The 72,089-nt window shown below is 36.7% G+C and overlaps 3 protein-coding genes across 7 annotated transcripts; 1 reads left to right on the forward strand and 2 right to left on the reverse strand.

Annotated features, from left to right (window-relative positions):
- Positions 1–5,482: 5,482 nt before the first annotated feature.
- LOC104210199 (protein unc-13 homolog) lies at positions 5,483–31,329 on the forward strand. 3 transcript variants are annotated; one of them, XM_070169253.1, is made up of 28 exons: positions 5,483–5,570; positions 5,652–5,717; positions 5,821–5,853; positions 6,046–6,221; positions 6,342–6,406; positions 6,702–7,044; positions 8,028–8,094; positions 8,169–8,322; positions 9,492–9,659; positions 9,824–9,934; positions 11,230–11,439; positions 12,248–12,349; positions 13,675–13,905; positions 15,559–15,633; positions 15,810–15,890; positions 23,713–23,898; positions 24,000–24,155; positions 24,447–24,539; positions 24,926–24,997; positions 25,921–26,038; positions 26,614–26,792; positions 27,036–27,117; positions 28,801–28,905; positions 29,072–29,178; positions 29,895–29,972; positions 30,054–30,149; positions 30,295–30,390; positions 30,830–31,329. In XM_070169253.1, the coding sequence occupies exons 3-28, from the start codon at positions 5,846–5,848 to the stop codon at positions 31,001–31,003; spliced, it is 3,333 nt and encodes a 1,110-aa protein (XP_070025354.1). In that variant the 5' UTR covers positions 5,483–5,570; positions 5,652–5,717; positions 5,821–5,845; the 3' UTR covers positions 31,004–31,329. The 3 variants fall into 3 exon arrangements, with proteins under 3 accessions (XP_070025354.1, XP_070025344.1, XP_070025350.1); XM_070169243.1 differs by having other exon boundaries at positions 5,487–5,717; XM_070169249.1 differs by lacking the exon at positions 5,652–5,717 and having other exon boundaries at positions 5,487–5,624.
- A 6,846-nt stretch (positions 31,330–38,175) lies between these two features.
- Positions 38,176–41,166, reverse strand: LOC104238092 (uncharacterized). Of its 3 annotated transcripts, none has more exons than XR_713816.2 (6): positions 41,016–41,166; positions 40,807–40,904; positions 40,596–40,695; positions 39,217–39,399; positions 38,852–39,044; positions 38,176–38,472 (listed from the first exon to the last, which is right to left on the reverse strand). XR_713816.2 is itself a non-coding variant. In XM_009792369.2 (5 exons), exons 1-5 carry the CDS (start codon positions 41,070–41,072, stop codon positions 38,350–38,352), a joined length of 561 nt encoding a protein of 186 aa, XP_009790671.1. In that variant the 5' UTR covers positions 41,073–41,166; the 3' UTR covers positions 38,176–38,349. The 3 variants fall into 3 exon arrangements, 1 of the variants encoding a protein (XP_009790671.1); XR_713815.2 differs by having other exon boundaries at positions 38,187–38,472; positions 38,852–39,040; positions 39,175–39,399; XM_009792369.2 differs by lacking the exon at positions 38,852–39,044.
- Positions 41,167–43,647: 2,481 nt separating this feature from the next.
- LOC104238093 (peptidyl-prolyl cis-trans isomerase CYP22) lies at positions 43,648–49,001 on the reverse strand. Its single transcript, XM_009792370.2, has 7 exons — positions 48,674–49,001; positions 48,315–48,338; positions 48,073–48,160; positions 46,654–46,746; positions 46,100–46,132; positions 45,623–45,679; positions 43,648–44,210 (listed from the first exon to the last, which is right to left on the reverse strand). The coding sequence occupies exons 1-7, from the start codon at positions 48,838–48,840 to the stop codon at positions 44,100–44,102; spliced, it is 573 nt and encodes a 190-aa protein (XP_009790672.1). The 5' UTR covers positions 48,841–49,001; the 3' UTR covers positions 43,648–44,099.
- Between the last annotated feature and the right edge of the window lie 23,088 nt (positions 49,002–72,089).

Here is a 72,089-nt window from a genome sequence, read left to right on the forward strand (position 1 = left end):
ATGTGAAACTTATGTAGGAAAAAAGACAAACTATGGGTACAATAGATTCATGGGTACTATGGGAAAAGAGCCCCCCTAGGAGGCCAATTATAATCAAGCTTCATGGATGGTAACGAAGATTTTTAAAATAAAGGATAATCTGGTGGCTGCTGGATACTATGAATAAGATTTGCAGAATATGAGGAGCTTCTCCATATAGGCTATGTACCTGAAGCTACTTGGAGAGTTTCCTAAGGTCCACCGGAGAATATTGGTGTGCAACAACCTCGGCTCCCCTAAAGGGATCTTCATTATGAGGTTGATAGCACATGGGAGATTATACACTAGAGATGGATTGGCACTTTGGGGTATAACAGATGATCAGACTTGCCCATTATGCAATACAGAACAGGAAAGCACATCTCACTTATTCTTCCAATATCAGGTTTCAGCTGCTATATGGAGCAGATTACTGCAATGGCAGGATATCAACATGCATGCTTTAGCTTGGGAGGATAAGTTGGCCTGGGCAGTGACTCATTTTAAGGGGAAAAATAGTAGAGCTAATATCTACAGAATGACTCTAGCGGGGGCCTGTACTATGTCTGTCAAGAGAGGAATGGAAGAGTTTTCCAGAAGAAGACATGATTGACCACAATCATAGTGAAAAAGATTATACAAGAGGTATTCTGCAGTGGGTAATATGAAGACTAACGTAGCTAGGAAGTTGCAATAGCTAAATTTCTATCCAATTTGAATAGTAGTTTGGGTGGTAGTGAGGAAGTACACTGTAGGTTTGTTAGCACTGGGATATTGTCCCGTGCAACGATTTTGTTTCTCTCTATTTGTGAGTTGTAAATATTTTTCAATGGTAATAAAGTCTTTTAATTACCAAAAAAAAAATATTTATGAAATGCTATCTATATATAATATAAAGCTGAGAATATAAAATGTGATGTGGCATATCTCATAAACCAAGAAAGATATTTATCTTTTTTCTATTTTTTGCCTTTTCTCTTCTCATTTTGCTAAAATAACCTCTAATAATTGTTTTTCTTTTCCCCTTCCCTACTTAATGTCCCTATTAAATAGATGTATAATGACGATAAGGAAGAATTATAGTGTGGTGGAGAGCTATAAAGATAATAAAGAGTTCTTGTAACTGAAGATAATGAATAGTTATAATATGGTGTCATCTTGGTCAAGTAGGTAAAGGCATCCTAATGAGTGGACTAGTTGTCCAACATCTTTATGCAATCCTCTATATATGGTAGCAACTAACATGATTGGTGTATTCAGAAAGAAATCAAACTTTTACCAGAAAATGTTTAGTAAGTTCTTATTCTTTGAGTTTTTTAAGTTGAACCATTTTTATTGCTTCTTTATTTATATTTATATATAGATAATAACGAATTGTAAGAAAATACATAGAATGAACTAAGTATTGTGGCTTTCGATAGGTGGAAGAGCTCTGCTATTAGTGTCCTATATGACTATTTTATAAAGTCAATAATCTATGAGGTTAGTTTATTTACGTATTATTAACTCAATATTTCGTCACTAAAGTATAATTTTCTTACGAGGGAAAGGTCTTGAAGGGGAATCAAAAACTTAGAAAAGAAGGTTTGGGAGTTAACTATGTTAAACTTCAATCAGAAGCCTTTCTTGACTTCTATATATGTCAAGTAGCGTTGGAATTGGATATTTTATCTTTTTTTCTATTAACACCTCAATGAAATTTAAATTTTTTATTATAATTCCAAACTACTTTATACACTTTTGTGATTGTATCTTTGATTTTTTAACATTTAGAAGGTTTATGTAATGTCCAGGTGGATGGGCTATAGGAGTGAATGTGACTCTACCATGGGCAAGTAATGTTCTTCTTCAAGATTATGAAACCTTTCTCCATGGATCGTTAAATTAATACCCTCTGTTCAAATATATGTTGTAAGAACTATTTCAGTGATATTATCAATGCTTCAATTATATTAAACTAGTGAATTTATCCGCACTTCGAGCGGCAATTAGAAAACCTAAATAATCTCACTTTAATAGAGTAACATTAGAAATATTTTGGTTTATAGATCCAAATAGATAATATTTCAAGTTTCAAACTATTTTATTAGTAACACTTAGGTTTATATTTTGCTCTAATATCACTCAGGAGAAATTTGAGGGAGAAATTGATCTCTTTATAGGCAGATAGCTAACAAATTCAAAGAAAGTTCTTTATTTTTGTATAGTACTTAACTTTCTCTTTCCACTTATGAGCTAAAATTTTAATGCTTTCACAAGTCCTTATTATTTAAAATCTAAAAAGAAGCAGTGCTGTCTTGGCAGCTAGAACACCATACCGATTGGTTTGTCTATATATGTTATCATTTGACTAACATCTTGACTTGGCTCTTCTACAAAAAATTAAGATGATTTATCAAATATATCTGGTGACCATTTTCTTCTTTATTTTTCTTTTAGTGGTATGAACAGAGCATTCTCTGCTTTCGAAAATGTTGTCAATGTTATATAAAGACTAAAATGCTTGAATTAACGGAAAAAATGCTTTAATCAACGGGGAAAAAATAGAATACTGAGCATTAGTCTCTCATCTAAAAGCAAGCCACTCAAGTTGGGTAAAAATTTGACTGCACCGAATGTTTACACGAAACTTCGCCGATTAACCTCAGTTAATTGATTTTAATATGTGAAAACATGTATTAACTGAACATGATTTGGAGAGATGAATCTATTTACAATATATATCGTTCACCTATTACTTTGGTGAACACCCGGTGCATGTAAGCTTTTACCGAGTCCCCCCACAATTCTTTATTGCCCTGTTCTGGACAACCCAAATGTACAAACTTATTCCATACAACTCTAATGAATTAACAACTACATAATGTAAGATAATGGAACTCAAGGAGACACTCTCTTTCTCCACCTGATCTTAAGCTACTAACTTGCTAGTTTTGTAATTACGATACTCATAAACCACACATTGACCCATAGACAGTAGAAGATAGGAAACTATTATACTTGCATCCTTGTGTACCGGCAAAACTGTAGGATCTTCAAATTCATATTTCATAATATAAGGCGTGCTTTGTTATAATTATCTAAGTAGTACGTTAGATATTTCAATCTAGCTTCTTCCTCTCGGTTCAACTAAAATATAGTTACTCGCAAAAATTACTTCCCTCTTCTCCACAACTTCTAGAAAGAGGAAACTCTTGCATTATCCATTTATGAACAAATTTAATTGAAAACTGGACGCAACACCACCTTACCAATGGAATAACAATAAGGTACCAGAAAAAAATAACATATGATATAAATTTAAATATTTTATAAATATAATTTGATATAAAAGGGAACACAAGTTTCAAAGTTTAACTTTTGGGATTCTTAAAATAATTAATGTTAACATATATATATATATATATATATATATATGAAAAAAATAAAACAAAAAGACACTTTCAGGAAAATGAAAAAAGAATCAGAAATAAAAAGAAGTAGAAAAAAATTAATGATAATACCAATTTTTTATTCCTTTAACCTCAGTTTCCGTCTTCCTTCCAAACCTGTCAACAACTTCTTCCCTTCTTAAATCATAAAACAAATTTCTCCTTAAAGATATATTCCTATTTTTCAATCAATACCCAGAATTGATTGCAGATGCAATATTATATTTCATGAAATTCTACATCAACATTCTCTCAGCAATAAAAAGTTAAATAGCCGACACTAAAAATCATGACATACCTTCCTCAGTTCCTTGTAAACTCACTTGAGCACAAAATTTCTTAACTTGGAGGCATCGAATTTCAGAGCTATTAAATTTTGTGGACCTTCTGAATTTGCACAATATAGTTATCCACTCAGAAACATGGGAATGAAGAATATATTGAAAATAATCGCGAGTCACCATTATAATATATTCAAAGTAAACAGAAAACAACTAGAGTTCTTACCAACATTAGTGGTGACAAACATGGAGTAGAATCCTTATGGAAGTAATAAGATGTTTGCTTGAAGACATTCTCCATATATGAGATCAATACCATGCCCCTCTAAAACTGAAGAAACTGAAAGGCCAAAGGTTTTAGGCGTTTGATAAAAGTTTGAAACGACACCTTTCTCCCTCTTTCCTAATTTATTAAGGAGTTACAGTTACAAGGACAATTTTTTAATGTAATGGAGTAATTGGTTATTATATTAAAATGAGAGAAGAAAACCAAAAAAAAAATGAGATAAAAGATAAATGCATTCCCTGGCATGTGAGACCTGCCACGTCAGTAGTCTATTGCCTAGCTTTATTAATATATATAGATATAGATTGCTTCTTTAATTGTTTTTTTTTTAAATAAATGCAGACGACTACTTATTTTTTATCGTTTCAATATCTTATTTACAACAGAAGATATGAAATGTATGATCATATAGAACTCTTTTACCACCCTTTTTTGTGTATTTGTAGTCGTATTATTTTTGTCTACTTGAATGATTATTTCTCAAATCATGATATCCAAAGAGCAGGCAGAAACGACTGAAAACACTCTTGAACATTCAAGGAAGTCCAATTTATTATGGAGATGGCAAAAAAATAAAAGCTTTCACCAAGTCTATTTCAAGAACTTGCAATTTTACTGGATTTCCATTTTCTCTTTTTGCCTTTATATTCTTATTTTTCAGTTTTACTTTAAAAGATCAGTTTAGTGATGTTTTGAGGCTCTTTAATTACATATTTTTTTATGCCAATGAAAGAAATAGAAGGAAAAGAAAAAGAAAAGGAAAATAATTAGGGAACAGATTCATAAAATTTGATTCCGCTGATTTAGGCAATATATCAATTATTTATATATATATATATATATATATATATATTCCCTTTTTATTCCATGTTATTATTATTTTCAGATATACTCCTAAAAAATAGGAAGTGCTCGAAAATGGTGAGTGAATAGGATGGTCGTTACAACTTTACTCCTTGGAAGGAGTAATCCTTTTTACGATTACGGAAAACAACTCTATGCATATACATAAAGATCAATTTTTCTTGACTTTTTTTTTCTTTCTTTACATGTCCTTTTAAGAAAAAGAAAAAAATATACTAGGATGTACATATTAGACAAAAATCAAACATCTCTTGCGACTAAAAATCTTAAGTGCTGAAAAACTAGAAAAAATATAATATACTTCATATTCGGATATTTATAAAAGGATTAGTTTATATATCTTGCGCGGATAAATTTACTAGTTTTTATATAATTTTATGTTACTTTATACTGTATCACTTTGAAGAATTAATTTAGAATTCTTTTAACAAAAATTATCAAATTCCAGTTATAAATCCCAATTCTGGAATGCGGTAACTAGCTGAATACGATTTATTACATATTTTTCCTCAAACGCCGTGGATATCAGAAATCTCACTCTAAAATAATTGAATAGACGAGCCGCGTCTGAAAAATATAAATACTATAAAATGCTGGGACTACGGCATACAAATCTGAAATCCCACCGAGCTTTCCCAATCAAGCCTTAGGGGGTTGTTCTCACTACAGCCATCTTCATCAGCATCACTGGTAACACTTCACATTCACACCTCAATTGAAGGATTCAGTTCAACTTCTTCTCAGGTCTTGACTTCCTTTTGATTCCCTAAGATCTTTTCAGTCTTGAACTCCTTCTTGCTCTTCTCAATTAACCCATTCGAATCCCTCTGCATTTCGGTACTTACTTCAAAGCCTAATTGCCTTTTTGACTCGTTCAAATTTCACTCAATCTTGTGCTAATTTAATTCTAAACTCGGATTTTTGTTTTCCCCCCCTTCAGTTGGTGAATGCAAGTGTGAGCTGCCATGGAAGAGTAAGTAATCCTTAATATCTTGGCTTTGATATCCGCTCTTTTTTCGTTTTGCTAGTGTTTATAAGACTCATATATAGATCCTATAGTTGGTTTGAAGTAATTAATAAGTAAATCTAAAGTCCTTTGGCAGCCAAGTTTAAAGATTCTGGATTTTTGAGGAAGTTTTAATAGTAGAGTTAATTATTTGTGTAGGGAGAATGATACAGAGCTGCTACAAAGATTTCGGCGAGACAGGCGGATACTCTTGAATTTTATACTTTCAGGAAGCTTAATCAAGAAGGTGGTAATGCCTCCCGGAGCTGTTTCCTTGGATGACGTGGATCTTGATCAAGTGAGCGTTGATTTCGTCCTCAATTGTGCAAGAAAAGGTACGGAACAAGATACATACTCTACATATATGGGTTATAGTTATTACATTAGCAGTTCACTTTATTCAACTAGTTTAGTTGCCTTATTTTATTATTTGTTTCCTTTTATTTTTTTTGTAGGTGGACTCCTTGAACTATCTGAAGCTATTAGAGATTACCATGACAGCACTCTGTTCCCTCATATGGTAAATTCGGACATGCATATACATTAATTTCTGCTATTTATGAATGTTCCAGTTCCTGAGGTTGATCTATTATAGCTTATAATTATTCCATTTAGGGGATTGTTATACAACACTTCTACATTAATTTATGCTATTTATGAATGTTCCAGTTCCCGAGGTTGATCTATTATAGCTTATAATTATTCTGTTAGGGAATTGTTATGCAATACTTTTTGCCTATTGCAAAGCACTATTTCGCGCCTTCTATGCACACCAATTTTATTTCCATTCTTCAATGATTTCCTTTTGGTATAAGAGTAATGCAGGTTCAACTGATGAATTCTTTCTAGCTACAAATCCTGAATTATCGGGTTCGCCTCCAAGAAGGTTACCCCCGCTTGTCCCTGTTGCCACGCCATTACCAAATTTGGCAACACTGTCAACGTCAGAGTCCGTTGATACTGAACCATTTGAAGAGCCGTCTAGTCTATCCAAATCCATGTCTCTTAATTCCACACAACAACAAGAGTTGACAGTTGATGACATTGAGGATTTTGATGACTTTGACGATCTAGATGAAGTTGACAATAGAAGGTATTCAAGAAGAGTTCTCAATGATGCTTCTGATCTTGTGCTTGGATTGCCTTCATTTGCCACCGGTAAGCATGATTATTTTAGGTGTATATGCATATGGTATTGAGTGGACTGGTTTTTCAACTTCCATAATTTTGTGGCCGTTTTTTGCAGTATTGGGTTGAGATTTGTTTGCTTTTTAGCTCTAAGGTGCTATGTATATAGTTGGTTATACCAGAGAAATAAAGAAGATCAGGAGAGTCAGAGTAATTCGAGATCATTCTTTGATGCTATATTTGCTCTACTCGTTACTTTATGCTTATGAGGCTGGCAGATGACTAGGAAACCATTAATAGCGTCGATGTTGATGTACCATATAACTGCTCTAGGTTAGTCTGCAAGTTTCATCCACCAAGTTTTTTCCATGACCAGAAAAATCCATCTGGAACCGACCCTTTAGGCCAACCACAGCCTTTGAAACTCAGGGATGATGGGCCTGCCCCTCTACTCTTCTCCACTTAAATACCAGAGTTAGTTCGCTTGCTGCAAGGCTCAAACTCGTGACACTAGACACAAATCCCTCAACCTTTGCCAATTGAGCTGACCCCTGCAGGAAACTACACAAGGCAAACAATTTTCACCCACCAATTATGAATTTCAATTCTCATCCATGTTAACTGCAGTTTGAGTAATGCACCTCGGCCATGAATGTAGCATACTTTATAGTGGTTTAATGTTGGGACAATATCTGTCCCCTTTCTACTAGGAGCATAAGAAATCCACCAGTCTCCAGCAGACTTGTGTGATTTTTTTGATATTCTAACTTTGTCTAGCTGATGGGCGTTATTGAAAATTTAGCTGTAAATCCTATATGTGTTTTTAACTTTTCTAGATTAGAAAGAGTTAGCACTCCCTTGATGCCACGTTAATGAATTTCTGACCTTTAACAACCTGTTAACTTTTTCTAGATTTTCTGACTTGTAGAATTCACTATCTTTTTTTGAATTGTTCTCTTCTCTTGCTTTTACGTGGATGGATAGGAAATACTAATACCTGCATTTTTTCGTAGGTGTTGGCGATGATGACCTGCGTGAAACAGCATATGAGATCCTCTTGGCTGCTGCAGGAGCTTCAGGGTATTTCTGCCATTGCTTGCAACTTCTCCCATCTGATTAATTAAAGGTATTTAATATGCGTTATGTATGCACAGGGGCCTTATTGTACCATCAAAGGACAAAAAGAAGGAGAAGAAATCTATATTGATGAGGAAGCTGGGCCGGAGTAAGAGTGAAAATGTAATGACCCAGTCCCAGCATTTATCTGGACTGGTCAGTTTGTTGGAGACGATGCGTGTCCAGATGGAGGTAGGAAAATAAATGACCATGTTACTTTTTTTATCTGTACTTGTAGTCACATTCTTAATCAAAATGCTCATTCTATCTGAAAGATCAGTGTACTTTGTAAGGTTAATCACGGTCACTGATTAACTTAAGCCTAGAGAAGGGAAACGTATGCAGAAAATGGAATTTCTCAAAGTCAGCTTTACACTTATGTTATTTACCAAAATTTAATATGTATGGGAGATATATCAGAGTGGTCTCTTTCTAGGGGAGGTATAAGGCAGCGAATATCATTCTGGAAACAGGGGAAGGTCTTTTTGGGAAGATAATATGAAAAAGATCACTAATTGCGTAGAGAAAGGAGACAGTTGGAATCAATCTAGTGACAAAATGCAAAGAAAGGGGAACTCTGATGTAAAGAGTCCCAAAATTTTCACTCTGTCAGAAGTAACAGAATCATGAGCAGTCCCAGAGTGGAAAAAGGACTAGGGATGTGCAAAGTACTTTACATTAGTCACTCTAACATTCTGACATTAATATATAGGTAATGGCTAGTCCAACACTTTGGGATATGCATCATTGAAGTGATCCTAAAGCTAATGGCAGTACAAATTAGTTGTACTTTCGTAATGGCTAGTCCGAGACTTGGGTGCATCATTTTGTGAGACTGCCACTAGCCTTAATTCTGTTATCCAATTTTAGGGCAGTTTTCTGGTATAATTCAACAGTCTCAGTTGCCCAAGAGACTGCCTCTAGCATTTTTTATCATCGATGAGTGAAAAATTTGAGACTCTTTACATGGTGACCACATTATTTAGGACTCTTCAAGATCCATTAATAGGGCACTGTCCGCAAAGTAAAGACGATGGCTACAAGTTCCATTGCTCTTTTTTTTTTTTCCGTTGGGGGGCAGAGGGAGCGCTTTCTAATTGAGTGAGAAAACTGTTAAACCATGATTATAGATTTATTTAGTTATGTCTTAATCTTGTTAAGGCAGGTCTACAACTCTTAGCTTGACTTAGAGTGAAACTCGTAGATCTAAAAGAGAACGGTAGAATGGAGTTACTAAAGGTTGATATAATGTCTTTGAACTGAGCAGTAGGCAACGTTTAAAAAAATTATTATGCAGCGCTCTGTTATTTAGAAATTTCAGTGTCATACTTAATGGGTTCTTACCTGATTATTATGTACAGATTTCTGAGGCCATGGACGTCAGGACAAGACTTGGGCTCCTTAATGCGATGGTCGGAAAAGTGGGTAAAAGGATGGATACAATCTTGATCCCATTGGAATTGTTATGTTGTATTTCACGAACCGAGTTTTCCGACAAGAAGTCGTATATTAAGTGGCAAAAAAGACAAGTAAGCGCAGTCTTTCCACTCACTATAAAGATGCAATTTTTTTCTCCCCTCCTTTTCTTCCTAATTACTGTAATGAGCTTTGCAAAGTTGTTAATTTATGTGACTAGATTTGTATGAAACGTATTTAACATTTCTGTTACATATTTCCTTTTCTGTCAGTTCAGTTAAACATGTTAGAGGAGGGGCTCATAAATTATCCTGCCGTAGGATTTGGGGAATCTGGGCGAAAAGCAAATGAGCTAAGGGTTCTTTTGGCTAAGATTGAGGAATCTGAGGTGTGTACTTTTCTCTCTGTCCTACTTTTGGTGAAGACAAATTTCTGGTTTAATTATATATACTGAACTTAAGTATCTACAATACTAGTTTGGCCATGAGCACTGAACTTTAATATTTGAACTTCAGATAAAATATTAAAATAGTGGCCGGAATGTATATTTCAAGGAAATACTGGTTTCTACTCATAAATCTTCAACTTTCACATTTTTTTTCCAACTTGAACATCAAATACTCTTTTATTCAGCTTCAACTCAAATATTATCCAAATGCCTACTTACTTTCTAGTCTCAGTGGCGGACTTAGGATTTGAAGGTGGAGCGTGCACATGCTTTAACGTACACCATGCCACCGAGTTTGAGTAACATTATGCATTCAGTTGGTTTAGTTAGTTTCTAACTGACTTTTAGTTCGCAAACCAAGAAACCAATCAAACTGAAATGACTTTGCCTCGGTGCAGTTAAGACTTCAGTATTTGATTAAGTCTAGTGATCTCTTATATTTACCTAATAAAATTAAAAGAATGAGCCAGGAAACACGTGTTCCTCTATCATCTATACAAACAACAAACTAACAACATTATTTTTGAAACTATCATTCTTGTTGATGGGGGAATCACAAATTAAATCATGATTAACCAAGTTGCCTAAAGGTCGATGTAATGAATGTAAATTTGTGGCAACCCTAGTTGGATTCCATTTTCCTAATTTATTGCCCGAAAAAATATTAAGTATCTTAAATAGTAAATAGATGGATTGGAACTGTGGATTCATGCCACTTCTTTCAAACAAATTAAAAACACTTTTGATTTACTTGAGAGTTTGGTTTTGGAGCTTGATCATCATATGTCAAATTATAGAATTGCTTAGAATAAAAATTAGAAATGGTAAGAGGGTTTTCATCTTTTAGATTGGAGGTTCGCTAATCCATTTAGTTTCTCGGTTGTAAAGACGTGTCTATAATTGTAAACTGACACGTTTTATCTTCTGGTACTTATATTTATTCTTTTTTCTTCTTTGGTACTCTCCTCAAAAGGATGTTCTTTTTTAAAATCTTATATTGATCCATGGAAGTAGTTCAAGTGACATGCTGTCTTTGATGTTTGTTCTTGTTTGCTTGTTTGATTCTCTTTGTCATTGTTTGTGCACTTTCATCTTCTTCTTTTTTTCTCAAACTAAGGTTTTGATTTCATATACTATGAACACCTGTGTCTGGAGAAACAATGTTACAAGAAAAAAGTGCTTTGTTATGCTATAACGTATGATGTGCTATAAAATTTATTATTTCCTTGTTTCAGTCTTTTCCTCCTCCTGCGGCTGAGCTGCAAAGGACAGAATGTTTAAAATCGTTGAGAGAGATTGCTAATCCACTGGCAGAAAGGCCAGCTCGAGGTGACTTAACTGGTGAAGTATGCCACTGGGCGGATGGTTATCACCTGAATGTCAAATTATACGAGAAACTACTTCTCAGTGTTTTTGATGTTTTAGATGAGGGAAAGCTTACAGAGGTCAGTTAAAACCCACTTGAAGGTCATTCTCTCTTAACAATTTTGGGATTCTATTATAGAATTTCTTGCCATTCTTGCTATGCCTTATGGTGCCAGGATAAAGATGGCCATCATGCTTCTTGTATATTAGAAAGTAATTCTCTTAGGTTGTTACCTTTCTCAAGAAAAGGAAGAAGGTAATATTCTTAGGGGTCATTTGGTTTGCGATCTAGTTATGCACGTTAATAATAGAGGGACATGGTGAGTGAAGGTGTTAAAAGGGATGATTCCCGCAATCACATGAAAGGAAGTTGTCTTGAAAAATCTACATTCTCCTGGAATCCACGCCGACATAGCAAAAAATGGGGGACAACAGAAAGGATTTAATTAGGCAATACCTATTAGTTGGGGCTATATTTTGGTCATGTTAGTATGGTTACTTTAGGTCTTATGTCTTCTAGGGGTCTTTTAGTCTTATCTGAGATTTATATGCATTTAGAAAAGAAATAGAACTTTTAGTACATTTTATTATTATTATTATTATTATTATTATTATTATTGTTATTTTTGTTGTTGTTATTATTATTATTGATAATATGGGTCTAAGTGCTTAAATGGAACAACATGATTGGTGAGGATCATGTAGCCGACCCGAACTTGCTTGGGATTGAGGCGCAATTGTTGTTGTTTTATGTGAAACACATTCACTTGCTTTATCGGCAATATACTGAATAGTAGTGCAAGGAATGATATAATGCGAGTACATTCCTTTGGAAATCCATTTATAGGTGTGAATGACTAATTAATGAACTTCATCTTTTCTCATCAGGAAGTTGAAGAAATTTTGGAGCTTCTTAAGTCTACGTGGCGTATTTTGGGAATCACAGAAACCATCCACTACACTTGCTATGCTTGGGTGTTATTTCGACAGGTATAAAATGACAAAATTGCTGGTTTTTATTCAGAGTTGCTTAAAACATTACTAGCATTTGCTTGACTACTAACACACTGATGGTATACCAATTGTTTGGACTACATTTTTCTTTATTAATTATTAGAGTGGATATGGACCACAACCTCTATGGAATATTGTGGCATAACCTGCAATTTTCTATTTAGAAAAGAACCTGATATTTCTTGAATCTATTCTGCTTGAAGAACCAGGAAAAGCACGTGCCTTCCAGCTGACTGAGTTGCTAAAAACATGGAAGGCTTCGTTCTTTCTATGCTAGTTAGCATTGCTGATATCCTCTTGGAGTACTTCTTGGCTTTTGTTAACATTCAATGTCAATTTACTTTTTTGCATAAGATGAATCTGCGGGTGACCAAGAGTTGCCATCATTTCACGTTCTCGTTTGTTGGGATGACCTTCTTGAGTATTGATTGGTTAGTTTAGATGCTTCATCCTTATGTAAAACTAATGATGCATCAAATGTGATGTTGTACTTGCTGCTCCCTACTTAGCGGCCATTTTGTACGCCGTTTGTGGAACCTATAGGAACCTGATTTTAATTATTTTGATTGCATTTTCGGATTTTCCTGCTCAAAATTAACAGTACTTTGTATGAAAAATACCACACGCTATGTTTCCTGACCTTAGGTATTATGCGTTTATTAATACAAGTATTAACAATTCCTTGGTGAAGCTACCAAAGAAGACCAAACTTCCCACCATTTTGAAGTACCCTTGGTTTAATTTATTGAAGATTTTGTAGCCTGCCTACTGTCTATGATTAGTCACTTATGTTTCTAACTTATTATAGCTGAATTTAGGTGATTACTTGAAATGTGTGTTTTATTAAAGTGCAAATAATCTTCTTGGTCCAATGTTATTCTTAAATTCCTATTCATCTCTTTGTGTTATTCAACGAAATTTATTTTTCAATGAATCAAATGTGCTATTATGGTCCAATTGAAACTCACTGAACTTCACCTATCGGCAACTGTGGTTTTTTATGATACAAAATCCTCATCCTCTCCTCTTTCCACGTTATTTAACTTCTGCAGTTTTAAGTAAAATTTTCAATCGCAATCAGCGATAGGTTTTTGGAATTGTTAGGCAATTGCTTTCATCTTGTTTTGTCAACTGTTTGTAAAATCGAAGTCCGGACACGTTGCAACAATTTCTTTCTTCCTTGGTTACCCTTATTTCAAATGTGGTTGCTTGGTTGAATCTGATGGTTCCATCAATTCCTCTTTGCTTATTGTCTGGTGCTTGATGGTCCTATTTCGATCTGTGCCCCTTGTGTTGTGCAGTTTGTCATCACAGGGGAGCAAAGGATCTTGCAATATGTCATTGAACAGTTGAAGAAAATACCATTAAAGGAACAAAGGGGACCACAAGAGAGAATGCACTTGAAGAGTTTGCATTCTAGAGTTGAAATTGAAAAGGGATTTCAAGAGTTGACTTTCTTGCAGTCTTTCTTGTTGCCTATATCAAAATGGGCTGATAAGCAGTTGGGCGACTACCATCTCAGTTATGCTGAGGTTAGTGAACAAATCTGTTTTACTTTGATCAGGCGATTGCAAATTTTTTGCCCATGCTAAGTCTTTTTTTAAAACTTATGCATTTATATGAATGTCTTTTCCTATTTTGAATTTTTGTTTTGTGGTAATACAGATGCTGACCAACTTAGAGCTTGTGGCATATGATATAAATCTCGTTTTTTATTTTAAAGCTAAGAAACTAACTTCCAAATTACACTTTTCCAATGAATAATGGTTGCCAATATGTCAAATTTTCTGCCTTTTCTGTTGAAATTAACTCCATTTAGGATATTATTTACTTCTATTTAAGTTACATTACAGAAAAGCTGTGTCTAAAAACTTGTCAAATTTTTTAAGTATTCAAAGCCTTAAAGGACTCCCTAGTTATACTGTCTGGACTATAATCAACAAATCATTGAGATGTGAGACATCTCACTAGAGAGATAGAGTTTCATGTAGTGAGGTACAACAACTTTTGATGGATTCCACATTGTTCTGGGCTGAAACAATATGGACATTTTGTTTTTCGCTTGTCAATGCCGCTTTTGATTCTCCCCTCCTTCAGATGATCAGCAATTGAGATTTTTGTGAAATGAAACAAAATGTCCATAATAGTTTGTTGCTTTCTCAGGCCCAATCCTCTGGGTTATTCCAGGCCCTTGCCCCGGGGGTGGGGGGTGGGGTGGGGTGGGGGGAACAATGAAAGACAAGAGAGCATACGCAGGAAAAAATTAAAGAATTCGAACCTAGAATCAAGTTCCGTTCTGTCTCAGCACACAATCATGAGAAGAAGAATAACAGCTAGTCTGAATAAACATGGCCAGTTGTAATTTAGATGTAAAGGAAATTGAGAAAAATCTGTGGTTTTGACAGTCAATATAGTTACTTACGTGCTAATCAGGGCTTGGAACCCTGCCGCAAACGGAAGTCTGGTATTTAAGTGTAGATGGGTAGAGGGGCAGAGTTAATTATTAACTGAATTTTGAACTGTGTACCACTGCCACTCGGGGATCTCTCGGTTATCTCCCCTCCTCCCCCAAACCCCCCAAAGAAAAAAGTTAATTACGTGCTAGTTAGTGATGGTGGATTAGTCAATATCTTGTATGTCTGTGTAATGTTTCCTTATATAGGCCTCTGTTTCATGTCGTATGTGGTGCAACAATTGTTTTCATCGTCATACACCATTGGCAGTTCAGAGCTGCAGAGGTTTTAATATGTTATTCTCTGTTAATATAACATATAACTTTCAAAGATATCTTTTCTGGTTTAGTAATGGTTATTTTGATGAAAGAAAAAGGGGTTAAAACCGCCGTTTTCAAGGTGTAAACATTGGGTACCTCAATGAAAGATGTGATTTTCTAGGAAAAGCAACCAAGCATTGTGGTAATTGGAATCTCATATGTGCTCCAAAAAATTTCCAAAAAAGGAGAAAAGGTTCCAGGAATTTGTGAAAATGCATCTTATCCCTTCAAAGGCTGTTTGTTTCTTTTAGAGAGAAAAGATACCTTGTAGTTCAAAAAAGACTCAGTTTGCTGATGTGTTTCACTTGATAGTTACCTTTCCTATAGGTTTTAGAGAGTTCATCAAGTGGAAATAACTCATATTGACATGAAAAGAAAAACAAGAATGTGCTCACATCTTAGTTTTGTTTAGGGGTCCGCAATGATGGAAAGCACTGTGGCAGTTGCTATGCTTGTTCGAAGGCTTCTTTTAGAAGAACCTGAAACGGTATGTCTGAGTTACCTACTGATTACCTGTTTCTGGTGAAATATTTTAAGTTTGTTCTGGCTGAAATAGAATCATATGTTATATGTGCTGTCTGTTCGTTCACTATAAACCATAAGAGTTGCATACATTGACGCTTAGAAATAATAATGTCGTATCAAAATTTGATGTTTGTGCAGGCAATGGAATATGCAACAATATCAGATACAGAGCAGATAGAGTTCTATGTGACATCTTCAATAAAAAATGCGTTTACAAGGGTAAATTGTTTCTTGTTGGAAAAAGAAACTATACTTGGTTGCTGAATATAATTACTGCTATTGAAACCTTTTGCTATGTTGGCTTGAAGTGCAAGTCCAAAGACTGATTAAATTACCCTAACTGTGAAGTGCAAGTTGTATGAGTGGTTAGATTAGTTTCTTCAATAAAAATGCGTTTAAAGTGTAAATTGTTACTTGTTGGAAAAAGAAACTATACTTGGTTGCTGAATATAATTACTGCTATTGAAACCTTTTGCTATGTTGGCTTGAAGTGCAAGTCCAAAGACTGATTAAATTACCCTAACTGTGAAGTGCAAGTTCTATGGTTGGTTTAATTAGTTTCTTCAGATGGTAGAGGACCCTAACTGTAGAGTGCAAGTTCTATGAGTGGTTAGATTAGTTTCTTAAGATTGTAGAGGTCCTTAACTGTGAACTTCCGTTTGCATTGTTGGGTCATTAAAATCTTTTCTTTTCTTCTTTATCTTCATTTTCTATTTCGTAGCTAAATATGAATGTCATTGCAAAATCTTCATTCTGTACAGCCTAAGGAGCTTCTCTGTTCGAATAACATTATATGTACCAATAATGAAGAATGTTAAGGGATGGGCATGACTGGTTCAAGAGGAGGATTTGATTAACTGTGTCTAGCCTTCAGATCATATAACACTTATAGCCTGTTTAGCCAAGCTTCTAGAAGGAAAAAAAGTGCTTTTGAGGAGAAGCAAAAGCAGTTTTGGAGAAGCAGAAAAAAGTAGCTTCTTTCCAAAAGCACTTTTTTGAGGAGCACTTTTGAGAAAAATACACTTAGAAGCAGTTTTTTTAAAGCTTGGCCAAACACTAATTGCTGCTCAGAAGTGCTTTTCAAACTAATTAGCCAAACACAAACTGCTTCTCACCAAAAGTACTTTTGAGAATAGTTGTAAGTGACCCATAATGCAAGAATCGAACTTTCTCTCTCTTCTTTCTTAAAGCTCTCAGGCACACTCCCCGAGGAGCCTGAGAACAAGGTTTTCTGTGAATCCATATACACCATTAAAGCGCCGATCAAATTCCGACCACTCCCCTGAAAATAGCTCCGGTAAATCACACCCACGCGCCCCCACGCGCAGCCAGTCGCCGGCGAGGACAATGCCACGCGCCGGCGCGTGAGCACTTTTCCGGCCACTTTTTCAAAAAATTTCATTTAGACAGCACACTCACTGGGGAATTCCGACAAAAACCATATAATCCTTTCTGAATTCCGACAACTTTTATTTTACCGGTTGGTAGGAACCTTCCAGAATTCTGATTCTGGTTTTTTCCTCTTTCATTTCCGAGTTTTTCTAGCTCACTGGGATAACTTCCAAACAAACTTTAACTTTCATAAGCTGAGTAGTTGGTTCAGTACAATATGGGAGACAACAGGATATATTTCAACACAGGATTCAAATCCTTTGACATCACCAGATGAAACTCTAACAAAGACACATGGTTCGAATGGGTTGAGAGAAGTCGCAACATGATGAGAAGATCATCCATGGGCAGAAAGGCAATGGAATGGATCTGCTTTGCACTTAATGAAGCCTCGACAGATCAAAACAATCTAGTGAAGAGATGGAAGTACAAGGAACAAATGACAGAACACTTCTGTACTAGGAAATATAACGCGCATGGAAGATATATGAGTATTCTGTCACTGAAGGGAGAAGGGAGGTCAGTGATAATACTCCCAGAGTTAACTCTGAACTCTGGCTGGAAAGACATAGCAGCGAAGATACAAAGATTCATCTATCAGACCACCAGGCAGATTTCCATAGCACCACCCAGAAACAATGTGGAAAATCTCCCGTATGCACAAGTAGTTAAGGAGAGTAAATGGCAGTCCAATACACTTCGAGAGGCAAGGGTCAACACGAACAACGGGGAAATCTCTGTTATGGAACCTACTGGAGGAGAGGATACATGCCTACTAAAAAGATGCATTATCGGGTCTTTTGGGAAAGAAATCAATGAGAGACCCACTTTAGCAGATATAAGGCGATGGGCGAGTGCTTCATGGAACAAAGCATACGGTGTTAATATATATGAAATGACAGGAAACTTGTTTCTTTTCGAATTTCCAAACAGATTCATGCAGAGCAGATTGTGCAAGGAGAATGGAGATGGAAAAAATTCAAGCTTCATCTGGAATGGTGGAATCATAATGCCGGTTGCATTCCAAACTCACAAATTGAGGAAACATGCTGGATTAGAGCCATGAGGATTCCTTTACATCTATGGTCACAAAAGATCTTCAAAGAAATAGGAGATCTCTGCGGGGGATGGTTAGCTACAGAAGAAGAAACTGATCTCAAAAACCATCTTAAGTGGGCAAGAATCAAAATTGTTGGTGATGGCAGAAAGACTCCCAATGAGGTGGGGATTGAAAGAAACGGTACCAAATTTTTCATCCCAATCTGGGCTGAAAGAAAGACACGGTATGAGCTTAACACTGGTAAAGGAAAGGCAAGTGGACAATTTACACAAGGTTCAACCTCGATGAATCAGGGAAGTAAAGTGTCAAAAGACAAGCTGAAATCCTATGACCCCGATATGGCTGCACAAGTCATTTTTAATGACCTCTCGTGTGAGATATCTGATGATACTGGGCTGAAGCCTTTTACTGAGGAAATGGGAGGACCCTCTTACTCGGGGGCAAAAGAGTACTCTCCAGGGGACCAAATCATTAATGTGAATCTAGAAAGTATGCAAAAGGAAACAATTACCAGTTGCAATCAGTCAGAAGGAGGAGCAGTTTTGGCAAGATTGGAACAGAAGGAAGGGGAGCGAAGCATAAACTCAGAGATGGGGAATGATCATGTGGGAAGTACTGTGGAACACCTAAAGCAACTTAGCTCTATTCAAGAGTGGGAAATTGAGGAGGTGAATCCTATAGCGGTTCAGCAGCACATTCCATCACTGGATAAAGACATGGATGCAACAATATGGGTCCATCAAAATATGATCAAATTGGGGAAAATGTTTGGAGTAGATTTTCAAGGTCATGAAGAAGAAGCGCTGGAGTTGCTAATGCAAATTGACAGCTGCAGAAAGGTAAGAAGGGTGGAGACAGAGTTGGAGGTGAAGAAACAAAGATTCAAAGGATCATTGGAATTAAAAGGGTTAACTTCTTTCGATGTCAAATTCAAGAGTGATGGGAAAAGAAGTAGGGGAAGGGATCTATCAATCATTTCTATATGACGATCAAAGTAATTTCCTGGAATGTAAGGGGATTAAACGATAAGAAGAAAAGGGAGATAATAAAAAGTCAAGTACAAAATTGGAGGGCAGACATTATTTGCTTGCAAGAAACAAAAGTCGAGGGGGATATCGAGGAAATAGTCAGGCAAATATGGGGTGGTAGATGGGTGAGGTATGCATGTTTAGAAGCGAGCGGCACGAGAGGGGGGATTTTGGTGTTATGGGATTGCAGAGTATGGAAAGGGGAGGTGTTACAGACTGGTGCATATACTTTGACGTGCAAGTTTGATGCTCTTCTACAGAACTTTCAATGTCACATAACAGGAGTGTATGCTCCAAATTGTAGAATAGAAAGGAAAAAAGTATGGAGAGAAATTGGTGCAGTGAGGGGATTGATGGAAGGTCCTTGGGCGGTTTGTGGCGATTTTAACGTTACAAGGTACCCTTCTGAAAAACGGGAATGTTCAAGGAGGTCCAGAGCGATGGTGGAGTTTTCGGATTGTATAGAAGATATGGAGTTGATAGATCTACGACTTGAAGGAGGAAAATATACTTGGTTCAAAGGGGACAATCATACAGCGGCGTCAAGAATCGATAGATTTCTCATCTCAGAAGAATGGGATGCAAGGTTCAGAAACATCAAGCAATCTATCCAACAAAGGTTGATTTCGGATCATTCACCTGTGGCTCTAGACTGTGGTGCGTGGGAACAAGCTAAATCATACTTTAAGTTTGAAAATTGGTGGCTGAATGTGGAAGGCTTTGAGGACAAAATTAGAGAGTGGTGGGGATCTTTTGAATTCTCAGGAAGACCTGATTACATTTTAGCTTGCAAGTTAAAAGCCCTCAAGGGCAAGCTAAAAGGATGGAGCAGAAGCTACGAAGGCAATTTGGGAATGCAGAAATCAAATTTGCTAAGTAAACTAGCAGATTTTGAGACAACGCAACAACTAAGAGCGTTGACAGAGGAGGAATCAGTCAGGAAAGCAGCCACTCTAATGGAGATTGAGGTGCAACTCAAGAATGAAGAATCGGCATGGAGACAAAAATCAAGAGCTTTGTGGCTCAAAGAAGGGGATATGAATACAAAATTTTTCCATCGGACTGCAAATGCACGCAAGAGAAACAACAACATTGACCAAATAATGATTCGACATGAAGTAATCGAGGATCCAGGAAGAATAGAGGCCGAGATCATTGAATTCTACAAGGAGCTTTACACAGAACCTGAACAGTGGAGACCAACAGTCAATTTCGAAAATAGTTCAAGCATTACTGAATCAGAAAGGGAGTCTTTACAGAGTAATTTTGAGGAACAAGAAGTGTTGAGCAGCCTGAAGATGTGTGCAAGTGATAAGGCTCCAGGGCCAGATGGATACACAATGGGTTTTTTCAGAAAATGCTGGGACATTTTGAAGGAAGATATCATGGCGGCTTTAAACAACTTTCATTGTCAGGAGATGTTTGAGAAAAGCTTCAATGCAACATATATAGCTTTGATTCCAAAGAAGACAGGTGCGAAAGAATTGAGAGATTTTAGACCGATCAGTCTGATAGGGAGCTTCTACAAACTACTCGCAAAAGTTTTAACTGAAAGACTTAAGAGGGTGGTTGGGAAAATTGTCGATGCTCAACAAATGGCGTTTATCAAAGGAAGACAAATAATTGACGCAGTGATGATTGCTAATGAAGCTGTGGACTCAAGAATAAAGAAGAAAGAACCTGGAATCTTATGCAAATTGGATATCGAGAAGGCCTATGATCATGTGAACTGGAGCTTCCTTCTAAGAATGTTAGAACAAATGGGTTTTGGGCAAAAATGGATTAGATGGATGAAATTTTGCATATCTACTGTGAAATTCTCCATTCTTATAAATGGATGTCCTAAAGGTTTTTTTCATTCACACAGAGGTCTCAGACAAGGTGATCCTTTATCTCCTTTCCTATTCATCATAGCCATGGAAGGATTGAACAACATGATCAAAACGGCTAAAGTCAGTGGATGGGTTAAAGGCTTTGAGGTAAACAGGAGTGAGGCCAACAATCTAGAGATCACACATCTCCAATACGCAGATGACACTCTAGTCTTCTGTGATGCTGAAAAAGAACAACTTAGATTCTTAAGGATCATTTTGGTCCTATTTGAGGGAGTATCATGATTACACATTAACTGGAGGAAGAGCAATATTTTTCCTATTAATGAAGTTGACAACATGGGGCAACTGACTCAGATATTGGGAGGAGAAGTTGGATCCCTACCAACAGTTTACCTTGGGATGCCTCTTGGTGCAAGGTCCAAATCAAAAGAAATCTGGAATTCAGTCATAGAAAAGTGTGAGAAGAAGTTGTCAAGATGGAAATCGCAATACCTATCATTGGGGGGTAGGCTAGTTCTAATCAACTCAGTATTAGACTCGCTACCTACTTACATGATGTCTTTGTTCCCAATTCCAGCAGGCGTTTTACAGAGATTGGACAAACTCCGAAGAACATTTCTTTGGCAAGGCAATAAGGAGAAAAAGGTCTTCCATTTAGTCAATTGGAAGACGATAACAATGGAGAAAAAACAAGGTGGAATGGGGATAAGGAATTTGAAGAACCAAAGCAAGGCTCTCAGAATTAAATGGTTATGGAAGTACTCCAAAGAACCCCAATCTTTATGGTCCAAAGTGATCAAAGCAAAGTATGGTGAAGAAAGCAACTGGGTGTCTAAAAAAGTCAGAACATCACAGGGAGTTAGTGTGTGGAAATCCATCAGAGAACTTTGGCCAATAATGAAGAATCACTCCTCCATAAGAGTGAACAACGAAAGGAACACATCATTTTGGAATGATAACTGGTTAGGAATTGGAAGCTTAAAGGAAAGATACCCAGATATGTTCGGGTTAGCACAAAACCAGCTTAAGACAGTAGCTGAAATGAGGAGTTGTCAAGGATGGGAAATAGCTCTAAGAAGGCAGCTGAATGACTGGGAGATAACAAGATTAACTGACCTCTACAAAGAGCTGGAAGCATTTACAGGATTACAAGAAGGGTTGGATTCAATATGGTGGGTGAGGAACAACAGAGGGGTGTACCGAGTGAAGGATGTATATAAGATTCTGAATCATGACAATCAACAGGTAGACACATGGCCTTGGAAACATATATGGAAAACAAAGATTCCATACAAGGTAGCTTGCTTCACTTGGCTACTAGCAAAAGAAGCGGTTTTAACCCAGGATAATCTCATAAAAAGGGGAATATCACTGTGTTCAAGATGTTTTCTGTGTGGGGAGAATGCTGAGACTGTCAACCATTTGTTTCTACATTGCAAGATTACAGACCAACTATGGAAAATCTTTATTAATCTTAGGGGTATTTCATGGTCAATGCCATACAGGATTAAAGATGTCATTTATAGTTGGGAAGAAGCTGGAGCTGAAGCAACTAGCAGAGATAGATGGAGGACTGTTCCGGCATGTATTTGGTGGACAGTCTGGAGGGAAAGGAACACTAGATGTTTTGAAGACAGAAGCAATCCACTGCAGAAGATCAAACTCAATTGTATTCTTCTATTTTGTTTTTGGTGCAAACAGATGTACACAGAAGATACATTGACAATCATAGACATACTAGGATCCGCTAGGTTTTGAATTAGATTATCTTCAAATTCTCTCAATGTAAATTTGGTTTCCAGTGCAACCTATGTACTGATTTTTATAATATATACAATAGTTATCAATTCAAAAAAAAAAAGTACTTTTGAGAAAAACACTTCTCAAAATAAGCTGATTTTTGCAGCTTGGCCAAACGGGCTATTAGTCTCTGTACTGTATGTCTAACTTATTCCATTCTAATGCCAAATGTCCAAAGAATTTGAAGCTCAAAGTCTCTCAGACCAGCATGACCTATTAGAGGTAGAAGGCATGTCCCTTTTAATAAAAGCTTCAGTAACAGAAATTAGTAGTCACTTTAATATGCTCTGTGACCAGTTAAACAGTCCATACAAATTTCTCATATTTTAACATAGACTGTAGTTTTACAATAATCGTATACTAAATAGTCAAGAACATACGAATTTCTCATATTTTAACGTAGACTGTAGTTTTACAATAATCCTATACTAAAATAGTCAAGAACATACGAATTTCTCATATTTTAACGTAGACTGTGGTTTTACGATAATGGTATACTAAAATAGTCGAGAACATAAAGGGATCAGAAAGGACCAAGTGCACTTGCCCAGGTCTTCTCTCTTTCTATTTCACAGCTAACATGTCATGAATCTCGTGAGATTATGGTGCATTTCTGTTGAATACGCTTCTTACATGAAAGGACAGGGTGTTTCATATTTCCCGACAAATGACTGTTTGCAAGTTCATCCAGAAGTTACATTTGATTGATTTGCTTCCTATGGTTCTAAACAACACAAGTAGACCAACTGTCCCCCTGCTTGGTGGACTTCCCCTCTTACTAGAGTGCGGAGTTGATTATTGGGGGCATCTAAGAATGCTCTGTGCATCATAGCTAGTTCTTGGGTGTTGTTATTCAGTTCCGTGTTTCCTCTAGATTGGCCATGAATGAAATTTCCCTGTTCGTCATGAATATTCGCTTTATGCAGATAATACACGATGTTGAGGCAATAGCTCATGCAACAAATGAGCATCCTCTAGCATTGCTTGCAGAACACACAAAGAAACTCTTGCAAAGAGATAATACTATTTACATGCCTATATTATCTCAAAGGCATCGTAATGCTGCTGCTGTTTCTGCATCCATACTTCACAAGCTTTATGGTATCAAATTGGTATGTTAATGATTAATTTATCTCCTGGAGTTCTAGTTTAGCTTGAATTATTCATGGTAATATGTTTAGTATGGGGGTTTGAGTGAATGTCAATCATTCAGAGACCATTCCTTGAAAATGCGGAACATCTGACTGAGGATACTATAGCTGTCTTTCCTGCTGCTGATAGTCTTGAGCAGTATATAATGCAAGTTATCATATCTACTTGTGCTGATGGAACTTCAGATGCTTACTGCAGAAAGTTAAATTTGTTCAAGGTTAGGAAACTCTTCCTGGCTTCTTTATATATTTTATATTAGATTAACTTAGGGCGACATTGTTTTGCCAAATTTATATTGGGCAGTTCCAAATGAAAGACTTATGGCCAGTAAATTAAGTAAATTAAGCTTATTGGATTTACCGTCTTCTGACCTCGGCATTCTAAATGCTCAGAGCCTTTTTTTTGGTTGGGGTAGGAAAGTTTTGCTGATAAAGTTGCCATGCATCATGCTTAATATTTTCATAATGAATTTGGTGACTTTCTTAGCTTATTTCTTGATTTATTCTAGATTGAAACTGTATCTGGGACATTGGTACTCCGATGGGTGAATTCACAACTTGCAAGGATTTTGAATTGGGTTGACCGGGCTATTCAGCAGGAGGTAATAACTAAGGGAGTTGCTAATTCTATTGATTGTGTTTCATTGAACAATAATATCATTTAATTTTTTGCCTCGTCATTATAATCCTTCTACTCTCTGTGCATATATCATTTACCATTTTTCTACCTCATGTCTTATATCCTTTTTTTCAGAAGTATAAGTTAAACGGGGCATCTCCCCTTTTCAATTCACTGATATGATAATAAGAATAAATTGAGCTCTTCCTTCTAAACAAAGACTCGCCTTTTCGCATATGAAGTTATTAAATTGGGCGTCTCCCCTTTTCATTTCACTGATATGATAATAAGAATAAATTGAGCTCTTCCTTCTAAACAAAGACTCGCCTTTTAGCATATGAAGTTAATTACCTTTTTGTGGGTTTTCAGCGGTGGACACCGGTTTCCCCTCAACAAAGGCATGGAAGTTCAATTGTTGAAGTCTACAGGATTGTGGAAGAGGTTCACAAATTATACTCTGTTCTTTGCATATATGTTTTTCTCAATTTTCTGTCTTTCCCAGGATCAATTTTCTATCACAATTCTGATTTCCACGCCTTAAGTTTATCGTGTTTCTTTATGGCATCAATTGATAAACAGACACGGTGAATTTATCTGAAACTTGTTTTCAGCAACATATGGGTGGATACTTTAATGTTACATGTCCGTGTTTAATCCATAAGTGAGAATCTAGGATGATGTAGTAGTATTCAGTCTTTATTTACCCTTGACTGCATATGCTAGTAGATGTATCACGGATCTTCCATAGATGTAGAAAAACAAATGATTTTGTTTAATATAGCTTTTAAACAGTAGAGAATCCAGAAGCATGTCGATATGACCGATACAGATTGGTATCACAGTAATATGGAAGAAGAGTTTCAATAATTGCGTCAGCAACAACAAAATTTATTTCTTTATTGATTTGCTTTATGTACAGCTGAAGTTTATCTTAATATATGTCAGGCAAACAACTTGTAAATGGAAACTGGACTTTGAAATAGTAGCCCATGAAAGCATAATGCTCCATGAAAGAAGCCATATCTAGCTTCTTGACTTTTGTGCTTCAGAGCGAAGTTTGACACCAACTGCTCTCAGCTACAAGATGAAGTTTGTGTGTGTCCTTCGTGTCCATGTTATCTCTAGCAGCCTAGCTTCTTTTTAGTTTTGGTTAATATGGTGAAACTTAAGTGAAGAATACTTAGCTTCCGGAGTACATACACTTGTAGATCTAAAGGCTTCTGAAGCTCCGGTTCCCTATCTGGTGCCGGGGGGGGGTGGACATTTTGCTTTGATCATTTGATTCTGATATGCTCACTGTAATTTACAAATGCTTTTATACGATACCAAATTTTGTAACGAGTTGAACTATTTTGTCACTGCAGACGGTTGATCAGTTCTTTGCTTTGAAAGTTCCAATGAGGCCAGGGGAACTGGGTAGCCTCTTTCGCGGCATTGATAATGCATTTCAAGTATATGCAAAGACCATTTTAGATAAGATTGGTATATTGTTGCTTTCTGCACAATCTTAAAGAATTCTTCTTTCCTGAAACTTATATACCTGCTGTTTCAGTTTTAGCTTAATTATCCTCCCGGTTCATTTTGTATCCTGCATTATGGTTTGATGAATGATATATCATATTAATGGATGGACGGATTATTAAATCTTCCAATACCGCGGTATTCAAATCCATTTCACAGTAGGGAGGGGAGGGGTGCCTCTTTACAGTTTCGAAGCTATCCTTCCCACTGGAGCTGTAAATATTCTGTCCGATTAACTAATAATTGGAAAACCTATTTCCCTCTTTTCTGGCTCACGTTATGGATGGATTGCCAATTTATCCGTTTGACAACCCTTCATCACCAGCCCAGTTTTTCATCGACAGGATTTAACATGTTCAATCTTCAAATAGCTTTGAAGCTTGTGTTTAGTGACTCTCTTTTTATTGACCTTCAAAAGTTGTACCATGCTTTATTTCTTCTTGCATTTTCATATCTTGCATATGTTTCTTCAGAACTGTTTACCACTAATTCAAACATACATATTTCATCGTGAACTTGCAACCATATGTGTGCAGCTAATAAGGAAGATGTTGTTCCACCTGTGCCTATTCTGACAAGATACTCAAGGGAACATGGAATTAAGGCATTCGTAAAGAAGGAGTTGAAGGATACAAGGATACCGGATGTCCTGAAGTCTGTTGAAATTGACGTAGTGGCCACATCAACGCTTTGTGTTCAGTTGAATAGCCTTCATGTGAGTTAAACTTTTCTACCTTCCGCTTTTTGTATGATTAAGATCTCAAGCTGTTAATCATTTGCTCTCTGTTTCACTTTCCCCTTTTTGATTGGATCTGAAGGGTGTATCTACACTGGTTGAATTGGAAAAGCATGGCTCTGGCTAGTTTCATTAGCTTGAAGCTGGACTTTAAATCAACTTGTAACCTGTGTGATGTTGTGTTTCTGTCTTAAGCAATTCTAAGATCGTTTATCCTTACAGTATGCTATTAGCCAACTGAATAAATTGGAAGACAGCATTTGGGAGCGGTGGACGAGGAAAAAGCATCACGATAAATCGATAAGTAAGGAACAACTCCCTTTTGACTTTGGAATATATTGATATTATCTTATTATCTCCTCTTAGTATGTAATTCTAGATTTGCAGCTAAAAATATTTTCTAACAATTTTGAGTAATGTTAAGAAGCATTTGTCGTCTTGAAAAGGTGCTCTCCATCTTTAATCTTTCTATATAAAGTGGACAATTGGAAGTATCTCTTTACAGACTGCAAAGATAGTAGACAGAAAAAAGAACAGTAAAGGAAGACATGGCAGCAGGTGGAGAAGAGGAGACTACTTTTCTATTTTAGATTTCTGTTTTACAGAAATAGTTGGATGGATGTGTTGTAAGCCAGGAAAACCATCAAGAATATTGCTTAAATAAAAAGTTTAGAATATTAAGAATTAGAAAACTGTCCTTAATTCATATAGTTCAAGATTCTTATATAAGGAGCTCTCTTGTATGTAGTTAACCATCTGATCTCTATAAGTTTTTTCTCTCTTCTTTTCCTCTTTCACATGGTATCAGAGCGTACAATTTAGCAAACACTTGCGTAGTTTTCCCTACTCATGAATATCTACCCAACTAAAATATTTCCATCTTTCCATAAATTCACTATCTTATCCTTTGACCGTTTAGAGGCACCACTCTTACCTCCGGCGACTTTTACGACCGTAATGCACCTCTTATAGATGGTCATTCCACATCAGACCATTTGTCCTGCAACCTTTCAAGCAAAAATTCCCAAAACTTGTTCTTCTCTTCTATCTCTTCGTGGTATTAGAATTTGGATCTTGATTCCTTCCTCTAAAGTCTAAACAGTGAATTTTCTGTTACTGGTAAACAAAAAATCCTCTTTTTTATGGTATCAAAGAGTGTATTTAGATCTCTCTTCTAAACATTTAATTTGAAGTCACAATTTATTTTCTCTTCTTTTTCTTTGTGTTATTAGAATTCTGAGTATTTAATCTATTCTCTAAATTGATTTTTTCTTAGATAGAAAAATATTGAAATTTGTGATCATTGTTATAACAACTTTTTGGTACTTGTCAGCTGCCAATTCAAGTCATTGCAAGATGCAATTTTTTCTGCTGTGCAATTGCCATTGAGTTTTCGGGGAAAAAAAAAAATCTAACACTAATTTCTTTCTGGTGATGATTCAAGTAATTGTTTACGATTCCAGTGGCTCTTGTTAGTGTCTCTTGTTTACTAATAAGCAATCTTAAGTTGTTTCATCACCTTGAGTTTAAAGAGGACTCAAGTGAATCACTAAGAATTATGTTAGTACTTAGTCAAGAGAATGAAAAAGAATATTGCGTAGAATATTCTTGGAAATTATGTCATAATTAGGAATGCCGAGCATTACAAAACTTTTCTTATTTCATGTGCTGAGCACTTAAATCTTTGACTACGTATGGTTAAGCCTATGACTTGGCGTGCTTGGAATGTTTTGCAAAAGAAATTGGGGAAAAAAAAAATATGAATAAAGAACTGCAAACCTGTTTTTCTTAGTTGTAATTAAAAAGGGGACGGGGGAGATTGACTTGAAATCTATTTTCAAGCATAGCTGCTGTATATTCGATATCAGCTGGGACTTTTAGCCTGTAGAATCTAGATACAATTCTTTATCATGATGAATGCCACTTGAGTAGTGGTACTCTTTCCTCTTCTGGAAAAAGATTAACTTCAATTTTTTTCCTAACAAAGAGAGCCCAGCTGAAGAGACTGCAAGAAATTTACAGAAGAAGGACTCATTTGATGGAAGCAGAAAGGATATTAATGCCGCAATTGACAGAATGTGTGAATTTACTGGTGAGACTTTTGTTTTTATATTCTGTTTTTTCTTTTTTGGGTTCTCTGCAAATAATATAACTTTCAAGGATGTGTGGATTTACTAGCGAGAGACTTCTTCTTTGTCTTCTACTTTTTTGGGGTTCATTGCAAATAATTCCTAACTCATTTTTGTCAATTTTTGCAGGAACGAAAATCATTTTCTGGGACTTAAGAGAACCATTCATTGAGAATCTCTATAAACCGAGTGTTTCTCAGTCTAGGTTGGAATCAGTAATGGATCCACTTGATATGGTATTGCGTCTTATATTTGAGACTATTCTGTACATAAGTAACATCTTATAAATGTGGAAAAGGGGAAATGAATTAACTTTTGATGAAGTCCAGAAAGGGGAAAAGGAAATAACTTGTAGATATTTGTGATGCAATTGAGTCTGAAGAATAACAGCAAAGAGTAACTATCCCATGAAATTCCAACACTGATGAACTGATCTCTGTTGCTCCTTGATGTGCTGCTCTCTTTGCACCTTATCTCCCTCTTGTGATGGAAAGAAAGTACAGCTTAGTAATTTTTGGTCTTAAATGTTTGTTCAAACCTCTCTTCTAATGAAATGTTGGGATGTGGAAGGTTGAACTATAATTGCTGCAATAGAAATCTGATTCATAAATCCCATCTCAACTTCGTTTATGAAGCACCGGTTTTGAACCGTTAGAAACTGAAGTTGAATTTTTTTTTCCTACAATGGCATAAATGACCTATAGTAACACCTAGGCTTGTAGGTACTATTGAAATGTGAGAGACAGTATCTGCATTCAACCTTCTGAGCAAAACGATTTTGTCATCTGGATCCCTGATTTAGATAATTGTAAAAGTGATACAAACATAATATGGTTTTTACTTGCATCAATCCATTTTGCTGAGCTGGAATGTACCTCCCACTTTTCATGTATACTCAGAAAAAAGAGAAGCACAGATGGTATAACTGTGAACTGTCTTCCAATATTTGCAGGTTCTTAATCAACTTTGTGATGTGATAATGGAGCCACTCCGTGATCGTGTTGTGACAGGACTGCTTCAAGCATCACTGGTCTGTGTACTTACTGCTGTTTGGTTTTTCTGTTTTTAACTGCAGTAATTTTTGAATTCTTTGGAAATCGTATTTCACCAGGATGGCCTACTCAGAGTCATATTAGATGGAGGACCATCACGTGTATTCTCCTTGGGTGATGCTAAGCTATTGGAGGAGGATCTAGAGATCTTGAAGGTATTCTAACTGGTTTTTGTTGGATATGCTCGAGACATTTTTTTATCTACCTAAGATATCCAAACTAATTTTTGTCTACCTGATATCTTGAATTAGTGGACTTACAATATGATTATTTCTCACCTATGCTTGCTGTTTGTTTAAGGAATTCTTCATTTCGGGTGGGGACGGGCTTCCTCGTGGTGTAGTTGAAAATCAAGTTGCACGTGTTCGGCAGGTGGTAAAGCTGCATGGTTATGAGGTTAGTTCAGCAACCACAATGAAGCACTAAGATTAGCAGATTTGACTGCATAAAAACTTTGGTACCTGTGGTTACTGATGCTTGTACCTCCTTGCTTCTCCATGCCTCTATTATGAAATTGGTCTGAGCAATATGCACTTTTCTCATACTTGTTTTATTGCCCCCAATAATGTGTAAATATAGCACTATCTTAACAGATATAAAGATTGGTCAAAGATGCTGTAACACTAATATCAATTCTAGAAAAAGCGATGGTGTATGTGTTTAAAAATCTGCTTGCTCCTCAAAGACTGTTTATTAAGGCCATATTTTGCACTAATTCTAGTGCATGTCTAAGATGATCTTATTTGGTCGTTATATATCACATTTTATGGTGATCCTTCTCTGCGACAATATGTTAAATGGATAATGTACTACGCTTGTTTTTTATGGTACACAGACCAGGGAAATAATAGAAGACTTGAGATCTGCAAGTGAGTTAGAAATGCAGGGCGGAAGAGGCAAGTTAGGTGCTGATACCAAGACCCTACTTAGGATTCTGTGTCATCGAGGAGAGTCAGAGGCCTCTCAGTTTGTCAAGAAGCAATTCAAAATCCCCAAATCTGGAGCTTAGTGTACTTGATCTGTATACATTTTAGTGGACCTAGCAAAACCCTCCATGGGATTGTAACATAGACAGTCAGAACTTTTAATTTTCTTTTATTTCTTATTTTTTCATGATCTCATTCGTCGATGAGAACAATCTGCTGCGACAGATTTTTTTCTTCAAGGCAGATACTTAAAGCATAGCTTCTTTTCTTTTTGTTCTGTTCATGTATATGTTTAGTGTGCATTTCTTGCTTTCTTATAACCTGTTCGGGAGGCATGTATATGTATAATTTCTCCTTTCATGGGAGAATACGCTTGAACTTCTATTTCTAAGATTTTGGAATTGAGTTATATTGCTCGGTAAGTGAGAGTTTAAAGATTACGGGTGATATAACTATGATATTTGGTTTATGAAAGAAGGAAAGGCAAAAGAAATTTTTTGCCTTCTAGTGGGAAAAATATCTAGCTATTTCTCCGTTCTATGGTCATTCATTTGCAAAGAGATTGCAGAAACGAGTTTTTGTTTAGTAGTTTACTTTCCTTTTTCCTTTAGTGATACCAGCTAACGAAATTAAAGGAAATCTAAGTATCCTAAAGACCAAATGAAGAGAATTGCTCTTGAACAGATGACTTAGGAAGAGAAATGATTCCGAGAATTTAGAGAGAAAAGGAGATATATTCCATTGAGAATCTAATACAATTCAATGAGCATTACAATAGCTGTGATTTCAGCTTATATGAGAGGAATTCAGCTGTAGCTACTTGTAACTAACTTGTAACAAACTAACAAACTATAACTAACTTCCGGAAAACTAACTCACGTAACTGCTTATCAGGTCCCATTTTATTCTGATCGTAACATCACTCTCCCCTTGAAAACAATCCTTGTCCTCAAGGATTAAAAGAAGGAAATTTGAGGTGGAACTCTTGCCAATCCTCCCATGTCACTGTCCTCAGGAGCAGCATTCAACCATTTGACTAGAACTTGTGTTGTGGTTTTGCCATTCCTTGGAGCTAGTCTTCTGTCTAAGATGGCCTCTGGAGTAAGTAGGACATGGCCATGTTCAACATGAACAACTGGAAGTGTAGGGGAAGCAGTATGAGTACCTAGCTTCTTCTTGAGCTGAGAAATATGGAAGTGGGATGGATCTTTGACTGAGGAGGCAAAGCCAAAGTGTATGCAACTTATCCAACCCTTTGGGTTATCTGAAAAGGGCCAAAGTACTTGGCTGATAACTTCTGAAAGGAGTGGCTCTTCAAAGATAACTGTTTGTATGGCTGCAACTTAACAGACACATTCACCTACTGCATAAGTTCTATCAGTCATACCCTTGTCAGCTTGGGATTTCATTCTGTTTTGAGCTCTCAGCAAATGAGACTTCACAGCTCTAATTGTGGCTTCTCTTGCTTGTAAACTTCTGTCAACAACATCCAATTGAGAGTCAAAAGGCATATAGGGCAGCAAGGGTGGTGGTTTCTGCCCATAAACCACCTCATAAGGTGTCATTTTAATGGCTGAGTGATAGGTAGTGTTAAACCACCATTCTGCCAATGACAACCATTTAGGCCACTCTCTTGGTCGATCAAAAGTCATGCATCTGAGGTAGCATTCCAAGCATCTGTTGACCACCTCAGTTTGGCCATCAATCTGAAGGTGGTAAGCAGTTGAAGTTAGCAAGGAAACCTTCTGCAACTTGAATAACTCCTTCCAGAATTTGATAGTGAAGACTACATCTCTGTCAGAAACTATAGTCTTAGGCATCACATGGAGTTTAAAGACATTGTCCATGAAAATCTGAGCCACCTCCAAATCAGTATGAGGATGCTTTAGGGCCATAAAATGGGCAGCTTTCCTCAGCCTATCAACCACTATAAAGATAACCTCCTTGCCATGGACTTTTGACAGCCCTTCTATGAAATCCATAGAAACATCTTGCCACACCTTATCAGGAATAGGTAAGGGTTGTAGCAACCCTGGGTAAGCCAAATTCTCATTCTTACACCTTTGACAGATGTCACACTCCCTCACATAGGAGTATACAGTCTGCTTCATTTTCTTCCAATAAAAATCTTGTTTCAGTCTGCTCAAGGTAGCAGTAATCCCAGAATGTCCTCCAATGGAGCTACTGTGATAGAAGGCTATCAGTTTGGCCTTCAATTCTTCATTGTTTTCCATCATCATCCTGCCTTTTCTACTTAAGATCCCTGCTTGAAACTTGTAGTAAGGCTTGACTATTGATGTGGTCAGCAAGTTTTCTCTCAGTTTTTGTAGAACAATATCATGTTGCCATTGCTTGACTTCTTCTAATAAGTCCATGTGTACAGTAGAAATGCTACAAAGTTGTACTGCCTCTTCCTTCCTCGATAGACCATCTGCAACAATGTTCTCCTTCCCACTATTGTAAGATATGCTGTAATCATACCCAAGCAGTTTAACAAGCCACTTCTGCTGACTTGGTGTAGTAATTCTCTGCTCAAGTAGGTACTTAAGACTGTGGTGGTTAGTCTTAATAGTAAAGTGCCTACCTAGCAGATATGGTCTCCATTTTTGCACAACACATACCAATGCCATAAGCTCCCTTTCATAAACTGACAAATAGGGTGTTTGGCTAAGCTTATAAGGTGGTCAAACTGGCTTATAAACACTTTTTGGCTTATCTACGCGTTTGGTAAAATTAAAAATGCTTATAAGTTAAGTGCTTATAAGCCAAAAATAAGCCAAAAGCCATAAGTTGGTCTCCCCCAACTTATCAAATTTCAGCTTATAAGCACTTTAAGTTTGACCAAAATATTTACTATTCTATCCCTAAAATACTTCTTTTTAAAACAAAACTCTTTGTATACCCAGTTCTTCAGCTACTTATTATTAATTTCAGCACTTTTATTCAAACACGTAACTGCTTATTTTTTAAATCAGCTTCAACACTTAAAAGTGCTTTTCAACACCTAATGCTTATCAGCTATTCTAAATCAGCTAAGCCAAACGGGCTCAAAGCCTTGTTTCTTTATGATAATCCTTTGCTGAAAAAAGTTATAGGTCGACCATCTTGAGTGAGCAGTGAGCACTGCACCAATGCCTTCTCCTGATGCATCCGTTTCAACAATGAATTCCTTAGAGAAATCTGGCAGGGCCAAGATAGGAGTTGAAGTGATCATCTCCTTTAGTGTATTAAATGCTATAGTTGCAGCTTCATTCCATGCAAAACAACCTTTCTTCAAGAGGTCAGTTAGAGGTCTAGAAACAGAACCATAGCCCTTTATGAACCTCATGTAATAACCTGTAAGACCCAAGAATCCCCTCAATGCTTTGATGTTGGTTGGTGGGCTAATTGAGTACTGCTGATACCTTTTGTGTGTCTATAGACTCCCCTTGTTCAGAGATTACATGACCTAAGTAATCCACTTGAGTTTCTCCGAAAGCACATTTGCTTTGCTTGACAAACAGAACATTGGTCCTTAAGACCTGAAAAGCTTTCTCCAAATGTGAAAGATGATCCTCCTAAGAAGAACTGTATACCAAAATATCATCAAAGAAAACCAAGAGGGAATTTCCTGAGGTAAGACATAAAAATTTGATTCATCAAACTTTGGAAGGTAGAGGGGGCATTAGTAAGGCCAAAGGGCATGACCAAGAACTCAAAGTGGCCATGATGAGTTCTAAATGTTATTTTGGGAATGTCATCTTCCCACATCCTAATTTGATGGTATCCTGATCTGAGATCCAGCTTTGAGAAGAACCTGGCACCATGTAACTCATCTAATAACTCCTCTATCACTGGTATTGGAAACTTGTCCTTAACTGTATAGTTATTGAGTTCCCTATAGTCTACACACATCCTCCAACTCCCATCTTTCTTCTTAACCATAACAATGGGTGATGAATAGGGACTTGTGTAGTTCCTAATCACACCAGCAGACATCAACTCCTCAACTATCTTCTCAATTTCCTCTTTCTGTATAGTGAGATACCTATAAGGTCTAATATTGACAAGGGAAGTGCCCTCCTTCAAGACAATTCTATGATCATGCTATCTTGGTGGTAGTAGCTCTCTAGGGACCTCAGACAAATCACTGTACTCCTTTAATAATTTCTGCAACCCTTCCTTGTTTACTACCATGTCTACCTATTCTCCTAACCCCCATAAACAAGGTTCAGTCTCACATTCTGCAGCTACTACTCCCAAGGACATCATTGATAATTCAGCAGGTTTGGCCAAAACTTTGTCCATCTGACCATGTCCTACTAATTTCATAGAAGGAGACTGAGTGCCCCTTAGTGACATCTTCTGACTTCCAATTGTGAACTCCATCTTCAATTTCCTGAAATTCCATAAAATGTCACCAGCCACTGCACTCCTAAAACCATGTTACAGCCACCAAGAGGAAGAGTCAGCATAGCAGACATGAACTGAACTCCCTGCATTTTTCAGATGAACCCCTTGCAAATGGCTTTACTATACATTCTATTCTCATCAATTACAAACACAACAAATGGATGAATCACTGTTAGATAGCATCCTAATCTCTTTGCACTATTAAAGTCCATAAAATTGTGGGTACTACCAGTGTCAATCAAGATTTTCATTGCCTTGCCTTTGACTGATCCAGTCACTCTCATAGTCCTGAACATGGTTCTGAAATCCTCAGTGCCAGTCATAGCATGTACAGAAACATGAGGTAGGATTGAACCATCAGAATCAACATCATAGGCAAATCCTTCCATGTTCAGTAATTCAGAGGGATCAAACAAGGTGTCTTCTTCACCATTTCCTTCTTCCTCAGGTTCTATCACCTCAATAGAAAACAACTGCCTTCTCTTTGCACATACATGGCCTGGAACATACTTTTCATCACAGTTGAAGCACAACCCATTAACCCTTTCTCCTCTGTTTCAGCAGGGCTTAAAAGTCTTGGGTTTCTGTAGGATGGCTTAGTTGTTCCTGAGTAGGAACCTTGTTTTTTTTGGAAAGATGGATTTGGTTTAGAGTGGTTTGGGAATGGGTTTTGTGAGTAAGTGGGATAGACAAAGGATCTATGAATTGTTCTAGGTGTAGAAAGAACAAGGGTATTTTTTAAAGTTTGTTCTTGGATTCTAGCAAGGCTAATAGCTTTCTGCAAAGATCTAGGTGCAAACATTTTGACAGGCAAACCAATCTCAGGTTTAAGACCTCTAAGAAAGCAGCTAACAACATATTCTTCATTCAACTCGACTCTAATTAATAGTTCATCAAATAAGTCTACATAATCTTGCACAGAATATACCTGTCTAAGATCCTTCAAATCACCCACTGGATCATCAAACAATTCTGATCCAAACCTTGCATACAAGCACCTCACATACTCTCCCCAATTAGGCCAGTCCCTTGACAGTCGAGTTTTCATATACACCCGATGCCATTGAAGAGCCTTTCCAGCCAATCGAGAAGAAGCCAACTTCACCTTCGAAGCTTCAGGGGTCTGATCGACTTCAAAGAATTGCTCACATTGATACAACCAGCCACGAAGCCCAGTTCCATCAATTTAGGAAACTCCAGCCGATGGCTCCTAGTAGGCAGTTCATATTCTTCCCTTCGTTGACCCCTTTCTGTTGTTGTTACCTCTTCTTCAACAACATTTCATGCATTACCTCCATTTGTAAGTAGAATCTTCTTAAATTCTTCCATCGAGTGTGTGAGCCTTTCATACATAGATCTACTCAATTCCTCCACTGATCCAGCGATTCCTTCGAATGATCCTCGAAGAGCATCACAATCTCGACGTAGTTCCTGAATTCTGGTGTTGTGTTCCCCCATTTTCGATTCACAGATCCAAGGAAAAGATCTGCTCTGATACCAATGATACCAACAAATGAAATTAAAGGAAATCTAAGTATCCTAAAGAGCAAATGAAGAGAATTGCTCTTGAACAGATGCCTTAGGAAGAGAAATGATTCCGAGAATTTAGAGAGAAAAGGAGAGATATTCCATTGAGAATCTAATACAATTCATTGAGCATTACAATAGCTGTGATTTCAGCTTATATGAGAGGAATTCAGCTGTAGCTACTTGTAACAAATTAACAAACTATAACTAACTTCCAGAAAACTAGTTGTCTAACTAACTTCTGCACACGTGCATCTCACGTGACTGCTTATCAGCTCCCATTGTATTCTGATCGTAACATTTAGTAACTCAAAAAAACCTGCTCCAAGTGGTTATTTCATTTTTCCAATTCAACTTAACATAGTGTTAATTTCGTATGACGAACTGTTGGAAAGCTGGTAAAACTTGATGAAGCTTTTCGAGGCACAGACAAGAGAGTATTGATTTCTTTTATTGGGTCTTCAAATCATTTTCATGATCGCATAATCTTAATCTGGATATGTTAATCTCAATTGGAAAGCTGTGTTTCACGTCAAGTGCAGGAAGCAACACTGTAGTCTCACACATTGTGACATTTAGAAGCAGCGCATGAAGAAAAATGACCTTTAAAAGCCAAGAACGAGAGTCCTTCCAATCTGGTACATACAGATAAATCTCAAATTTACAAAGCACATCTACTCAACTGAAATTGAACACTTAACAGTAGAACTTTTGCACGTTACTCATACTCGATCACACACAGGGGCGAAGCTACATGGTAGCAAGGGTGGTCAGTTGACCACCCTTCGTCGAAAAATAATACCGTGTATATAGGTAAAATATTAGGATTTATATATATGTAATACATATTGAACACCCTTGTAACAATGAAGAGTTATAGCCCAGTGGCAAAGGGTGGTCAAAATTGCTTCAAGGATGCAGGATCGAACCTGCAGCTCCACATTTATTTTTTCGTGTTCAAGTTTGAACACCCTTGAATAATTTTCTGGCCTCGCCAGAGATCAGTATGTTACAGAGTTGGAGTACGCTAGTCGGCACAATGAGGCCTCCGCTTGAGATTGTCGTAGAATTCCAGTTTCCTTTGCGTACTAGGCACAATTGCCCAATAAGATTTAAGAATGTATCTTTAGACTCCTAAAATTGTACTAATTAACAGAGGGCCATCCTAATTCTCCATAATAGGTTCTCAACATCACGAAAATAGCTCTCTATTCTATTGTTCAACCAAGGCACAATGAATGTTCCAACTGAGACATTCACATCCATGTACACGTTTGGGAGATGAATGGAGATGACAATACAACTATTCAACCCGTTAACAGGCATAAGAGGAATATGGCAAAAACCTTAGGTGAACCAAGGCAAAGTTGGAGATTTTACTAAAATGAGTTGTTTTACCGCAATGGAAAATTTGGAAGACACTAAAGTAACAGAAAATACTTTTAACATATGCCTGGAAAGGAATCTTCTTATATTGCATGTGCATAATATCAAGCATCAAAAAAGCATGTTACTCGTCATCCTTGTAAGGGTACTCCTCAGGAACTTGCTTCAGAAGCTTCAGCTGCAACTCAAATGCATCATCCCCTCTAAGCATATCACGAAGCCATGTGACCTCTGTTTTCATTGACACCTGACCGCAGGGAAAACAGAGATAAAAATTGTCATTGCAACAAATTTTGGTCTAAAGCAGATTCAAAAATCTCAAAATTTTAACAGATCCCAGTTATTCATATAAACCCAGGGAAGCTTGCACAGAAGATTATTCTTTCTCATATCAATGTGTTGACTCCATTGATAGCTTCCTTTGGAAATAGCACCTATAGCCTTTAAAGGGACTATTTGGAGAGGAAGAAATAGAAGAGCCTAGTGATTCTATTATATATATATATATATATATATATATATATATATATCCTGTATGAGGAGCAACCACTTCTCAATTAATACATCTTTTTCCAAAAGAGAGCTATGTTCATGACAGATTATGAAAATAACCACTTTACTCTTACCACATAGCAAAGCAAGAGAATGACATCAAATTTTATGTGGATCTACTGTAGCACGGATCCAATAACGACCAGTTGGTAACAGCAATAGTAAATGACTCGAAATAAAACACCAAGACGCTGTAAAATAATGTGGGAAAGAGCAGGTTGAATAGCAAGCTAGTTCATTCCATATTGCTTAAAGTTAAGCATCTTCCTGCACCAAAGAGGAATAAAATAAGGAAAGAAAAGTAAAGACACTCATGCACACAATACTCTCCATTTCAGGAGAACACATTGAGGCGATGCATGTTATGCACAAGATAGTTCATTACAAGAAATTATACCATTGATTGGATAATCAGTTTGCATCGAGAGATGAGGCTTACCATCTCCAATGCTCCCCTGACTACTCCACTTAAGATGTTACAATAATATAGACCTTGACAGGTATCAGGGAGCTCAACAAAGTCTACCAAAGGGTTGTCCTCCAAAATTAGACTGCACGTTGTTCCCTCAACATCCCAATTTGTCACTGACGCAGTCACTCCTAGGAACATTTTGAGACCAACCTGTTTACATGAGCAACAAGAAACCATGTTCGGTCAATAAGCACTTTAAGCACTGACATCTACAGGCCCAAAAATTATAAAGCCACTGAAGTACTATATAAACACTACCAAATTTCTATGCCAAGTACTTGTCAGCTAAGGTTCTCAGCTCATGCATATTGAGGGGGGAGTACAATTTATCTCCTCATCCCACAATATCAACTAGAAGCCTAGGCTCTTACTTTCATTCCATCTTAAAATAATAGGTGCTGCGAAGCAAGAGGTCCTCCATTCACAAGCATGAAGTGAAGCAACTCCGAAGAAGCATGTGCTTCGGACAATAAGGCGCAAAGCGATCCAAGCAAGAAGCAGTCGCTTCTTTAATGTTGACTTTAAACGATGAAGAAAGGGGGGATATAGGATAAGAAGGGCCTTTCGTCATATAAATACTAGGATTCTTCTCCAGATATGCTTCAATGCTGAAGGGGGGAAATAGGATAAGAAGGGCCTTTCGTCATATAAATACTAGGATTCCTCTCCAGATATGCTTCAATGCTCTCTTTATTGTCCCCTCTTCTTCTTCTATTTGCTTCTTTCTTACTGTTTTTCTTCTTCAAGCTGACTCATTCTTCTTTCAAGGCTCGTCTTCTGCTTTTCTCTTCTACTCTCTGTTGCTGTGAATGATTCTTGTTTATTGAATGCTAGGACAATGATAGGACAGCTCTTGGCAACTAAAAATAACTACTAGTAATGTTACTACAGCTGTTGAATATGAAAGCTGTTCATTGTTGTCTTACACCTAAATTTCACTGTACGGTAGAGAAAGTTGTCGATATATTCAACTTCAAATGTGATGTGACGTTAATTATCCTTGCGTAACCTAATAGAAATGACTGGCGGAAAAAATTTCTGCAAGAGCATAAATTCAACAGCAAAGCTAAATAGATACTATCACTCAAAGAGGCAGATAAATAAGCAGCAGCTGCAAATTTCTGCGAAAAAGAAATACACCATCCACTATTTAGTATGTGAAACATAATAAACCAAGAATAATGCTTTGTGAAGCCACTTCAAATAATGACTCTGAGAAAAACATTCATAGGAGGAATAAACTTAAGGAAACCATAGCTCAAACAGCATAAATTTCACATACACATAAGTCTTTTTTCTTAAATGGCAAAATATACAGATATAGTTCTTTAGAATAAGAGAGAGACCTTGGCAATGACTTCAGCAGTCTCCTTGAAATCAACACACCTTGAAACATTAGACTTTGCTAGAAACTCGTCAATCAGCCTAATTCCTATATTATAACCCCTGCAAATTTAGTGAGCCTTCAACTTAATGCATTTGACACTTCTATATATAGCACTACCAAGAAACCTAGATTAAAATAAAATCAATAAAAGGGTAAAAGATTAATATTACATTTGATCAAGCTGTTTGTTGACCTCCTCAACCTCCTCTAGATCAGTCAGCAGTTGCCGCACGATTGCTCCGTATGTTAGAGTGAAAAGCTCTGCGTTCTTTCACACCAAAAAAACAAAATAATATAAGAATTAGAGTGCAGTTTATACTGAAACGAACGGAAATTCAAAATAATAAAAAGCACGATCGTAGTTGTGTTTACTGTTTACCACTCGTTCAACATTGGCGAAAATGGCGTCTCCAGATCTGGGTGCCACAGGAGCCATGGGGGTTCCTTTGCTACTGTGATCGGTTAATGTTGTTATCTTAAGCTAAACTAAGAGGATTCTCTCCCTACAGAAATACTTTTTGTAAAAATATGTTTGCTCAATAGTGCTTTTGAGTATTAAATTACCAAAAAAGATAATATCAAAATTCTATAATTATTTTAAAGAGAAAAATAAACTTATATATTTATTGTAAGAGACTTTTATTATTTTTTATTTTATTTAATTAAAATATAAAATATAAAATAAACAAACATAATAAAGATTTAACTCAATTTTACATATATAGTTATACCAAAATATATAATATTATCTAGTATAATTACTTATTATTACACAATGATTTGAATAATCAAAATACATTTATTTCACAAATTACTATATATTGATAATTCACCATAAAATAATAAGTAAAGTAAAGATTTGCCTTGCATTTCTAAAAGAATATATGGAGATACATCTCATTCCTCAATCTTTGCACTAATATCTTCATTAGCATAATAAGCATAATAGTTTAATTCCTTATCGGTAGAAGAATATCGTCGGATGAAATTATGTACAATCATGGTAGTTGTAAGTTGTAACTAGATGATTATGAGTGACAAACTTGAAATATTGGCATTGAGCGTAAAATAAAAATAATTTTAAAAAGTAACTAATTATTAGCAACACATAATGTATAATTTAATTTTTAAAAAATTTAAATTAGAAACTAATTATTACCTAACTTAATCAACATTGTCGTGAATTGCCTAGCAGTCTATTGTGAGACTATCACTTGGCTTAATGTGGATGTTTTTTTCTTCATCTTTTAATAATATATAGATAGATTATGCGATGAAATTGTAAATTTTGTTACCCATTTGTAGGTATTTTTCACAAATTAGATTTGATAACTGTTTTAAAGATTCGAGAACTAATAGTCTATAACATAAGAAATTATATATGATTGTTTGTAGGAAGAGAATTGGCAATCCAAAGAAGGAGGTAAATAATTTGCTTTAATGTGAAGAAAGAAGAAGATAATTTGAAAAGTTACAAGACATCACATCAAAAAAAAAAAAAAACAAGAAAAGTCAATAAAGAATTTGGAAAATTACAATATGATTCATGTATATGATATCTTTAAATTTAATAGAATGATAAAATCAGAAACAAATATGAAAAGAAAACTTAAATTAGTAAACGATAATTTGAAAAGTATAAATTTTAAGGCGAGGATAGTTTTGTCTTGAATAAATTAATTTTCTGCTTGTGCTTCTAGGAAGAAGCTAGAATTTTCTGCTTCTTCACAAAAGCCAAAAAACTGCTTCTGCTGCTGGCCAAAAATACTTCTTTATCTTGGCCAAACAGCTTAAATTTTTAAAAAAGTACTTTTTTGGGGTAAAAAAATACTTTTGGCCTCCCAAAAACTTGGTCAAACAGGCTCTGAGTCGTATATGACAAACGACATTTATGAGTTCTCAAATTGTGACTTATAAATTGCATTCATAAATTGCGATATATAAGTCGCATTCAATAAATGCGTTTATAAGCCGCTAAATTTTTTATAGTTTCTTAGTCCATTCATCTAGCGTTTATAAGTCGCTAACATTTTTATAGTTTCTAAGTCCATTCATCTAATGCAAATGCTTTGCTGCGATTTATACTAAGGTAAAGTCAGAATTTAAAGTTTATGGTTTCGGGATTCCAAATCTTTTAAGTTACTAATATTAGTTTCTAAATTAATAATTTATATATATTTAATAAATTTTCTTAAGATAAATAGTATATAATTTGGACCAAAGCTATTGTGTTCCGCCGAACTCATAGTTTCTATATTCTTCTGTTGCCCCTAGTCAAATGCATTATAAGACCAACTTACGAATACAACTTATTTACAACTACGACTTGCTGCATATATCATAAATGATTTTCATATATTATTTCCGTTATGGTTTATTCGTAAGTCGCATTCTACAAATGTATTTTGCATATTTTTTGTATTCCTTAAAACAACACACCACTGAAATTGTTGAACCAAAAAATGCATTTTTTTTGGGGGGGGGGGGGGGGGGGGGGAAGATTGACTTTTCAAGTATATAAGCGCATATTATTATTATCACACATTTTGCTGTTTTCTCGTTAGGCAAAGTACAACTATGTAAGCATATAGTACTTTCTTTGTAACTTGCAGAGATATCTCCATATGTTCATATCTCGATATGGAACACATGGAATCCAAATAGTAAGGTGTGAGGAGGATCATTCGATAAAGTTTCTCATGAATCTCGATATGAATGTGTTACAACTTTTAGGAACTCCAAGAAAATTGCTCGAAAAAGTATAATTGAAGCATGAGTTAGAAACTGTATAATTCAAATGGGCTTTGTTCGAGAAAGTACAATGAAAATAAAAGATATTTCGGCTAACTGCTCAATTAAAGCTGATGAATTCTCATTCTAGCTACCCCAAAATAACTAATTAAAATGTTGTCGTGGCTTAAATATTACAAATAGCCACTTGACCGTAATGGAAAATTGGACTCCCTATGATGAACTACTCTAAATTCCACTTCGAACAGGACCCATGTGTATTTGAAAAAAGAGATCTTTACACAAATAAACATATTATACAAGGATTATAAATATTAATTTAAGCGCCTGAATAGACATCTATTAAGGTAATTCTTCTTCAAAGAAAAAGAACGGTAATGATGTATTCTCGTGTCATGGAAGTGGGAATCTCAAAAGTATGATTACTAGAGTCTAGAGGATTCACTAAATGTGAGCATAGGACCAACTCAAGCTCAAGCAAAAAAGCTTTTGAGACTAAATTTTATACTCCAATAGTTCACCCTGAGGAAGAGAGAGAAAGAGATAGTCCACTGTCTATTCCCAAAAAAAATCATTAAGAGCTCATGAATCAACTTAACAGGCCCTCTAGACTAAGCCAAGGAAATGTAACCAGGTACAGATCACTGCTTTCATGTGCTGAAACCTTAGTGTCAATACACCAATCACTATGTGTATATTTCGTCTTCACCAGTTACATCTCCCCGCATTCAGCAATCATGCATGCCAGCTTCGGTTTGTTGTTAGCTCCAACAGCCACATTCTCAATCTTTCTGACCACTAAAAGACCATCTCCAAGAACACGCTGTAAAGAAAGCAGAAAAACAAATAAATTTATGACATAAGAACGGAAAAGAACTCAATAAGAAGTTTCTTAATTTTAGATGAAAATCAATTGCCAAATGGTTGACACAATGGATAAGCTCATAGCCGGATATTTAAGGACCCGTTTGGCCATAAATTTTATCAAAATAAACTTGGGTTTTATTTGGCAAACACATGTTTGGCCATAGATTTTGCCTATATTTTGGCAAAATCCCAAAAGCTAGTTTTGGGCCAAAATCTTTACAAACACTAGCTTTTGGTCATAGATTCCCAAATTTGTTTTGAAAAATCTGATTTGGGTGAAATTTGGTTTGAAGATGAAAATGTGTTTGGACATACGTTTTCAAAACATATTTTCCAAATTTATTTTGGAAAAATATGTGTATTATTAGGGATTTGGCCTAAAACCAGCTATTGAGCTGGTTTTAGGATTTGGGATTTGAGATTTTGCCAAAATATAGGCAAAATCTATGGCCAAACATGTGTTTGTCAAATAAAACGCAAGTTTATTTTGGCAAAATCTATGGCCAAACGGGTAATTTACATGTTTTTCCAAAATAATTCTGGGAAATATGTTTTGAAAACGTATGTCCAAACACATTTTCATCTTCAAACCAAACTTCACCCAAATCAAATTTTTCGAAACAAATTTGGGAATCTATGGCCAAATGCTAGCTTATTTATTAGAGTATACAACAACAACAACAACAACAACAACCCAGTATAATCCCACTTAGTGGGGTCTGGGGAGGGTAGTGTGTATGCAGACCTTACCCTTACCCTAGGGTAGAGAGACTGTTTCCAAATAGACCCCCGGCATCCTTCCCTTCAAGAACATCCCACCTTGCTCTTGGGGAGACTCGAACTCACAACCTCTCGGTTGGAAGTGGGGGTTGCTTACCATCAGAGCAACCCCTCTTGTCAAATATTAGAGTGAGTATACTTTTATCAAATATTAGAGCGAATTGGATACAATTTATGTAAACCATAACAATATCTGATGAGTGATGACACATGAAACATTAGTACGCCCTATCTGCCACTAAAATAATGAACATATTAAGTGACTAGTCATGACCAGCAGTGCCGGAGGCATGAATTTCATCAAGGAGATTTAAAAAAGGTTCTTGTGCCTGGAGGACTCAACAATTTATAAATATACACGTAAAAAGATCTTTCACCTATATATACACACTGCAATTTTTGGCAAAGGGGATTCAATTAGGTAAACGTGGCTCCACCACTGATGACAGGTAATCTATCAATGAGTTCTCTAAAGACAATATGGGACCAAGTCAAGGATGTTGATACAAAACAAATTGAACTGAGACCTCTAATATGAAACGTGGATAAACAAAAAATGCAACAAGCTAACGCAAAAGCAAAGCATACCCCAAAAACAACATGCTTGTTGTCAAGCCAGTCGCACTTTGCACATGTGACAAAGAACTGCATGGAGCAAACAATAGAATCAGAATCATAGGGGCTCTGCTCAGATCTAATCCACTTTTTCCCCCAGATAAGGTGGATCGGATCTAATGAGCTTTCAAACATAAGGCCTTCAAATTGTGTGTGTGTTATATATATATATGTGTGTGTGTGTGCGCGCACGCGCGCGGGGGGCGCATATCTACCCAGAGACAAATTGTTTTGCTTAAGGAGAAAGGATTCCACTTTATGAATCAACCTAAAGATCATTGACTTCACAAATATGCTAGCATAATCTAAGTCCTGTCTTGGTTATACGGTGTTCTTTTTTTTTTCATTTATGCCAGATCAGGATCTAGTTTGTGTGCCCAGTGTCATTTACAACTTAAAACTTAATTAAGGGTGAGTACATTGATAACATGAATGATCTTTATGACTTACCTGACATCCATTAGTATTTGGTCCACTATTTGCCTGCAAAATAAGGATTTCACAATTTACGTCAAAATAGAAGGTATGAATGTGCTTGAAGAATCAAATTTCACACGGTTGATTAAACATTCTTCAAGTAATTTAAATTGATATAATTGCATACAAAAACTCTAATACGAAGGTAATGAAACCAAACATATTCATTACATATCAGTGTCTATGCCATCAAATACACAATCCTGACATATCCAAGGTAAAATTTAATTCTACCTCGCTCTGGTGCATGGAATCTGAGACACCAAGGAGTGATTGTTTTTGGAAGTGATTAGAGTCATATAGCTTCTTTTTGTATATGAGGTTCTCCATACTATAATATGCCCCAATTAGTATATATTGTAACCATTCACATGAAAAGCTATTACATCAGGTTATTCACTTGGAAAGTAGATGAATGAAAGATAAGCTTACAATTCAGTAGAAAATAATTACACAGATTGTCATAATAAAAAGAACAAACTGTGATTCCCATTAGCAACAAAGAGACACATGAAATGAACATATACCATTGACAATAGGCCAGGACCAGTGTGCTTGGCAATGAAGTTTTCATCCTCAAACTTGCTTCCATATATGGAAACACATCCACTACCATCTCCCTGTAGGTAAAAAGAAAGAATTAGACAATGTTAATATAGATTAAGAATAATGCTAATGTTGTGTTGATCAGAAGTAAAACCAGTTGACAACTAAATATATAACCTCTGAATAATTAGGAACTTATATCAGTCCAAGATGTAATTCATAGTTAGCTGATTCATACGCAGAATTGGACTCCTACTTTGACAATCATCTGGTATTTACACCTTTGAGTAATGAAAAATTTGGAGCAGACTACATATCCAATACTGATTGTGAACAAAAGAACTTATCAGCATACGTAATCTTTGATTCATTGGAAACTTTAGAGTTTAATAGCATACACCAGTTCTCTATTTATTTATTTTCTTTTTCTTGGGGGATGAAGGGTTAAAGTGAAGAATCAATTCTTTTAATCAGAAAGCTGAAGGGCATCATGATTTAGAGAGATTAACTCTACATGACATGATTTCAAATCTCAAGCAAAGCAAATAATTTCTCTTTTACAGAGGAGAAAGCAAACACATAGAAAGGCTAAATAAAGTGTATCCTTAGAAAGAATTTAATGAAAATGAAACTGACAAAGTCAAACTCCGGAAAAGAAAGCATTTTCTTAATATTCTTACATATGTGCAATCATTAAATGCATATTAGAAGTTTTATTGGGAGGATTAACAAGAAATATATGCTGCATTTTGGGTGTAGCAACCCATTTGGAGGAAGAGGGGACATCTCAGGAGGTGTATCATTTTAAAAAAGAACAAGGAGTACTTTGCAATTGGTGACATTTCATTTATCAAAAAATGGGAGCACACTTTATGCATTTTCGTAAGTGATGGAGGGTCTCTCATGAAGAAAGTTCATAAAGATCTTTTACAATACTGCGAAAGATTTCTATCAGTAGTCTATAGTTTGCCATTCTTTAGGCTGCACTGCCATTTTTTTTGCAAAAGTTAATGTACCTATACGATTCACATGAAGCAATCAAGGAAAACTAAGCGAGGGAAGGTTGCATTCAGAATGAACTACTTGACAAAGAACTCTATGCTCATTTTCAGTGACGGATGATGCGGGCAATGATGAAGGTGCAAGGGATGCTCACGCCAATAATTATGGGAGACAGATGCATATAAACCAAGATGCTCAGAGAAATTAAAATATATGTCAAACAGGTGTTAACACACACTTTTCAACCAAAGAAGCACATAGTTAGGGTCTCACACAGACAGAGAAAAGCCCCTCATAAAGTCGTCAATCAGCCCAGTTCCTATGGAACTGGGAATCTTCATTATAAAACAAATCTCAATATAAAAACCTAGTACAAGGCTAAGGCTAGAGAAAGCAACCTTTAGGAAATCACCACCTTGAATCATGAAGTCCTTAATCACCCTATGGAACTGACAATTCTTGAAACCTTGTGGTACTCCTGCTTTCCTGCAAAACCAAATTTGAAGATGAGTACGACAACATAAGCAAAAGCCACTAGGAAGTAGTAATATAATCCCCAATAATCCTTTCATAAACCAAGAGTTAGCATCATATACAACCAAAAGGGAATGGTACACAAAACAAAATTTGACAAACTAACCTGAATTCTCCCGTGCACAGTTGCCTGCAAATGAAGCAATCAAAACAACTTTAGAATAGAACTTAGTAGTTAATAAGTATAAAATTGAACTCCCTAGTTAGACACGGGCAACTGCCCGAATTACAAAAAATCTGCAAAAGGGATTAAGCTTATATATCAATATCACTAACTACCTAACACCTTCCGTTAATTATTCCGTTTGATTAGTTTTTACACACTTAAATGCAAGTAAATAGTGGGGGTTCACTTGTATGTGTTAGCCTCTAATGAGACGAGGGTAGAGACCTACAAAGGAGTATGAAATATTATCCCCTCGTTAACATAGTTAAAATTTATTTCTTTTTGAGAAGGGTTTACACCTGAAATTCTCAGCAGTTCTGGGAGCGATATCGGCGAAGAGCTCCATCTTGATGCGACCAGCAGGGATGTTGCCGATGGTTATGTCAAAAAACACAACTGGGTTCTTTTGTACTTGTGGCCTTAGGTGCCACTCCACGACTCCTCCTCCCACGCCGCCCGACGCCATTTTATTGGAAGTACAAAAGCTGCGATTAGCGGAAGAATTCGCGTTGCTGCTGCTCTTGGGAGTTTTCCAGTAGCCAATGTCCTACTTTAAAATATTCCTTCTTCGGTTTTGCACAACAAAAAGGGAGTTTTTCAAATCCTTATTCCTTACGCGACGACTGTGAAAATTAAAACCTATTTTGATGTTTAAACAAGTAGTTCTTTGGACATTAGAATTGTAAAATTTCAAAACAGGGTGAATTTTTTTTTTTTTTAGGTGAAATGGTATTTGAAATTTAGAATTGTGTTTGACCATGAATATAATTTTGGGTTGTTTTTAAAGTTTTGTGATTGATTTGACCATGAAAAACGACTTTTTGGAGTTTTTCAAATTTTCAAAAATTTCCAAAATGTATTTCTAGGTGAAAATTGGAAATTTTATGAACAAACGCCGATTTCGGAAAAAAGTTTAAAAAAATAGAAAAAAGGGGAAATTTTTTATGTCCAAACGGGCTCTAAATTAATAAAATTTTTGTTATGAATTACTCCCTCCGTTTCAATTTAAATGACACACTTTTCTTATTAGTTCATTCCAAAAAGAATGACAGATTTCTATATTTAGAAACAATTCAACTTTAAATTATTCATTTTACCCATTATATTGTTAATGAGAAGTTGTTATAGTCACACCAATGTCATAGCCCCACAAAGTTATGTTTCAATAATCTTCTTTTTTTCTTATACTTTGTGGCAAGTCAAACTAAGTCATCTACCTTGAAACGGAGGGAGTATCATTTACCATGATTCTGATTTTTATTAAAAGAATGAATTTTTATATTACTAAAACATAGCCCTTTTTCACTTTAACGCTACGGTAGCTATTTCAGACGCTCTTATCGAAATATTGATATGTGTATTTTTATATGCAGTATTTCATATGGAGTTCCATATCAGACTACAAAGAGTGCATTAGCAATGTAAATTTAGCAGAGATACTGGACTTTCACACTTGTATGGAATCATGTGGATTGCTAAAACTACCAACTCATGGTAGTTGATATTCATGGAATGACAAATAAGGAGATCAAAGGGTGTTTTCAAAAATAGACTGGCTTTTGTGAACAATGAGTGGCTTATTAACATGACTGCATATGCAGCCACATTTCTGCCTAAAAGCATATGCGAGCACTGCCCAATTAAGGTTGCCATGTTGAGTACACCTCATAGAGTTAAGAAGCCATTTCAATTTTATAACGTTTGGTTCAATTTGTTGAGAAAGTAAAGAGGTGTGGAAGTCCAAGTAGATGGATGTAAAATGTTGCGTGTAGTAAAAAAGTTTAAGTTACTAAAAAGGAAGCTGAAAGAGCTGAATATGCAACATTTCATAAACATTTTAACAGAGGCAAGTGAAGATAGGGAATTTCTAGTTCTGGCTCAAAGATCTTTGCAAGCCAACCCTTTGGATCTAGTGCTTCAACAAAATGAAAAAGTAAAGTATCAGAAGTACATATAATCATCTTATCTGGCTGGGTTATTCATGCAACAAAGAAGCAAGGCAGCATGGATCAGACTAGGTGATGACAATACAAAATGTTTTTTCTGAGTTATAAAACATAGGATAGAAATATGCAACAAGTTATTTATCAGCCGCAAGATAAGAATAATAGGGTGCAAACAAAACCTAATGTTATAGCTAGAATATTGGTGGAGTACTATGAAGAACTATTGGGGAGAAAGGAAACAATAAGAACAAAAGCTCATGCAGGATTGCTCAAGAATGGTCTAGCATTGAGCATAGAGAAACAGATTAAGCTAGTGGAGCCTTTCATAGAGAGGGATGTTAAGAAAGCTATATTTGGAACAGATAGTAATAAGAGTCCTTGTCTGAATGGATATGGAAGTGAATTTTATAAAGCTGCATGAAAAATAATATGCAAAGACATAACTGGAGCAGTGTTATAATATTCTAACAATGGGAAACTATTGAATCAAGTGAATGCTACCATGGTTTCCATGATTCCAAAAGTCAAAGTTCCAGAAAATGCTAGCCAGTATAGACTCATCTCTTGTTACAAATGTATTGCACAAATGTATCTCCAAGATGCTCTGTACCAGATTAAAGAAGGCAATCACTCATTTAGTAGTTGATAACCAAAAATCATTTGTTGCAGGGAGGTCATTGGTTCACAATGTACTTATTTGACATGATTTGTTAAGGCACTACAATAGGAAGACTTCTCATAGATGTATGATAAAAATTGATTTGAGAAAGGCATATGACATGAGTAGTTGGGATTTTATTGAAGAGGCAATGGAAAAGTATGGATTCTCAGCAAGTTTTACTCAAAGGATTATGACATACTTCACATCCACTAGATTTTTTGTGAAGGTAAATGAGATAGGATATGGGTACTTTGCTGGGAAGATGAGTCTAAGGCAAGAAAATCCAATTTTCCTTTTATTGTTTGTCCTTGTTATGGATTACCTATCAAGAGTATTAAGAAGAAGGCAGAATACATTGGCAGGCCATTAAACTTGTCCTCACTTTTGCTATGACACTTAATCTTGAGTCTGTTTCATTTGAACCCCATAACAAGGTTATCATTGTGTCACTTAGACACAAAAAACATACGGGCTTTTATAACTCAAGCGTGTGTATACAAGCGTTGTTAACATGTAATCGCCGACGAATAAGTTTCTTCCATATGGAATTATTGTCCACGTAAGATCCATGTGTACCGGGTAAATCCAAATCAAACAAATCGGGTTCAAGATTAAAATGCCCAATCTATATAATTACCTTTAATCTTTACATCCCTCAGTAAAAAAACACTAACCTCACTCCCGTCTCCGTCTATCCTCTTCCCCTTTCAAAATCGATTGCTCCATTAGCAAGAGTGTTGTCTCGAGTTACTCCTTTACTGGTATGTCTCGAGTTACTCTTTTATAGAGATTTTAGTTATTTATTAGGGTTTTTGTGTCAGTAATGGTGTTTTTGAGAATTGTAGATACAAAAATAGTTTTTTTCATTTTTTTTGTCGAATCTTGCTGATTGTACTCACGTGTTGCTTTTTTTTGTTCACTTTAGGTTAAAATCATTTCAGTGGACGAATATATTTCTTGTCCGCTTTCACCATGGTGGAATATTTCCCGAATCTCCATGTGCGAAATATGTCACTAATATAGAGATAGATCAATAAGATATGAACTGAGTGCCATTTGATGAGTAACTGAGAACAAAGGAGAGGGATATAGAAAGAATGAAGTAATGAATTTTCTATTGACGAAGACTATTTTTCCTTGTTTGAACTTCAATATTACACAAGGGGGTTGGGTTATGCAATTGTTTTTTTTTATGTCTTTAACCCTAATTCCAAAGAATTTGTCTTGGTGGAAAACAATGAGCAACTATATAATATTGCTTGTTACTGTAAGGAGGGTATTTTAGACTTGTACATTTCACATGTTGTTAAGATAATTCCTGATAGTGTGGTCCCAATTGGGCATTTATGTGGGCTAGATGTTGTTGAAGAAAGTAACAACACAATTAATAATTCACCTAGGGCAACAATAGAAGATGGTCCAAACAGTATAAATGGACCACAACATGTTGAAGAGCCTCCACTTGAAGAGTTTGAGACTGTTATTGAGGGGAAGGGGCTTCTACTGGTGGGAAAGATTTTCTGGTAATGTAGAAGAGGAAGTTGCTAGTATACAAAATCTGAATGGTGGAGAAGGTGCTAATGAAGTAGCTAATAGTAAGTCAGATCTTGATGAACTTCCTGATGAGGATGATAGTGAAGTTGATGAAGAGGCTAGGACCTTCAGAAATAAGAGGAGAACCAAAAAGAATGCTAACAGAAGGAAGAAACAACCTGAAACTGCTAGTGTGCCTGTAGGAGAAACTGGAATTGATAGAGGTTTTGGAGATATAAGATTTAACAAAAAAGGAAAATATGTTGGTAGATTAGGAGGTGATGAGGAGTTCATTGACAGTTCTGATGCTGGCAGTGATGATTCTGATGAAGAGGTAGATGTGGATTTTCAGCATGGTGTTGACATTCCAAATAGAAGAAAAAGCATAAAGGTTAGATATGGCACTAAATGTGAAGTGGCAATTTTTGAGTTGGGCATGATATTTAAGAGTGTTGGAGAATTTAGGAAGGCAATGGCTGATTATGCAATAGAGTATAAAGTTCAGTTAAAACTTAAACCAAATGAGAAGGAAAGAGTAAGGGTGACGTGTAAAACAAAAAAAATACAAATGAGAGTTGTATGCTTCAGTTGATAGAGATTCTGGTGACTCTATGATAAAAAATTACCATCCTATTCATATATGTCAACCATTAAACACCAACAAAATGTGTAATTTAAAATACATTGCCAACAAATTCAAGAAAGAACTTAATGCTATTCCTTATATGAGAATCTTGAAAATTCAAGAACTAGTTAGAGAGAGTTTGGGATTGTATATCGGCAGAACAATAGCTTATAGAGACAAACAAATTATTTTGAGAAAGTTTATAGGGGATTGGAAGCTGGAGTTTTCCAGATTGTGTGACTATGCTGATAGTATTAAAGAAACCAATCCTGGCAGCTCCTGTTTTGTGAAAATTGACAAAGAATCTGAGCCTGGTAAGAACCTATTTCAGTACTTCTATGTCTGTTTTGATGCACTCAAGAAAGGTTGGTTAAAAGGATGTAGGAACATCATTGGTTTAGATGGTTGTTTTCTAAAGGGAAGCTGCAAGGGTGAATTACTGGTGGCTATGGGAAGAAATGGGAACCAACAGATGTTTCCAATTGCTTGGGTTGTTGTACACCATGAAACTAAACATTCATGGAGTTGGTTCCTCAATCACCTTGAGAGTAGATTTACAACTAGGTGAAGTTCTTGGCTTAACAGTAATGTTAGATGTGCAAAAAGTAAACAATTTATTTCTGTTTGTTAGTTGTTGGTATTCTATCTTCTATTTTAATTTTTAATGTTGTTTGTATATATTATTTTGCATGGGCTTTTGGTATCAGTTAAGGAGTTATTACCTATGGCAGAACAAAGAATGTGTGCAAGGCACATATGTCTAACTAGTCTAAGAAATGGAGGGGAGAAGAAAGGAGGAAACAATTCTGGAGGGTTGCAAAGGCCAGCTATCTATTTATGTACAACAAGGAAGTTGTAAACATGAGGAAACTTGGCTCTACTATATGTGAAGATACGATGAAGTACCCAAGAGATTCATGGTGCAGGGCATTCTTCCAAGAACATTCCAGATGTGACATAGTAGAGAATAACATGTGCGAAACTTTTAACTCATGGATATTGGATGCTAGGCACAAAAGTATTGTTACCATGTTAGAGGAGATTAGGCATAAGATCATGTCTAGAGAGGTTGATATGATGAAGTTTGCTGAAACTTGGATTTCAGATATATCACCTATGGCTAGGCTAACATTAGAAGAAAACAAGGATTTGGCTAGACAGTGCCAAGTTATATAGAATGAGCAGGATGGATTTGAAATCAAAAAAGGAGATTTAACTTTTATAGTTGACAATAGGATGAAGACTTGTAATTGTAGACTTTGGAGGTTGATAGGCATCCCATGTGAACATGTTGTATGTATATACTATCACATACAAGATGATCCAGATCAATATGTGGAACATTGGTACACAAAGGAAACATTTCTGAAGGCTTATGAACACTACATTCAACTAATTCCTAGCCTGAATATGTGGCATGAGAGTAATAATTGTCACACCTCCTTTTTGCGCGCCTACCCCGAAGGATAAATGCGTGAGGGAGTTTTTCCAATTTAAGTGACAATATTAGAAATGGGATTAATTATTTAATTCAGAGTCGCCACTTGGGAAAGGTTTGGCTTTTGGTGTCCTAAGTCACCGGTTTATCTTGAATCCCAATTCGAGGAAAATATTCGACTTTCCAAATGAAGTCTGCGAACCAGAAATTCTAAGTAAGGAATTTTGTTGACCCGAGGGAAGGTGTTAGGCACCCCCGAATCCCATGGTTCTAGCACAGTCGCTTAAATTGTTATAATGGCTAAATATCTGGTTTTAATACATGTTATAACTTGTGTGCTTTTATTAAGTTTAAATCACTTTTATTATTATTTTTTAATAGAATTGCAACGTCGTGAAAATGCATCTCGAACCACGTCGCAATCAATGCGCCCGTGGTTGTTAATACATTCCGACTCCATTGAGATTTGGATTAGGGTCACATAAATGCGCACCCAAGTTTAGGAAAGTAATATTATTAAAAACGTGCCTAAAGAGACTAACAAAACCAAAACCAATCACCAACTCTCGGAAGTTGAGCTCAGTTTTGTGGATAATATTGTGGTCGCGTGTAAGGTTGCGCATTCATCAACGCATACCAACAAAATCAATCAACTGAACAGAACCTGGCTGGTTTACTCACACACACAACCTTGTTAGTTTTGAGGCATTTAACATATAGGAAATCGCACGTTGGAATGCAATGCACCTAAACAGTTAAACGCTTCTACCATGTGTTTGAACGGGTTACGTGTTTCATCCCAGCCTTAAACTAGCCCTCTTCACTATGTACCTCTTTTCTTTTATTCCTGCCTCTCTTTAACCACTCTTGATCTTGTTTTTGCCGCTCTTTTTTTGTTTTTGGCACTTTTTTTTTTAATTTTTTCTCTTTTTTTTTCATTTTTTACTCAATTATTTTATGGCTATGATCAAATCCGATGGGGATTGCCTACGTATCATGACCCCGCATGAATCAAATCTTGCGTAGTTCGGGAGATCGTGAATAGAGTAAGTAAACTAACTCTTTTTTTTTCTTTTTAAAAAAAAATGCTTTAAAAGAATAAAGTTTTTTTTTTGGATTTTTGTTTCTTTTGGATTTTTCTAAAAATACTTTAAAAGAAGAAAAGGATATTTTTTGGATTTTTGAATTTGACTCTATTTTTATTTTTTGAAAGAAAGACTTCTAAAAATTTCTTTTCTTTTGATTGGAACTTTGAGAATTTTAGAAGTAAAAAAGAAAATATTTTTGTTTGAATTTTCATTTGTTCTCTCTTTTTCTAAATAAGAAAGAAAATATTTTCTTTGGATTTTGGCTGTCACCTCTTAATTTTCGAAAGAGGCACTTTTAAGAAAATATTTTGGATTTTTGAGTTTTTTATTTATTTACAAAAGCACTTCTAAAGAAAAGCGAAAATATTTTTGGACTCATATTTTCAACGTTTTTATGGATATTTACAAAATAAAGACAGTTAAAGAGCAATTTTTTCTGGATTTTTGTTTCTGATATTTTTTGGATTTTTTGGAAAAATTCTTCAGAATGAAGGAAACCCGTATTTTAGATTTTGATTTTTATTGATTTTTCTTTTTTTTTTGTATGAAAGATATTAGAAAGAAGGAAACCATTTTTCTTTTGAGTTTAAAAACTACTTTTTTTTTGTTTTTAAAATTTTTTAAGGAAATATTTTCAAAGAAGGGACTGGAAGAAAATATTTTTGGATTATTTTTTGAAAATTGGGGTCGAAACCGATGATGTTTGCCTACGTATCTCACATCCGGTGAGAATTAGACCCGCATAGTTCGGTCAGATAAAACAAACTTCTTTTGAAAAACAAGACTCTTTTTCCATTGGCAAACAAAACCATTTTTCAAAACTCTTTTTTTTCTTTTTTTTTTCAAAAATTCGGCAGAGTTTCGACACTATTTGGACGTTGATTTTTTTTCAAAGCAGGCGATTAACTACCTCTATTTCCCTTTCCTCAAGTCATTCAAAAGCCGGTCGGCATGCAAATCCGAAACAAACAAATGCACAAGTAGCAAGTTGGATGCATCAGGATGGTCTTTTGTCATTTTGGTACATCTGTCCTAGACAGACCCAACCCCTGTGTTGAGCCTCCAAAGTCAAATGCACATGATGCAAACAAACGTTCCTACTAGGGATCCGACATGAAGCTGAGTTATTCTAGGTTCGTAACCTGGGTATTTGTTCTAGACTGTGTGCAAGAGTGGACAACTCGAGTCGAGGAGGGGGCTACGTACCGGGGACCCGCGAGATCGTCCGGCTTTGTAACTTGTCCGGCCTCTTTCTTATTTCAGGGTATGACACTAACAGAGTAGGGAGTCTCGACCAGCAAGCACATCCCCGAAGATGAGAAGATGAGGGTTTCGGCACAGTTTATATACAGTTCAGATAATATCAAAGCGGTAAAAGGCAACATTTAGCACGTTATGCCCAAACATATAATAAAGATCAGATAATAAAGCCAAATATAACAATTATTCTAAGCTCGAATTCTTGAACCCTGAACCAGAGATTCTGGTTCGTTCCCCAGCGGAGTCGCCAGAGCTGTCACACCTCCTTTTTGCGCGCCTACCCCGAAGGATAAATGCGTGAGGGAGTTTTTTCATTTTAAGTGACAATATTCGAAATAGGATTAATTATTTAATTCAGAGTCGCTACTTGGGAAAGGTTTGACTTTTGGTGTCCCAAGTCACTGGTTTATCTTGAATCCCAATTCGAGGAAAATATTCGACTTTCCAAATGAAGTCTGCGAACCAGAAATTCTAAGTAAGGAATTCTGTTGATCCGAGGGAAGGTGTTAGGCACCCCCGAATCCCGTGGTTCTAGCATGGTCGCTTAAATTTTTATAATGGCTAAATATCTAATTTTAATACATGTTATAACTTGTGTGCTTTTATTAAGTTTAAACCGCTTTTATTATTATTTTTAATAGAATTGCAACGTCGTGAAAATGCATCTCGAACCACGTCGCAATCAATGCGCCCGTGGTTGTTAATACATTCCGACTCCGTTGAGATTTGGATTTGGGTCACATAAATGCGCACCCAAGTTTAGGAAAGTAATATTATTAAAAACGTGCCTAAAGAGACTAACACGTTATTATTTTTGGGGAGGGCCGTGAAATTCGCTAAACGGCCCATCCCAAATTCTAAGTATTTAATATATACATTTATGAGGGCCTCGCGGTTTGTGCGTTTTATTCGGCGAGGCTCGTCTCATTTATTTTAAAAGGATAATCTTAAAATGACTACATTTTCTATTTTTGTTCGTCTCAAAAATGAAAGAAGAAAATATACGCTAATTAAATTACATGCTTGGCAAGTTCGGGCCTCTTATCAATTATTAGATTACAAAAGATGCTAACGCAAAATTGCGATCGAATTTGCTCAAAAGAAAATTGTTTCGTGTCTTATTCTATAATTAAATATTACCAAAAGAAAAATGAAATTATAAATAAAATATGGAATTGACGAACAATATTATCAAAACAAACAAATTATTCTTTAACTAATTTAGACTTCACATTATTAGATGAATTGAACCATTGGAACTAATTATTATTTTTTTAACTATTTGAAACTGAACCAACCTTGACTACCAATGCATACGAAAGTTGTTAAAACTTAAGCGACACTTTGAAAATCTATTACATTTAAAGGAACTCTAACAAGCCTTGTTCGAAATCAACTCATGTCTAACCAAGTTAATGACCTTAGCCTTACTACATCGAATCAAACTTCAAATATGGCAGACCTACTGATTCTGCGAAATTACTGGCTTAATATCCTACTTTTAATAATTTGAGTCAACATTTAACATGCTTATTTTCAGATTACCACTACGGGATATGACATTTATAAGCTATCTACATAATTTAACATTCTGTCACAAAAATCTACACGCCTAAAACAGTTCCAATTGTACAGTCACGTTTCTATTATTCATACAGAATAGAAAAACAGAGCTAATATTGGATAAATCTACTTCATTTAACATCTATAGCATTAAAGACGACAAATAGCATCCAAATGTGCAGGTTTGCTGCATAATTCCATTTCAACTTCAACTCAAGTTACATCAAGGTGATTCGAAATATGTACCTGGAATTCAATGTTCAAAGGAAGAAGAAGAAAAAGTCAAGCAGGAGCAGTAGCAATAACACAACAACAGCAGGTTCAGCAACATCAAAACCAATAACGACCAGTGGAATAAACCAGTAACAGATTGAAAACCAGCAGTACCAAAATGCAATCGCAGTCAAAGCAGAAGAGAGACGGATACAAGACGCAGTAGTTTACTGATTTTGAATAACACTCAAGGAAAAGCAAACGGAAATTATTCAAGTAAAAGTTCAACTTGTTTTTCTCTTTTGCTCTCAAATTCTGATTTCTCAAAATTCAGTCAACTCTCTCAACTTTCTTTTTTCTCTCTTATCATCCTCTTATTGTGTAAAAATGACTCTATTTATAACCAAGACTCTTGTCTTGAACCACTAACCCGAAATATTCCCATAATTGCATGTTTTGCCCCCACTACTTAATGTTTTTCTTATTTAATTCCCTTGTTCCTCATGCCTACATGTTTTGTCTCCCACTATATTAAACAAATACATTATTCCCACCCCATTATGTCTTGTCCCCCACTATATTAAACAAATGCATTATTCCCACTCCATTATGTCTTGTCCCCCACTATATTAAACAAATGCATTATTCTCACTCCATTATGTCTTGTCCCCCACCATGTATTATTGTAATATTATTAATGCCTAGTGGACGGAGCACTCAGATTAAATAATTGTTCAAATTTTTAATTCCAAAAATACCCCTCCGAACTTACTAAAATTACCATTTTACCCCCCTGAAAATACAACAATTTACCATTCTACCCTCATCAGCTGTAACCAATTCGCCTAATCAAATCTAACCAAAATACAACAGCTATAACCAATTCCTAAACAAATTCAAACAACAAATTCTAACTAAATGATGAACAACAAAGAAACAACTCGAATTATTTTGACTGAAACAATATTTTTATTTTATTTTTTCTTTTAACAACAAACCTACTTTCATATTCAACAACAATAACAAACAAGTAGATTCAAATCACTAAACTCAAAAAATCAATTGAACTTCAAATTAAATCTAACAACATTATAACCAACACACTTTCATATTAAACTAAACAAGAACAAATTAATAAAAAAAAACTGAAGAAATAATTAAGAAATGAATCAAACATATACTGATTTCAAATCCAAAAATATTAAACAAGATACGAACAGAAATGAAACTTAAACCAACTAACCGGATCGGAACAACGACGAACTCGAACGGAAACAAATCTGCCCGGAAATAATTATCGCACCAAAATAACTCGACGACGAAGATGACCATGAAGAAGCAGCTAAACATAGCAGAATGCAGCAGAAATAACGGGCCTGACTGTTGCTGCGTCGCTGAGCCGGAGCTCGACGAACTGAGCTCGAGTTGGGGTTGTCGCTGCTTGCTCGTTCATCGCTGCTCGGAGATCGATGGACTGGGTGTCGGAGCTGGACGTAGACAGATTGTGGAGCTGTGTGTGTGTGTGTTGCGATGTGAAAACGAAGCGGAAGGGGAGGTCGTCGATGGAGCTGGTCGTTCATGGTTGTCGTTGGACGATGGTGGAGCTGAAGGGTGGTGACGATGAAGACGATGGAGGCTGGCTGTTGGTCGTCGATGGCTGGAGCTCGACGGACTGTTGATGGTCGCCGCTGGAGCTGCTGGTCGTGGGCTGCAGCGCTGTGGACAAGCTTGAGCCATGGACGAGCTTGAGGGGCAACCATAGAATGCAAATGCAAATGCGACATATTTTTATATTTTTTATTAATTTAACACATTAACATGCACAGGCAAAAATACAAATAATTATCCAAAATTGCCACAAAAATTCAAAAATTGCACACAAAGGAAAATTGTTTTATTTTGGATTTTTTTTGGGAGTAATTCTCATATAGGGCAAAAATCACGTGCTCACAGCTACCCCTCTTTTTCCGGAAACACGTAGGGTTTTCGTGCAAAGATAAAGTGAGCAGACATGAGCGATTTTTGCCCGTTGGAATACTCCGTGTGAAGCATTTTTTAAAATTTGACCGAACCTTCGCTTCAGAGGTTTCCTACATATCCTGGGCTAAACAGGAATCAGGTCAATATAGTTCGGGAAGTTTTGGTAGCTGGGACTACCATGACGCTACGACTTTACTGTTACTGATGTTGCTGCTGCTGCTACTGCTCACTGACCTCCTTATTTCATTTAAAGAAAAATCAAAGATAAGCTAGATATGCCTATCAACTACTAGTTACAAGATTCCTATCTATAATTCTTTCGCAACTTGATCTTGAGCCTTAGTTGATTCTGCTTGTAGACTTCGATCTGAATCTTGATGCTCGCAAGTTGTAGGCGCTTGTTTATTTCTGCGGCATTGAGTGAAGCGGGATTGGTGGAGCTTGTGACTTCAATCAGATTTTGAGTGATCTGCACTTTGTTTGCTCCAATATTTGGGAACATCTTCTTTTTGTTCTTTTCTTCCTTTCTTTATTCTGGATTGAGACTCACTCCGTAGGTCATCTCGATCCCTGTGCCTCGAGGTCAAACCTGCTCAGACAACAAAACAAACAAACGAACGAAATTTTTCTGCCCCAGTTTTACTAGGAAAATTTCGTGAGTTAATTGCCATAAAAATCTACAGAATTGATGAGGGGATTGGAAACCTCAAGTCTAAAAGGCGCAACTCAGGGATTGGAGCCCTAATGTATGCAAAAGGCAAAACGCTCAACTTAGGGATTGGAGCCCTAATGTCGGCTAAAAGAAAATCGCTCAACTCAGGGATTGGAGCCCTAATGTCGGCTAAAGGAAACTTGCTCGACTCAGGGATTGGAGCCCTAATGTCGGCTAAAGAAAATCGCTCAAATCAGGGATTGGAGCCCTAATGTCGGCTAAAAGAAAATTCGCTCAACTCGGGGATTGGAGCCCTAATGTCGGCTAAAGGAAAATTTGCTCAACTCAGGGATTGGAGCCCTGATGTCGGCTAACAGAAACTTGCTCGACTCAGGGATTGGAGCCCTAATGTCGGCTAAAGGAAACTTGCTCGATTCAGGGATTGGAGCCCCAATGTCGGCTAAAGGAAAATCTGCTCAACTCAGGGATTGGAGCCCTAATGTCGGCTAAAGAAAATTGCTCAACTCAGGGATTGGAGCCCTAATGTCGGCTAAAAGAAAATCGCTCAACTCAGGGATTGGAGCCCTAATGTCGGTTAAAGGAAAATTGCTCAACTCAGGGATTGGAGCCCTAATGTCGGCTAAAGGAAAATTGCTCAACTCAGGGATTGGAGCTCTAATGTCGGCTAAAAGAAACTTGCTCAACTCAGGTATTGGAGCCCTAATGTCGGCTAAAGGAAAATTGCTCAACTCAGGGATTGGAGCCCTAATGTCGGCTAAAGGAAAATTGCTCAACTCAGGGATTGGATCCCTAATGTCGGCTAAAAAAAATTGCTCAACTCAGGGATTGGAGCCCTAATGTCGGCTAAAAGAAACTTGCTCAACTCAGGGATTGGAGCCCTAATGTCGGCTAAAAGAAACTGTCACGACCCAAATCCCGGTCGTGATGGCGCCCAGCACACTACTAGGCAAGCCCGACCATTATTCAACACTTAACCCAATTTATCAAAAATAGCGGAAAGAAATATCAATTAAGCAAGATTAAAGTACTGAAGAATTTAACAAAATACACAATATAATCTCACTAGGACCCGGTGTCACGAATCTGAGCCTCTAGAATACAGAATATCATCCTAATACATGGTATATCCAAAGTCTGATAATGCGGAAATAAAGAGATAGGATAGGAGGGAGAAGATCAATGGCTGCGAACGCCGTGCAGCTACCTCGATACTCCCAGAGGCTGGATCTGCTGATCAACTGGATCTACTGAGCCTGAGACTGCCCTGGATCTGCACACAAGGTGCAGGGAGTAAAGTGAGTACTCCGACCCAGTGAGTAATAAAAGTAACTACAGTCCGAAGATAAGAAAATCCAGTAAATACACAAAGTAAGCTAAAATCCAAATATACAGCAACATATGGAACTGAGCAGCTAAACAACAGTATAAATAGAAATACATGAATGCAATGCAATGCATATGATGGTACATTCCAGTACCCACTGCGGCGTGCAGCCCGAGCCATCCATATTTATTTATCGTCGACGGCGCTCACTGGGGGTGTGTACAGACTCCGGAGGGGCTCCTACAGCCCAAGCGCAATATCTTGGTCAGTCATTGTTACCTGACCGGTCAGCCATTGTTACCTGACCAATTTATATCATACAGTGCCATTGTTACCACTGTTCAAGTATATCATCCAGTGTCATTGTTACCACTATTTCAAGTATATCACACAGTGTCATTGTTACCACTGTTTCAAGTATATCACACAGTGTCATTGTTACCACTGTTTCAAGTATATCACACAGTGTCATTGTTACCACTGTTTCAAGTATATCACATAGTGTCATTGTTACCACTGTTTCAAGTCACTTTATAATCAGTCCAGAAAATAATATAATAAGCCCCTTGGGCATTTACAAAACAGAAGTTCCCAGCCCGGAATACATTTAAAAATATCATTTAAGTTTTCAACACTTAGAATTATGGCTGAGTTTGCAAAACAGCATTTAAAACCTTGGACTGAAATTAAATGATATGCAAATCATGCTAAGCAGTAATATCAATCCTCGAAGGATTTTACAAATCGGCACAAGGCCCCAAACATGGCATCAAGCCCAGTAATATCAATGAAGTATGTGTATCAATCACCAGTATAGTATAAACATCACACGAGATGGACCAAGTCACAATCCCCAATAGTATCCGACCCCGCACTCGCCATGGAGTGCGTGTCACGCCTCAATATAGCGTTACGATGTGAAAGTCCGGGGTTTCAAACCCTCAGAACAACATTTACATCTATTACTCACCTCAAGATGGCCAAAAGTCTACTCCGCGATGCCCTTCCCTTTCGAATCGACCTCCTCGCGCGTCGAATCTTGCCAAAATCACAAGGAATATATTACAATAGGCTAAGGGAATAGCTCAATCGAAAAGACTCGAAAAATATCGAAAATCACGAAATTTGCAAAACCTGAGCCCCGGGCCCACTTCTCGAAAAATTACGAAAGTCACATCACCGGATTCCTCGTCTCGCCACGAGTCCGTACATATAAAATTTACCAAAATCGGAGTTCAAATGACCCCTCAAATCTTCATTTTAGAATTTCAATCTCAAGCCCTAATTTCTTATAATTTGGCTATGTTTTCATGGATTTCAAGGATGATTCTTCAATAAAATCATGTATTTAACTCATAAAACTTACCTCCAATCGATCTCAGTTGAAACTCCCTTCAATCCCCGTCCAAAAGCTCTCAAAATGACTGAAAATGGTGGAAAAATGACCCAAAATCGGATATAAACTCACTGCCTAGATTTTTCGCAATCACTGTTCACCCGCGCGGAACTGTTTACGCGCGGGTTACTGTTCACTGCTACTAGAAAAATGCACCAGCAGCCAATTTAAATTGCAGCACAGCCATTTTTCACTAAAATGGCTCTAACTCCATCATACGAACTCGGAATTAGACGATTCTTGTTCCTATGAGTCACAAATAATAATACGCTCTTCAATTGAAACTCAATTCGGAGCTCATTTGCCCAGTGCGATATCCATTTCGCTCGTTAAACAATTACTCATGTTTCGCGTCAAAAACCTAACCGCGACTTGATGAAATTAGACCAAAATTTCCAGATCAGTCCTATAATTCATTATCAAAATTCCGGAAGTCTCGGAATCAAATTTGGATCTCTAGAACTAAAAATGAACCTTTAGATCATTACATTTATGCTCAAAACGGCAAAAATCTTCCAAAAACTCTTCCAAAATTTGTCCGAGCCTCATGGGATCCCAACAAAGTATACTAACAAGTCCCATAATATGACACAAACTTAGTTGTTCCTTCGAATCACCAAAAACAACGCAAAAATACTAAATTCACCACGGATTCAAGCCTATGAACTTTGAAACTTCAAATTTTCACATCCGATGTCGAAACACGTCAAAACTAGTCCGAATGATCTCAAATTTTGCAGACAAGTCCAAAATGACATAACGAAGCTACAGAAACTCTCAGAATTCCATTCCGAGCCTCGGATCAAAATCTTACCTATCAACCGGAATTCGCCAAAATACTAACTTTGCCGATTCAAGCTTAATTCTACACCGGTCATCACAAAAATATTCCGGACACACTCCTAAGTCCCAAATCACCTAACAAAGCTATTTGAACCATAAAATTCACATTTCGAGCGCTCTAACACATAAGTCAATATCCGGTTGACTTTTCCAACTTAAGCTTCCTTGAAAGAGACTAAGTGTCTCAAACCTTACCAAAATCATTCAGGAATGACTTCAAATTTTGCACACAAGTCACATTCGACATTACGGACTTTCCCCAACTTTCGGAATCGCATTCCAACCCCGATATCAAAATTTCCACTTCCGATCGAATTTTCTCAAAAACCTTCAAATTTCTATATTTAGCCAAACGACCCCAAAATGACCTACGGACCTCCGAATTCACTTCCGATCGCGCTCCCAAATCCAGAATCACCATACGGAGCTACTCCCAGTCTCGGAATTCCAAACGGACATCAATAACACTGAAATGCATTTTAAGCCAAACTGATGCAATTTCTTCTAAAATGCTATCTTCCACAATAGGCGCCAAAACGCTCCCGGGTTATCCAAAACCCGATCCGGGCATATGCCCAAGTATGAAATCATCATACGAACCTGCTGGAACCTTCGGATCCCAATTTCGAGGTATTTTACTCAAAATTGCAATCCTAGTTCATTTCTTCAATTTTAAGCTTTCAAAATGAGAATTTCCATTTAGATTTGACTCCAAACTTCCTGAATTTTAATTTTGACCATACACTCAAGTCAATATACCTGAGATGAAGCTGCTCATGGCCTCAAACTGCTGAATGACGCGCCGGAGCTCAAAACGACCGATCGGGTCGTTACAGAAACTTTCTCAACTCAGGGATTGGAGCCCTAATGCCGGCTAAAGGAAAATTGCTCAACTCATGGATTGGAGCCCTAATGTCGGCTAAAGGAAAATTGCTCAACTCAGGGATTGGAGCCCTAATGTCGGCTAAAAGAAAATCGCTCAACTCAGGGATTGGAGCCCTAATGTCGGCTAAAGGAAAATTGCTCAACTCAGGGATTGGAGCCCTAATGTCGGCTAAAGGTGACTAGGGAATGGAGGCCCTATGTCTAAAATCTCAACTCAGAGATTGGAGCCCTAATGTTGGCAAAGGTGACTAGGGAATGGAGGCCTTATGTCTAAAGTCTCAACTAAGGGATTGGAGCCCTAATGTTGGCAAAAGGCGACTAGGGAATGGAGGCCCTATGTCTAAAATCTCAACTCAGGGATTGAAGCCCTAATGTTGGCAAAGGTGACTAGGGAATGGAGGCTCTATGTCTAAAATCTCAACTCAGGGATTGGAGCCCTAATGTTGGCAAAGGTGACTAAGGAATGGAGGCCCTATGTCTAAAATCTTAACTTAGGAATTGGAGCCCTAGTGTTGGCAAAGGTGACTAGGGAATGGAGGCCCTATGTCTAAAATCTCAACTCAGGGATTGGAGCCCTAATGTTGGCAAAAGGCGACTAGGGAATGGAGGCCCTATGTCTAAAATCTCAACTTAGGGATTGAAGCCCTAATGTTGGCAAAGGTGACTAGGGAATGGAGGCCCTATGTCTAAAATCTCAACTCAGGGATTGAAGCCCTAATGTTGGCAAAGGTGACTAGGGAATGGAGGCCCTATGTCTAAAATCTCAACTTAGGGATTGGAGCCCTAATGTTGGCAAATATGACTAGGGAATGGAGGCCCTATGTCTAAAATCTCAACTTATGGATTGGAGCCTTAATGTTGGCAAAGGTGACTAGGGAATGGAGGCCCTATGTCTAAAATCTCAACTCAGGGATTGGATCCCTAATGTTGGCAAAAAGCGACTAGGGAATGGAGGCCCTATGTCTAAAATCTCAACTTAGGGATTGGAGCTCTAATGTTGGCAAAGGTGACTAGGGAATGGAAGCCCTATGTCTAAAATCTCAACTTAGAGATTGGAGCCTTAATGTTGGCAAAGGTGACTAGGGAATGGAGGCCCTCAGTCTAAAATCTCAACTCAGGGATTGGAGCCTTAATGTTGGCGAAAAATAGGTTGATATTGGGGATTCTAAACTAACCCTTTTTTTTGGAATTTTCTTCTTATTTCTCTTTTCGTTTTTTTTTAATTATTTTTTTGTTCAGTAAAAATGCAGGAAAGAATTTGGAGGAAACTTCCCTTTTGGGTTGATTCCTTGCTGCAAAGCTGTTTCTTGCACTTGTGCATTTCTTTTCCCTTTTGGTTGCACCTGCTTCTTGCACGGTTGCTTTGGATTGCACATGTTTCAATTTTCCAAACAAAGAATAATTGTCAGTTTGAAAACGGTGGTTGGTTCGGTGGCCTTGATCATTCCAATTGCTTGGTCCCGGCCTCATTTCTGTTGAGAAACTTCGCCATTGATTGGTTTCAAAGGCGACCCCCTTTCAAACTGATAAGACTCAGATTTCAGGATTTCATGATGACTCGTCCGTGTAAGGCTTTGGTTCTCATTCCGCTTCCCAGACCTTTGCCTTTGACTTTCTTCTCTTTCCTTTTTTTTAATGCCTTTGCTTTGGAGGTAATCAAACATCATGATCAGTCGGGATTGGACTGATGCACCACTGAAGCTGGGTATTTTCTTCACCTCTTGCCAGACGGAGCTCTGTGAAACCGGTCCTGCCACCTTTTCTTTCTAACACATTTTGGAATTTAGGGTTAAGCCGAAAGAGATTCAAGAAAAGGTAAACAAAGAGCAGAAAAACGAATTTAAAAGAGAAGCGTCCCTTTCGGGGGAAAGAAGGACTTATCTAAGGTGCATGCTGGCTTCAAACTGACATGACATGCTTTTTGGACTGGATGCCCGAATCCTCACGAACTTGCATTTCCTCATGAACCAAAATGGATCTATGTTTCCCAACTAGGGAACCTTGCCAAAACTTTCTGTGGTGAAATCTTTTCGGCCGACAACGCCCTTTGCGGGTTTTCGCTAGTCGACCTCTCTTATTTCTCTTCTCACCGTCGCCCGATAGTACCTTTTGCGGTTTTCACTAAACAGACTCTCTCATTCTTGGTTTCTCTACTCTCGTCGCCTCATGGTGCCCGAAGGTTTTCACCGACAAGACTCTCTCATTTTATTTCTCTCAATTTTAGAATGCATCGGCTTCCAACAATGATATTTCTTGGTTTCCCCCGCCTTTGGCAATTGATCCGAAGGACTTGTACTTGGTTTTTGGTAAAAAGAATTGTGGATGAAATTACAACTTCGGAACCATTTGGTGTTCCCGTGGTTGAACCATTATAACATCTGCCCCAGTTTCAACTTCAGGAAAAATTGGATTTTTGTTTTGGTGTGACTGAACCCCAAGGAGAGGTTGCCTACGTATCCTTTCGGAATCAAGTCAAACGTAGTTCAGGCAAATCATTTGTTTTTTTTTGTTTTTTTCGGAGCATCAGGGAATTTTTGATCCTCAAATCTAACTGCAGTGGCTAATCATGTGGGACTTAACCTTTCCAACTTTATTTTGCCTTTGTAGGCCTTTCTTTTCTGTCTTCTTTTTTCCAACTTCAATTTTAGAGCATTTGGGGGTACCTTGGTTTCTTCAACTTCGCTGAGGCGATTAGTCATGTGAAACTCAACCCTTTCAACTTCAATTGCCTTTATAGGCGCTTTAATTTGATTTTCTCCTTCCAAGAGTTTTGATTCCTGAGCATCGGCCGCCATGGCCAGTCAAGGTCGACTTGATGCACCTGCTGAGGCTGGGCGCCTTTTGCACATTAGCGTGTATCAAACGAAAGCCCTGTAAATCAGTCTTGCCATCCTTTCTTTGTCTTGGTTTTGGAACAGTGTTAGACCAAAAGGGATTCAAAGAGAAACAAATAATTGAATGGAGAATGAGTTTAAAACTAGAAGTGTCCCTTTCGGGGAAAGGAGAGAAGGACTTATCTGGAGTACATGCGGACTTTAATGAACATGACATGCCTTTTGGACTGGATGCCTGATCTGTGTAAACCGTACGACTCTCAAAAATTCATCACAACTTTGCCTTGAATACCGAGGAACCTTGCCAGGACTCTGTTGATGCCGATAGCTGTGAGGATCTTATTTTCGATCATGGGCGCCCTTTGTGGGTTTTCACGAGCTGGCATTTTTCATTTCATTTCTTACCATCTCCTTATAGTGCCCGTGTGGGTTTTCACTAACAAAACTCTCTCATTTTCATTTTTCTTTACTTACTGTCGCCTTACGATGCCCGTGTGGGTTTTCACCAATAAGACTCTCTCATTTTATTTCTCTTATTTTGCTTGCGAGGATCTAAGTAACTACATTCTCCGATCCTTGAACATTCTTACCGATTGATCGGAAGGACTTGAACAGGATTTGGGGTAAAACGAGCTTGGATAGAATTACAACTTTAGAACCTTTCTGGCGAACTGTCACCGAACCACTATAACTTTTGCCCTAGTTTCACTTTTGGGGGGATCTTGGATTTTATTTTGGTGTGACTGAACCCCAAGGAGAGGTTGCCTACGTATCCTTTCGGAATCAAGTCAGACGTAGTTCAGGCAAATCATTTGTTTTTGATTTTCTTTTATTTTTCTGATTTGCTTTGTTTTTCACTTTCTTCTTCCCTTCTGTTTCCCTTTTTTTTTCATTGTCTTTTCTTCCTTTTTTGTATATATATTTTCTTATTTTTCCAATTCTTTCTTCTTCTTTTTTTTCTTCATTTTTCTTTTTCATTTCAATTTCTTTTTTTTCATTTTATTTTTCAATAATACTTTCAGGTTCAAAAGAGGGTAATCAAAGAAGAGTAACCAGCTCAAATGGGTTTGCAAAGGGTTGATAGTGTTTGGGTAGCGAGAATGAAAGCCTTCGTCATCTCAACCGGAAAATATTAGAACTATATGTAGGATCCAACATAGTACCTTTTGACTGCATTTGCATTGACAGTTATTTCAAGGGCATTTCCTTCGATGTGTCCCAAGTACAACGCACTCTTTCGGCAGTACTCTTGTTGCAATGTATGTACCTTTCCAATCTGGACCCAATTTCTTTCAGCTTTTCCAACTCTTTGTTTTATTTTCTTAAACGTATCTTCATTGCGATCTAATTTTTGATTCATTATTTCGAGGTCTGACGGCTTTCAGGATCCGGGCATGAAGTCCGCAAGCATGTCGTGTTATTGAAATCTGCATTTAAGAGAATTGAAAAGAGAATAAGAAAGAAAAATGACAAGATTAAGAGAAGAGACATTCCTAGACAATGAAATATTAATTTCATTTTTTTTTTATTGAATTTTTTTTTGAATTTTTTGAAGATAGAAGGGTTTATACAAGAAAGTAAGACAATAAAGTAAAACATCTGGATCACACCATGAGATAATCTGGATGTAGAAAGGATAGCAAGACTGGCTACTGAGACTCCCGTCTGATGGGGAACATTCATGTTTGGCAACCATTTTATGGCTTTTCTTCTATCTCGGCAATGGTTGTAATGGCCTTCAGTGTCGGATCAAATTCTTCATCTTCATAAATCATTCCGACTATTGGCATGTTGTTGTGGGCGGGCAACAGATTGTTCATCACGTCAGGAGCTTCTTCATCCCGAAAAACGATTCTTTCAGCTTCAATCGAATCTTCAACTGCCCTTTTGAGGGTCCAACAGTCCTTTGTACTGTGCCTCACTGCTCCAGAGTGGTATTCACATATAGTGTCAGCTCAGTGCGGTGGGGACTTGGGGTTCAGCCGAATTTGGTCCACTGGCTGCAATAGATCTAGCCTAATCAGCTTTTTGAACAAGCTTGAATACGATTCACCAATAGGGGTGAACTGATTCTTTCTGAAAGGCTCTCTTGGGCGAGGATTGTACCGGGGAACATCTGATTGAGGATTGTATGGAGCTTGGTAAGGATGGACATTTCTGGGAAATGGAGCTCAGTTTTTTGGATAATATTGTGGCCGCGTGTAAGGTTGCACATTCATCAACGCATACCAACAAAACCAATCACCTGAACAAAACCTGGCTGGTTTACTCACACACACAACCTTGTTAGTTTTGAGGCATTTAACATATAGGAAATCGCACGTTGGGATGCAATTCACCTAAACAGTTAAACGTTTTACCATGTGTTTGAACGGGTTGCATGTTTCATCCCGGCCTTAAACTAGCCCTCTTCACTATGTACCTCTTTTCTTTTATTCCTGCCTCTCTTTAACCACTCTTGATCTTGTTTTTGCCGCTCTTTTTTTGTTTTTGGCACTTTTTTTTTAATTTTTTCTCTCTTTTTTTTCATTTTTTACTCAATTATTTTATGGTTATGATCGAATCCGATGGGGATTGCCTACGTATCATGACCCCGCATGAATCAGATCTTGCGTAGTTCGGGAGATCGTGAATAGAGTAAGTAAACTAACTCTTTTTTTTCTTTTTGGAATAATTTTTTTTTAAAAAAATGCTTTAAAAGAATAAAGGTTTTTTTTGGATTTTTGTTTCTTTTGGATTTTTCTAAAAAATACTTTAAAAGAAGAAAAGGATATTTTTTGGATTTTTTGAATTTGACTCTATTTTTATTTTTTGAAAGAAAGACTTCTAAAAATTTCTTTTCTTTTGATTGGAACTTTGAGAATTTTAGAAGTAAAAAAGAAAATATTTTTGTTTGAATTTTCATTTGTTCTCTCTTTTTCTAAATAAGAAAGAAAATATTTTCTTTGGATTTTGGTTGTCACCTCTTAATTTTCGAAAGAGACACTTTTAAGAAAATATTTTGGATTTTTGAGTTTTTTATTTATTTACAAAAGCACTTCTAAAGAAAAGCGAAAATATTTTTGGACTCATATTTTCAACATTTTTATGGATATTTACAAAATAAAGACAGTTAAAGAGCAATTTTTTCTGGATTTTTGTTTCTCATATTTTTTCTATTTTTTGGAAAAATACTTCAGAATGAAAGAAACCCGTATTTATTGATTTTTTTTTTGTATGAAAGATATTAAAAAGAAGGAAACCATTTTTCTTTTGAGTTTAAAAACTACTTTTTTTTGTTTTTAAAATTTTTTAAGGAAATATTTTCAAAGAAGGGACTGGAAGAAAATATTTTTGGATTATTTTTTGAAAATTGGGGTCGGAACCGATGAGGTTTGCCTACGTATCTCACATCCGGTGAGAATTAGACCCGCGTAGTTCGGTCAGATAAAACAAACTTCTTTTGAAAAACAA

The sequence above is a fragment of the Nicotiana sylvestris genome, chromosome 1 (genome assembly GCF_000393655.2).
Source record: "Nicotiana sylvestris chromosome 1, ASM39365v2, whole genome shotgun sequence".
NCBI classification, from domain to species: domain Eukaryota; kingdom Viridiplantae; phylum Streptophyta; class Magnoliopsida; order Solanales; family Solanaceae; genus Nicotiana; species Nicotiana sylvestris.

What these genes read in the sequence shown, in the direction of transcription:
- LOC104210199 (XM_070169253.1), top strand. An exon ending in CCTCAATTGTGCAAGAAAAG is followed by an intron (nt 6,222 to 6,341) that starts GTACGGAACAAG and finishes TTTTTTTTGTAG; the next exon opens with GTGGACTCCTTGAACTATCT. An exon ending in GACTGCTTCAAGCATCACTG is followed by an intron (nt 29,973 to 30,053) that starts GTCTGTGTACTT and finishes GTATTTCACCAG; the next exon opens with GATGGCCTACTCAGAGTCAT.
- LOC104238092 (XM_009792369.2), bottom strand. Translation starts at nt 41,072, where the DNA reads ATGGCTCCTGTGGCACCCAGATCTGGAGACGCCATTTTCGCCAATGTT. An exon ending in TCGCCAATGTTGAACGAGTG is followed by an intron (nt 40,905 to 41,015) that starts GTAAACAGTAAA and finishes TTGGTGTGAAAG; the next exon opens with AACGCAGAGCTTTTCACTCT. An exon ending in TCAGGGGAGCATTGGAGATG is followed by an intron (nt 38,473 to 39,216) that starts GTAAGCCTCATC and finishes CCCTGCGGTCAG; the next exon opens with GTGTCAATGAAAACAGAGGT.
- LOC104238093 (XM_009792370.2), bottom strand. Translation starts at nt 48,840, where the DNA reads ATGGCGTCGGGCGGCGTGGGAGGAGGAGTCGTGGAGTGGCACCTAAGG. An exon ending in AGAACTGCTGAGAATTTCAG is followed by an intron (nt 48,339 to 48,673) that starts GTGTAAACCCTT and finishes CTTCATTTGCAG; the next exon opens with GCAACTGTGCACGGGAGAAT. An exon ending in CAAATACTAATGGATGTCAG is followed by an intron (nt 45,680 to 46,099) that starts GTAAGTCATAAA and finishes TGCTCCATGCAG; the next exon opens with TTCTTTGTCACATGTGCAAA.